We start from the raw sequence: 71,419 nt of genomic DNA, 5'->3' as shown, positions 1-71,419 counted from the left end.
GCTGTGTGATATTGGCCATATCATGTCACGTTTGTTATTTGATTGCATGTGATGTTTATCATGTTTTGCATCTTGTTTACTTAGAACGACGGTAGTAAATAAGGTGATCCCTCATACTCATTTCAAGAAGTGTTCCCCCTAACTGTGCACCGTTGCGACAGTTCGCTGTTTCAAAACACCACGTGATGATCGGGTGTTTTATTCAGACGTTCACATACAACGGGTGTAAGACAGATTTACACATGCAAATACTTAGGTTGACTTGACGAGCCTAGCATGTACAGACATGGCCTCGGAACACAGAAGACCGAAAGGTCGAGCATGAGTCGTATAGAAGATACGATCAACATGAGGATGTTCACCGACGTTGACTAGTCCGTCTCACGTGATGATCGGACACGGTCTAGTTAACTCGAATCATGTAATACTTAGATGACTAGAGGGATGTCTAATCTAAGTGGGAGTTCACTAATAATTTGATTAGTTGAACTTAATTATCATGAACTTAGTCTAAAATCTTTGCAATATGTCTTGTAGATCAAATGGCCAACGTAGTCCTCAACTTCAACGCGTTCCTAGAGAAAACTAAGCTGAAAGACGATGGCAGCAACTATACGGACTGGGTCCGGAACCTGAGGATCATCCTCATAGCTGCCAAGAAAGATTATGTCCTACAAGCACCGCTTGGTGACGCACCCGTTCTCCCTGCAGAACAAGATGTTATGAACGCTTGGCAGGCACGTTCCGATGACTACTCCCTCGTTCAGTGCGGCATGCTTTACAGCCTAGAGCCGGGGCTCCAAAAGCGTTTTGAGAGACATGGAGCATATGAGATGTTCGAAGAGCTGAAAATGGTTTTCCAAGCTCATGCCCGGGTCGAGAGATATGAAGTCTCCGACAAATTCTTCAGCTGTAAGATGGAGAAAAACAGTTCTGTCAGTGAGCACATACTCACTATGTCTGGGTTGCATAACCGCTTGACTCAGCTGGGAGTTAATCTCCCGGATGATGCGGTCATTGACAGAATCCTCCAGTCGCTTCCACCAAGCTACAAGAGCTTTGTGATGAACTTCAATATGCAGGGGATGGAAAAGACCATTCCTGAAGTATTTGCTATGCTGAAATCAGCAGAGGTAGAAGTCAGGAAGGAACATCAAGTGTTGATGGTCAATAAAACCACTAAGTTCAAGAAAGGCAAGGGTAAAAAGAACTTCAAGAAGGACGACAAGGAGGTTGCCGCGCCCGGCAAGCAAGCTGCCGGGAAGAAGCCAAAGAATGGACCCAAGCCCGAGACTGAGTGCTTTTATTGCAAGGGAAGCGGTCACTGGAAGCGGAACTGCCCTAAGTACTTAGCGGATAAGAAGGCCGGCAAAACAAAAGGTATATGTGATATACATGTAATTGATGTGTACCTTACTAGTGCCCGTAGTAGCTCCTGGGTATCTGATACCGGTGCAGTTGCTCACATTTGTAACTCAAAGCAGGGGCTGCGGAATAAGCGGAAACTGGCAAAGGACGAGGTGACGATACGCGTCGGGAATGGTTCCAAGGTCAATGTGATCGCCGTCGGCACGCTACCTCTGCATCTCCCTTCGGGATTAGTTTTAAACCTTAATAATTGTTATTTAGTGCCAGCTTTGAGCATGAACATTGTATCGGGATCTCGTTTAATTCGAGATGGCTACTCTTTTAAATCTGAGAATAATGGTTGTTCCATTTTTTTGAGAGATATGTTTTATGGTCATGCTCCTATGGTGAATGGTTTATTCCTTATGAATCTCGAACGTGATGCTACACATATTCATAATGTGAGTACCAAAAGAAGTAAGGTTAATAATGATAGTCCCACATACCTGTGGCACTGCCGCCTTGGTCACATAGGTGTCAAACGCATGAAGAAGCTCCATGCTAATGGACTTTTAGAGTCTCTTGATTATGAATCATTTGACACGTGCGAACCATGCCTTATGGGTAAAATGACCAAGACTCCGTTCTCAGGAACAATGGAGCGAGCAACCGACTTATTGGAAATCATACATACCGATGTGTGCGGTCCAATGAGTGTTGAGGCTCGCGGTGGCTATCGTTATGTACTCACCCTCACTGATGATTTAAGTAGGTATGGGTATATCTACTTAATGAAACACAAGTCTGAAACCTTTGAAAAGTTCAAGGAATTTCAGAGTGAGGTTGAAAATCAACGTGACAGGAAAACCAAGTTTCTGCGATCAGATCGTGGAGGAGAATACTTGAGTCACGAGTTTGGCACACACTTAAGAAAATGTGGAATAGTTTCACAACTCACGCCGCCTGGAACACCTCAGCGTAATGGTGTGTCCGAACGTCGTAATCGCACTCTGTTAGATATGGTGCGATCTATGATGTCTCTTACCGATTTACCGCTTTCCTTTTGAGGCTATGCTTTAGAGACTGCCGCATTCACTTTAAATAGGGCTCCGTCGAAATCCGTTAAGACGACACCGTATGAATTATGGTTTGGGAAGAAACCTAAGCTGTCGTTTCTAAAAGTTTGGGGATGCGATGCTTATGTCAAGAAACTTCAACCTGAAAAGCTCGAACCCAAGTCGGAAAAATGCGTCTTCATAGGATACCCAAAAGAAACTATTGGGTACACCTTCTACCTCAGATCCGAAGGCAAGATCTTTGTTGCCAAGAATGGGTCCTTTCTGGAGAAAGAGTTTCTCTCGAAAGAAGTAAGTGGGAGGAAAGTAGAGCTTGATGAAGTATTACCTCTTGAACCGGAAAATGGCGCAACTCAAGAAAATGTTCCTGAGGTGCCAGCACCGACTAGAGAGGGAGTTAATGATAATGATCAAGATACTTCTGATCAAGCCCCTACTGAAATTCGAAGGTCCACAAGGACACGTTCCGCACCAGAGTGGTACGGCAACCCTGTCTTGGAAATCATGCTGTTAGACAACGGTGAACCTTCGAACTATGAAGAAGCGATGGCGGGCCCGGATTCCGACAAATGGCTGGAAGCCATGAAATCCGAGATAGGATCCATGTATGAAAACAAAGTATGGACTTTGACTGACTTGCCCGTTGAGCGGCGAGCCATAGAAAATAAATGGATCTTTAAGAAGAAGACAGACGCGGATGGTAATGTGACCATCTATAAAGCTCGGCTTGTCGCTAAGGGTTATCGACAAGTTCAAGGGGTTGACTACGATGAGACTTTCTCACCGGTAGCGAAGCTGAAGTCCGTCCGAATCATGTTAGCAATTGCCGCATTCTATGATTATGAAATATGGCAAATGGACGTCAAAACGGCATTCCTTAATGGTTTCCTTAAGGAAGAATTGTATATGATGCAGCCGGAAGGTTTTGTCGATCCTAAGAATGCTGACAAAGTGTGCAAGCTCCAACGCTCGATTTATGGGCTGGTGCAAGCATCTCGGAGTTGGAACATTCGCTTTGATGAGATGATCAAAGCGTTTGGGTTTACACAGACTTATGGAGAAGCCTGCGTTTACAAGAAAGTGAGTGGGAGCTCTGTAGCATTTCTCATATTATATGTAGATGACATACTTTTGATGGGAAATGATATAGAACTCTTGGACAGCATCAAGGCCTACTTGAATAAAAGTTTTTCAATGAAGGACCTTGGAGAAGCTGCTTATATATTAGGCATCAAAATCTATAGAGATAGATCAAGACGCCTCATAGGTCTTTCACAAAGCACATACCTTGATAAGATATTGAAGAAGTTCAATATGGATCAATCCAAGAAGGGGTTCTTGCCTGTGTTACAAGCTGTGAAATTGAGCTCAGCTCAATGTCCGACCACGACAGAAGATATAGAAGAGATGAGCGTCATCCCCTATGCCTCAGCCATAGGTTCTATTATGTATGCCATGCTGTGTACCAGACCTGATGTTAACCTTGCCGTCAGTTTGGTAGGAAGGTACCAAAGTAATCCCGGCAAGGAACACTGGACAGCGGTCAAGAATATCCTGAAGTACCTGAAAAGGACTAAGGAAATGTTTCTCGTTTATGGAGGTGACGAAGAGCTCGTCGTAAAGGGTTACGTCGATGCTAGCTTCGACACAGATCTGGATGACTCTAAGTCACAAACCGGATACGTGTATATTTTGAATGGTGGGGCAGTAAGCTGGTGCAGTTGCAAGCAAAGCGTCGTGGCGGGATCTACATGTGAAGCGGAGTACATGGCAGCCTCGGAGGCAGCACATGAAGCAATATGGGTGAAGGAGTTCATCACCGACCTAGGAGTCATACCCAATGCGTCGGGGCCGATCAAGCTCTTCTGTGACAACACTGGAGCTATTGCACTTGCCAAGGAGCCCAGGTTTCACAAGAAGACAAGGCACATCAAGCGTCGCTTCAACTCCATTCGTGAAAATGTTCAAGATGGAGACATAGAGATTTGTAAAGTACATACGGACCTGAATATAGCAGATCCGTTGACTAAACCTCTCCCTAGAGCAAAACATGATCAACACCAGAATTCCATGGGTGTTCGATTCATCACAATGTAACTAGATTATTGACTCTAGTGCAAGTGGGAGACTGTTGGAAATATGCCCTAGAGGCAATAATAAAAGCATTATTATTATATTTCCTTGTTCATGATAATTGTCTTTATTCATGCTATAATTGTGTTATCCGGAAATCGTAATACATGTGTGAATAACAGACACCAACATGTCCCTAGTGAGCCTCTAGTTGACTAGCTCGTTGATCAACAGATAGTCATGGTTTCCTGACTATGGACACTGGATGTCATTGATAACGAGATCACATCATTGGGAGAATGATGTGATGGACAAGACCCAATCCTAAACATAGCACAAGATCGTATAGTTCGTTTGCTAGAGTTTTCCAATGTCAAGTATCTTTTCCTTAGACCATGAGATCGTGTAACTCCCGGATACCGTAGGAGTGCTTTGGGTATGCCAAACGTCACAACGTAACTGGGTGACTATAAAGGTAGACTACGGGTATCTCCGAAAGTGTCTGTTGGGTGACATGGATCAAGACTGGGATTTGTCACTCCGTATGACGGAGAGGTATCACTGGGCCCACTCGGTAATGCATCATCATAATGAGCTCAAAGTGACCAAGTGTCTGGTCACGGGATCATGCATTACGGTACGAGTAAAGTGACTTGCCGGTAACGAGATTGAACGAGGTATTGGGATACCGACGATCGAATCTCGGGCAAGTAACATATCGATAGACAAAGGGAATAGCGTACGGGGTTGATTGAATCCTCGACATCGTGGTTCATCCGATGAGATCATCGTGGAGCATGTGGGAGCCAACATGGGTATCCAGATCCCGCTGTTGGTTATTGACCGGAGAGTCGTCTCGGTCATGTCTGCTTGTCTCCCGAACCCGTAGGGTCTACACACTTAAGGTTCGGTTACGCTAGGGTTGTAGGGATATGTATATGCAGTAACCCGAATGTTGTTCGGAGTCCCGGATGAGATCCCGGACGTCACGAGGAGTTCCGGAATGGTCCGGAGGTAAAGATTTATATATGGGAAGTCCTGTTTCGGGCATCGGGACAAGTTTCGGGGTTATCGGTATTGTACCGGGACCACCGGAAGGGTTCCCGGGGGTCCACCGGGTGGGTCCACCTGTCCCGGGGGGCCACATGGGCTGTAGGGGGTGCGCCTTGGCCTAATGGGCCAAGGGCACCAGCCCCACATAGGCCCATGCGCCTAGGGTTTGAAGGGGGGAAGAGTCCTAGGAGGGGAGGCACCTCTTAGGTGCCTTGGGGGGGAGGGAAACCCCCCTTGGCCGCCGCACCCCCTAGGAGATTGGATCTCCTAGGGCCGGCCACCCCCCCTTGGCCCTCCTATATATAGTGGGGGAGAGGAGGGACTTCATACCTGAACGCCTTGGCCTTTGGTTGCCTCCTTCTCCCTCCCAACACCTCCTCCTCCTCCATAGTGCTTAGCGAAGCTCTGCCAGAGTACTGCAGCTCCATCAACACCACACCGTCGTGCTGCTGCTGGTGCCATCTCCCTCAACCTCTCCTCCCTCCCTTGCTGGATCAAGAAGAGGAGACGTGGCTGTTTCGTACGTGTGTTGAACGCGGAGGTGCCGTCCGTTCGGCGCTGGTCATCGGTGATTTGGATCACGTCGAGTACGACTACATCATGACCGTTCTTTTGAACGCTTCCGCTCGCGATCTACAAAGGTATGTAGATGCATCTAATCACTCGTTGCTAGATGAACTCCTAGATGATCTTGGTGAAACGAGTAGGAAATTTTTTGTTTTCTGCAACGTTCCCCAACAGATTCGCCTCCCCGTTACCTTCGGAACGTGACACAACTACCGCACCGAGCTCATCGACTTCGATGTCGCGCGCATCGGGCTCCCGTACAACGCCATCCTCGGGTACCCGGTCCTCGCCAAATTCATGGCGGTGACTCATCCCGGCTACAACATCATGAAGATGCCGGGAAGCAGCGGTGTCCTCACCGTAGTGGGAGACGCTGGGGATGCGCTCACGGCCCTCAGGCTCACTTTCAAGGCCGCGACGGCCGCGCGACCAAGCACGGGGAGTGCTCCGGAGAGCCCGGGGGCTGCCCCGGCAAAGAAGACGCAATTGTTTTCTCAAGATCGGGCCCAAACGAAGCAAGTGCCGGTTGACGAGGACGGGAGGTCGGGTGCTACCTTCACCATAGGCGCCGGCCTCCCCCGAGGTCAGGAGGAGGCGTTGGTCGGCTTCCTCCGCGCGAACAAGGATGTATTCGCATGGGAAGCGACAGACCTGGTCGGCGTTCCGCGTGGGGTGATCGAGCACCACCTCATGGTGTGCCCTAATGCGCGCCCCGTGAAGGAGAAGGCGCGGCGTCAAGCCCCGAAGAAGCAGTCGTTCATCGTCCAGGAGACCTGCAAGCTGCTGGAGGCCGGCGTTATTCGGGAGGTGCGGCACGCAGATTGGTTGGCAAACCCGGTTATCGTTCCCAAGAAGGGCGGGAAGGAGCGCATGTGTGTTGACTTCACGAGCCTGAACAAGGCTTGCCCTCAAGACCCTTTCCCCTTCCAAGCATCGACCAGATCGTCGACTCCATTGCCGAATGTGATCTGCTGTGCTTCCTGGATGCCTTCTCAGGCTATCATCAGATCAAGATGGCGGTGGAGGACATGGAGAACACGACTTTCTTGACCCCGTGCGGGGTGTGCTGCTACACCTGCATGTCGTTCGGGTTGCGCAATGCCGGAGCAACCTTCGGCTGATGCACATCGCTTTGGGTAAGCAGCTCGAGAGGAATGCCGATCTGGCAGTGACAATCTGCAGCTGTGCACGAGCACATACATGCAGTTTAATTCCAGGAGATCAAGATCACGAGATCGACGAGCATGCGACGAAATGATGGAGAACTAGTGAGATTGGTGGTTGGTGCTTGCTTGCTGGTCGAAGCATAAGTTGACTCTCTTCACCCCAGGGGCAATCGTGTGTTAGTGGTATCTGCTTTTGCTTCTTTGCTTTGACTCTCTTCACTCCAAGAATCTTTGGACGATTCACAAAATGACTATAGAACATAAACTTCTGTACCATAGACGTTGAATATACTCTTCTGCAGCAAGAGAGAGTATTGCCGAAGTGGGGAGAGCAACTGAACATTGATGAACTGGTCAGAATATCGTAGTTAGCCTGGATGATGCTTAATTATCTGAAAATCGAATAGCTGGATGCTGCCTTGTCTTTGCATGATGATACCCTCCCCGGTAGTTATTGGTATTCACTAGCACATATGCCCGTGCGTTGCAACGGGAGAAAAAATAGTATGCACTTAATGTAGTGAGAATTATATATGCAAGAAAAATCTTGTGTGCTAGTCAAGAAGGAACATTTTGGTTCTGGGTTTCGCCGCGTGTGAAGTAATCAATCCGCTATCTTTCAATTATTGATCGAGTGGATTTAAAAGTCTTATTAGGTCATCGCACGACAGAGAAGGTCCGTGAATTATTCAATCTATTTTTTCATTCATTCGAGGGGATTTTAAGGCATGAAGTTCAATAATATGGAAATGAGGCGGGTCTTCTCATTTCCATGTACAAGCCATCGATATGTACAACCGGAGTTAATTATACTCCACTATTTTGGCGTTCCTTGGTCGAGGGGATTTAAGGCTGAAGTTCCATAATGTGGGTCGCCGGGTCTTTTCTTTTTCATGCATCTAGCTCATGTAGTCGGGTCTTCTCTTCTCTTTGCCTCGAGTAGGAATCCTTGAGAAATTTAGGGCCTTTTTGTAGATAGTTCAGCTAGCAATTCATCCATCTAGCTCACGTACTGAACTTAATTCCCTTTTTTAGAAAGCTCACGTACGAATCCATCCATGCTTCATTCGGTCTAATTCATCCAGCCTTCATTCAGTTCACTACGTATAGTTTCGCACACGTATATATATTGTTACGATTGTATGTAAACAAGCAATATGGGACTATTGAACATATTTTATTTTCCTTATTTCCTAGGTAGCTGGGCTGGCTAAATTGTGTGGGGTGTGAAATTATCAGACACCGAATCGACCTGTGTTTGTAAGACGTGAGTAAAAATCTAGAAAGAAAAAATGAGTTGAAGGATCGTACTCACGATCTCAAACACCCGACACAGTGCTGCCATTCACTCGAATAAATATGTCCTGCTAACCAATGGCCGACGTAAATATTTAAGAACATACCACAACATCAGATTCAAAACATTCTATGATTATATTTTTTCAACTTTTCAAAAAAAATATTATTATGAATTGCCTAATATTCTTGGAAACATGAACTAATTTTGAAATCCCAAACAATTTTCAAAATTTCAATTTGTTTTCTTGAAGTTTCATACATTTTCGGAAATAAAGAAACAAAATTTGAAACAGGAACATTTTTTAAAATTCAAGAACATTTTTAAAAAACATGAAGCTTTTATAAGAACACGAGCATTTCTTGAATTTCTGAACAATTTTCAAAAAACGGGAACATGTTTACCATTCAGAACAATTTTAGAAGATGTGTAATTTTTAACGCGAACATTGTTTGAATTTGTGAACATTCCTCTAAAGCAAGAATATTTTTCAAATTTGGACCATTTATTAAAATGCAACTTTTTTTAAGAATCTTGAACAATTTTGGAAAATACAAATTAAAAAAATAGGAACAGTACTTTTCATTTAAAAAATTTAGTGTCCTTTTCCAGCTAGCTCACATGCCAATGCATCCATCCTTTGTCCGGCATAATAGATCTGTACTTCATACATCTTATTAGTACATGTAGTTTCACACACATTTATAAATTCATACGACCGTATGTAAAGAGCAATACGGGGCTACTTAAAATATTTTTATGTTGAATTCCTGAACATTTCACTACAATCAGAACATTTTCCGAATTTGGAATATTTTTTAAATACAATTTTAAAAAAAATCTCGAACAATTTTGTAAAACAGAACATTTTTTCCGTTTTCAAAAAGTTTCAGAACGACAAGTTTTTTAATATCTGAACACTTTTAAAACGGGAATAAATTTTGGGAATTCTGAACATTCTTCAAAATTTTGAAGAAAATTGAAATTCTAAACATTTCATAAAATTTATTTGATAAAAAAAGTACAAATAAAAACCAAAAAAGGAAAAGCAAAAAATAAAATGGAAATAAAAAGAGAAAGGAACATAAAATGTTATATAAAATGAACACTGAAAAAATGAAACGGGCTGGCCCAGTTCAGGGCTATGTGCGAACCTCCAACTATCTGTCGCCACGTGCGGCAAATAGGATTTTCCCAGCTGCGTGGGCAGGGAAATAAGTGGGCTGGCTTTACTGGGCTATAGCATGCGGCCCATGTACGAAATTCAGGATAAACCGTATTTCTTTTTCTACATGGATGCACAAAAGATTAGTACCACCTCGGATAGTAAAAAAAATCTATTCATTGGTGAACGGATGAAAAAATTGAAGAAACGTAACTTGCTTTATTAGTAGCTAGGTATAGATATAGATATAAATATAGATTCGTTTGGCATCGTTAGCTGGCTCTTCTAGGCAGCAAATCTCGAGACCATCCCTGTGCCGTTATTATTATTTCAGTTTCCTGTTGCATTTGGTGCATCCATGCGTCTACTAACTAAGGTTGATTTGCATCATGCTGTCATGCTACTCCATTATATTGGTTCCGCACGACCATCAATTATATGCACAAACTCCTCGTGAGAACACACACGTACTCACTGCAACTCTGAATTAATAATATATGAAGTTAGGACCTTTTTAAAAGCAAGAGGCAAAGCTAGAGATGGAGTCGGCTCCAACGGCTCCTGTATGGCAAGGCAACCAGGGTGGCGACGGCGTGGATGCTGCAGATCCGAGCGGCCATGGCTCGGATGACACCGGCAGAGAGGCCGCGTGGTCGGTGGTCCGGCAGGCCACGGGGCCGGCGCGCCTTGCGCCGCGCATGGGGCAGTGCCAGCACGAGGCGTCGGCCGACGGCTGGGGAGCCGGTTCTGGGCTCTGGCCGGCGAGAGTTCTGAGGAAGAGACAAAGGAGATGGCCACGACTGCAGTCGTGGGGGGCGGCAGGGCGCCGTGCTCCGTAGGCGATTTTGTGGCGCGGGCGGAGGAGCTGGGCGGCTCCTTCAAAGATGGGCGGCGGAGGGCGTTCGCGCCTGACGGGCGTGGGTCCAGGCGCGCAGCTCTGGGTGCCGCCGCGGGGATCTCCGTCGGTGGCTGCCCTGTGTGGCCCTTCGGGCGTGGATGCGGACGAGGGGCTCCTCCTCAGGGCATCTCCGGGCCGCTTCGGGCGGCGGCAGGGCCGGTTGCGGCGGTGTCGACGCCAGAGGAGGCGCGGACACCTGCGCCTAGGGTTGGGACAACGGTGCCCCTTGGGCTGGCGGGCCAGTCTGCGTTGGTGGGCCGCGTTCATGGGCCTGAGACCATGGTCGCTTTGGTGCCGGTCCAGCCACCAGCTGTGTGTCCAGAGGTGGCTGCGGCCCATCCGGTGCATGGGGAGGTCGGCCCACCTAGCCCAGGCCCAACGCTGCGAGTACTTAAGTGGGTGTGGCTCCGCCGGGGAACCCTAGACGCCTCACTAGGGTTTCCAGCCACCAAATCGGAGGTGCGGCGCTTCGGCAGATCTGCTCGACCCTCTTCCCCTCTTGTTCCCCTCTCCCCCTCGTGAGCTCCTTCGCCGAGGTGGTGGCGATGGGCTCCAAGGCGGACCGCAGGGCGGAGAAGCGGGCCATGGTGCCCCTAGATCCGGCGGCGGAGAGGCAGCGGGAGCGCGAGCTATGGGCGCAAGCCAAGGCGCAAGGGGCGGAGCGCGCCAGCGAGGAGGGCGGCTGGGGGCCACCGCCTCCATGGTGGCTCAAGGGGCAGGAGCGCAAGAAGAAGAAGAAGAAGGAGGAACACAAGAAGCATGGGATCAAGCTCAAGCACAAGGAGATGCCGCATCCTTTATGCGGTGACCCGCATCCTTTCTGCGGTGACCGCGTCGGCGACCCCTACGCCAAGCAGAAGAAGAAGCACAAGTCCACGGGGCGGCGACCTCCAAGCAGTCCCTCGCGCAGCTGCCGACGGGGCCTTCCTCCTCCAAGGACACAACAGCCGAACCTATTCCAGTGGAGGAGGCAGACGGCCCGGAATGTTTCAAGTGTGGGCGGACCGGCCATTTCCAGAATTCCTGCAAGTTCAAGCCGTTGTGCGTGGTCTGCAGCCTAGAGGGCCACGCTTTCGCCCACTGCCCCTCCCGTGGGAAGCCCTTGCTGCTCCAAACCATGGGCCACGCCATCCCCGGGGAGGGCTTCTTCTGCCTGCAGTTTGCTGAGGACGCGGACAAGGAGCCGCAGGGCATGCTTGGGGCCAACGCAGCCATTCTGTCTGCGGCTCCGGGCAAGCTCTCGAAGGCGCTCCTGGAGGTGGAGTTGCTGCACCTGTTCGAAGGCGCTTGGGACTGGCAAGTGATGCAGATCGACGACGACACGTACTCGGTGGTGTTCCCCGACCCGGCCATGCTGCGGATGGCTACTTGCAGCGGCAACCTCTACCTTTCCATCAACAACATCACGGTGGACATCCGCGATGCTCATCTCGAGGAACCCAATGGTGAGTCCTTGCCAGAGGTATGGGTCAAACTATGGGAGGTGCCGCCCAAGCAGAGGAACAATCGACTGATGGCGGCTACCAGATGATTGGGAGGCCCGTGGTGGTCGATGAGTTGTCCCTGATCCGCTCCGGGCCGGTGCGCATGCGCTTTGCGTGTCACAACCCGGCCAAGCTGCGGGGCTCGGTGCAGGTCTGGTTCAATGGTGCTGGCTTCAACATTAGGCTGGAGCCGAAGCTTGCACAGCCTCGTCAGGCGGCCCTTGCTCTCCCCCCGCCCCCAACCATGGCAAGGGCCCAGACAACAATGACGACAAGGATCAGGGCCGGGACAAGGATCAAGATGCAAGTATGGAGGATGATTCCATTGATACTGCGGCCTGGGACAAGCTCGGCATCACGGGTCAGGCCCGGCGGCGGATCCGCCTCGGCAGGGTGATCTGGTGGCTGGGGTGGAGCTGCAGGTGCTGTCCGATGGCATGGAGGTGTCGATCCCCAACCAATACGGCTCGAACTTGGGCTCGGTGACCTTGTCGCCCGCGCCAGCGCAGGACAAGGGGCTCTCGGCCTCGTACGACATGGCGGTGCCGGGGGGCGACTGCACCCCGCTGGTGCTATCTACCAGTGCTACACTGCTGCCCTCGGCACGATCTTCGACGTCAGGTGGGCGCAGCAACAGTCAGAGCGGCTCGGTGCGGCAAGCTAAGAAGCCGGCGGTCGGCAAGGTGAGCGCCGGGGCGGTCAGGCCCATGGAGCTCCTGGGGGCGCCGGCTACCCCGCGCCAGACGGTCATGGCGCTGGCGGCCCCCACTGCCCAGCCTCTTGACGAACAGCTGCTCCAAGAGGCCTCAAAGACGGCGGCCATCCCAAGGCCAAGCGCTCCAAGGCGGTGCCGGCGGCTCCGGCGCGGGCCAGTTCTCGCTCCTAGGGCACCAAGGGAAACATGTCGTCACTTCAACGCGCCCAACTGCTTCAAGCTCAGCAAAACCTAGAGATCTCAGGTAACCCTCCCCTTCGCTTCACGGTCCTTGATCCTTTTTCTGATGATCACTTGAGTGAGGTTTTGGAGAGCGGTGTTGACCATTCCTGTGTGTGTGTCTTGGGGGGGGGGAGCTGATCTCGCTGATCCACGCCAAGGAGGTGGCACAGGCTGCGCTGGCGGCAGTGGCTGCAGCCGCGTGTAGACCAGAGTGCAACAGAGGCAGGGGCCGAGGCTGCACTCTTGGTCCGGGCCGATGAGGTGGAACAGGCAACAGGGGTTGCCTCCCCTGGTCTGGGCCGATGAGGTGTAAGTGAACCAAGAAGTTTGTCAGGGCTAGGAGATCGCCTACCTCATATACCTATCTTGAGTGAGGCTTGATCATGGTGGTTTATAAGCCATGGTGGTATAGGTTGGTAAGCGCTTTGTGGGTCCTTGGTGGGCCATGCTACCGAGACTTTCACCTTTGTGGTATGTTGTCTTAGAACCATTGTGATTTGAACCTCCCCCAACATTGAGTATGATAGCGCAAACCATCGTAACCTCGGGAACAATCAGGGTTTGGGATCTCTCTCCCAAACTCTCTTACCTTGCACCTTTTGCTTACTCTTTCATAGATTTGCATCTGTATGGTGTTCTTAAGCATCCTTTAGCTAAGCTTAAAATTTGTGAAGATTTAAATTGACTAGATTTTAGGTGGTTACTTCTGTTAGTCTATTCAACCCCTATAGACTCCAAACGATCTTACACATCCTCTGACAAGTTTGAACAAATCGCACCAATACAACGTGATGGCAACATGTGTTGAACATGTGTTACACCACATGTCACCCCTAAATGTGGCATGAGATAACCTCTGTAAAGGATAACTGCTAACTAGTGATTGTGATGAAACCACGTCATTGAAAACCAAAATTGATGTAATGTAAACTTAAGAAAACGAACTAATCTCAAAACTATAAAAACCAATTCAATAAAGTGTTTCGCATGACTATATGGGCCAAGCGAGACCACCCCGAGCTCACACATGGACCTCCCAAAAATTGGAAGGTATGTATATACTTGCCCGAAGTTAACAGGTCCTAGTTGAACTAGCCCAAACGAAAGCAGGTACCCCTACTGTAGGATTGAGAAGATAGGTCTAGAGGGGGGGGGGCTGAATAGACACTTATTGAACCCAAATGTGCAGTTTTTAGTTTTCTTGAAGTTTAGGCAGATCTTGGCACTAGTTAAGATACAACCAGTACTTCCTACACATGCATATCTAGAGATAGGGCAGCGGAAAGAATACAACATGCAATTGTGCGGAAAGTAAAGAGGTAGAGATTGGAAGATCAAACGCAATGAAGACATGGTGGTTTTTGGTGTCGTTCCAATAGGTGGTGCTATCGTACGTCCACGTTGATGGAGATTTCAACCCACGGAGGGTAATGGCTGCGCGAGTCCACTGAGGGCTTCACCCACAATGGGTCCACGAAGAAGCAACCTTGTCTATTCCACCACGGCTTACGTCCATGAAGGACTAGCCTCACTCAGGGTAGATCTTCATGAAGTTGGCGATCTCCTTGCGCTTACAAACTCCTTGGTTCAACTCCACAAGATCTTGGTGGCTCCCAAGTGACACCTAATCAATCTAGGAGACACCACTCTTCAAAAGGTAATAGATGTTGTTATTGATGATGAACTCCTTGCTCTTGTGCTTCAAAAGATAGTCTCCTCAACACTCAATCACTCTCTCAAAGATTTGGCTTGGGTAGGAGAAGGATTGGAGTGGAAAGCAAATTGGGGAGGCTAGAAATCAATGTTCAAATGGTTGGATTGGAATCTCTTGATCTCAACACATGAGTAGGTGGTTCTCTCTCAGAAAATGAATGGTGGAAGTGTAGTTTCGTTCTCACGGCTCTCCCAATGAGTAAGTGATGATGGAGGGGTATAAATAGCCTTCACCAAGAATCCAACCGTTACAACCTTTTGACTCAACTGGGTGACACCGAAATGAAATCTCGGTGAGACCAACCTGTGTAAAAGATTTGAACGTTAGGCGTCTCGGTGAGACCAAATGGAACAACTAGATGAGACCGATGTGCGATGACCTAAGCAAGACCTCATCTCGGTAATTCTGATCAAACCAACTCGGTAATTCCGAAATGGCGTGAGAGGGTTATAGAAATTTGGTCAATGCAACATGGTGAGACCGATCGTCATCTCGGTGAAACCGATTTGTTAGGGTTTGGCTGTGGCTCTATCTAGGATCAACTCGGTGGGTCCGGATGTGGAGATTTCGGTGGGACCGAGTTGGGCTTATAGGGTTTGGACAGATAGGATTTGGAGAAGGTGGTTGAGGGTTTTTGGAGCAATACCTTCAAGCACTTGAGCAATTGAGTCATGATCGAAAACTCATCCCCTTTTAATAGTATTGTCTTTCCTATGGACTCAGTGTGATCTTGGATCACTTGACCAAAAAAGTAGAGTCTTGAAGCTTGCCCCAATAGATGTCCTTAATATTTTGAAGTGGTCCACAATCTTATGTCCTTGCCATTCCAATGTTGAACTTTTCTGAAACATACTAGATGAAAATATTAGTCCAACAATATGTATGTTAACATGAATTACCAAAACCATCAAGGGAGCAAATGTGCTTTCACCTACCTTCACAAAAAGAAGCCTATCCTAAAAAGATCCTTTCCGTCCGAGAGGGCATCGAAAGACGAAAAGTTCTGCTAAGAAAAAAAATGTTGGAAGTTAGAGAAAAAGAAACAGTGTCGGCGCGTCGGCACCGACCACCACCGGCGCAGGATTATCTTTTGAAGCACAAATAAGGGATTCAGCACCAAGCAACTTCTGGAGGGTGTGTGCCTCCTAGATCAGCTAGGTGTGCTTGAAGCCTTCAAGGTGTGAATGAACCAAGAAGTTTGTGAGGGCTTGGAGATCGCTTACTGCGTAAACATCTATCTCGAGTGAGGCTTGACCGTGGTGGTTCATAAGCCATGGTGGTATAGGTTGGTAAGCGCTTTGTGGGTCCTTGGTGGGCGACCCTACCGAGACTTTCACCTTTGTGGTATGTAGTGTTTGAACCTTTGTGATTTAAACCTCCACCAGCGCAGAATATGATAGCACCAATCTTGGAAACAATCAAGGTTTGCGATCTCTCCCAAACTCTCTTACCTTACTTGCAAGTTTTGCTTCCACACTTTACTCTTTCGTAGAACTACATGTGTATGATGTTTTTAGGAATCCTTTAGCTAAGATTTAAATTTGTGAAGATCAAAATTGACTCGATTTTTAGGTGGTTACTTCGTTTTTTTGCGTGAAAACTTTCGATCTGTTTATCTTCAATCATGGCGGTACAACGAATATCAAAAATAATAAAAAATACATCCAAATCCATAGATCACCTAGCGACGACTATAAGCACTGAAGCGAGCCGAAGGTGCGCCGCCGTCGTTGCCCCTCCCACGCTGGAGCCGGGCAGAACTTGTTGTAGTAGACAGTCGGGAAATCGTCGTGCTAAGGCCCCATAGGACCAACATAGCAGAACAACAACCGCCGCCGTTGAAGATTAGCGTAGATCGGAAGGATCCAACTACGACCAGATCCGAGCAAATCCACCAAGGACAGATCCACCGGAGACACACCTCCACACGACGCACCATCGGACGGGGGCTAGGTGGGGAGAACCTTCCATCTTGAGGGAGCAGCTGCCGTCTCGTCTTCCTGAGCAGGACACAAACCCTAACAAAACGCGAAGAAACAACTGAAAACAAAGCCCTCTCGTCGGCAAGGGCCGAGATCTACCGCGCCGCCATGGCTCTAAGGCCACTGGAGACGAGGCGGACCGACGGTGGCGCCGACGGGAGGCAAGGAAACCCTAGATTTTTCTTGGGGAGGAGGCACCCTGCTTTGGTAACTAAGCCTTAGGTAGTTACTTCTGTTAGTCTATTCACCCGCTCTAGACTCTAAACGATCTTACACATCCTCTGGCAGGTTCGAAGAAATCGTGCCAAAACAACGTGATGGCAACACGTGTCGAACATGCATTACGCCACATGTCACCACTAAATGTGTCGTGGGATAACCTCTGTAAAGGGTGACCACTAACTAGTGATTATGATGAAACTACAACATTGAAAATCAAAATTGATGTAATGTAAACTTAAGAATGCGAGCGAATCTTGAAAACTACAAAATCTAAGGTAATTTCAATAAAGTGTCCACATGACTATGTGCCAAGACAGACCACCCCGAGCTCGCAAACCTCCCAAAAATTGAAATGTAACTGGCCCGAAGTTAATGCGGCCTAGCCGAACCAGCCCACACGAAAGCAGGTAGACCTAGCTTCACAAAAAGAAGCCTATCCTAAAAAAAAGCCTTTGCTGTCTGAGAGGGCATCAAAAGCTGGAAAGTTCTGTAAGAAAAAAAAGGTTGGAAAGTTGGAGAAAATGGAACAGCGCCGCTGCGTCAGCACCGACACCACCAGCACCCCCCACCAAGCTTATGTCAGGATGCCTCGGCCGCCAGCAGAGCTCCCACCGTGGTATGCATCTAGTTAGCTCTTAGTTCTCTGTAGTGTCTGCTGCCATGCCTTGTGACCGAGCTGGGTTGTACTGCCTGTGATGACGAATAATTATATGAGCCAATGCAGAATTACTGAGTTATCAAAATTCGCATCTTATCATGTTATTCCAAATCCTCTCGCTCAGCTTTAAAATTCATGTGCTTTGCATGTAATTTCTCGCTCACTTAACTTATTTGGTTGGTGTCAGTAATGAAGGTAGTGCGCAGCCACGACATAATGCATTATCATGTGTGTGCTCAAATGATATGGATGCCAGTACTGAGTATCATTAGAAGTACACGAGGATTCCAGAAAGTTTTCAAATAGTTTTGCAACCACCACAGCCTTGCCAACAGAAAATTTGAAGTTGGTATCACTATCATTGTAATTGTGTTTTTAATGCTCGGTGCAAACAAAACAAAGCAGGATGTTATCCATTTGCAAGCTTGCCTTGTAGTTTGGACCTGGCATGTAAGCGAAAGATGCTAAAACAAAATCATGAGATTAAGCAGGTGTGAGGCTACGTGGCCACATTAATATACAAGGTACAAACGAGCAGGTAGTTATGGACCAGTGCGGAATCTGAGAAACATGCAAAGGTTGAATTCACAGTATGAGTTCGATCAAAACTTTTGTTTCCTTTCTGTATGGAGTATTCTGTACAATTCTACATATATACACACATTGGGAAAGATCAGCAATCCTTTAAAAGGTGGAAGCCAATCGCATAGTGCAAGAGTAGCAGATATTGAAGTGTATCTATGAGCTAAGGATGTTTAGCAGAGTAACTCTGCTCTGGACCAATCTCCGGAACAGAATTCGTGCTCCAGCCTCAAGATCTCCAACACTGCACTCTAGGACCTGCAACTGCTCCTCCTTGCAAACAACCGAGTTCTTCTTCTGGAATGCCTTGGAGACGAGAGACCATTTTGGCACTGCGATTTGCTTGGACAAGAGGTGTACTGTTGACTCGAGGAGAGAGGTGGTGATCTCCCTAGCCTCTCTCAACAGCCTGACCATCCTGTAGTCCTCCTTGTCGGATGTAACCTTCTTCACAGCCTTCTGGAAATGTTTCTTCGCCTTCTTCACCAGGCGGGTGTAAGACTGGATCTTGACCTGAACAGCGGTGTCATCTCCTTTTCTGGTCGCCACTTGCAGATCTTGGATAATGGCCTTCAACTCAGTGAAGTCCTCATACATGGCATTGCAGAGATCTAGCAGCTCAAGGGAGCACTCGGTTTCACCTTCCAACGTCTTCCTTTGCTGGGAAGAGCAAATTTGGTTGCTTGGAAGGCACATGATCTCTTCAATGGTGCTGTAGATGTCTCCAATCCTCCTCAAACCATCAGAGATTGTCTCGATGGCCATGGAGGATGAAGAGATGCTCGCCTCTAGGCTGTGCAGCTCCTCTTCAACCTTGGTGTGAGGCCTAGAAGGCAAACTAACTGATCTAAGATGGCAAGCCATATCTGTTGCTAAGACTCTTTCCTCTGTGTTGAGTACTTGAGGTTTGAAGGTATGAGAATGAGAGAGCACCTTTCGGTTTGATGTGTTTAGCCTTCTTCTGAGGCCTATTTATACAGAGGAACTGTATGATACAGCGCCATTCGAATGGTAGACACAAGGAATCATGCCAACTCATCCCCACAGTTTTGTATACCAAGTTTGTGAGATCTGGTGCAACATTTGGAATCTTAGCCCATGTGTAGTTCAAATTCTTCAGTGCAGTAGCTATTCTTCCAATGAGATATCACATTATCATGTTCCATTAATTGGCGACCCAGTATGTGTTGGTGCATACGTGTTATCTAGTTATTATACATTTACTGATTTGAATAGGTGTGGTGTGTTGTACAACACATGCTACTTGCTTGCTCAACCTTGGATATTGAGTTGGCTTGATTTGGCCATGGATAGCAAGATCCACTGCACAAGGATCCTTTGCTTGTTGCTGAGCAACACATGGCATCTGAATAACATGGCCATCTTGTAGAGACACATTTCAAAACCCGGTTTGAACAATATGTTATTAGATTGTATGACGGCCTGCAAAGATGAGCATTTCTGAGTAACTGTATTTTCTGAAGATCTGTCTGAGTTAAATGCTCGAAAGTTGTTTTTCTTGTAGACACTGTCCAAGCTATCAGCAGCATAAACAGTAAACTGACGCTCTAAAAGGTGGGTGCCAATCACAGTGAACCATAGGCAATGTATCATTCAGAAAAGAAACTATGCTCGGGATCAATCTCCTCAAACAAAGTCTAAGCACTGCCCTGAAGAACAACGAAACTCCAGTTTCAGTAATTGCTCTTTGTTGCATGGAAGTCTTATCTTGTGGAACTTCTTGGAGACAAGATACCGCTTGTTATAACTCGGCATCACAAGTTGCTTCAGTAGGAACCGTGTGGATGACTGAAGCATTGAAGCAACGACCTCTCTTGCTCCAGCCAACAGTTTGACCACCCTGCAACCCTCCTTGTCAGCTGAAGGAGATTTCTGGTTGATCTTCTTCCACTGTTTTGGCCCCATCCTGGTCAGACTGATGAAGGACTATATCTTGGCCTCAGAGCCAATGTAATTTCCGGACTGCTTGTCTTGAGCTAAGAAAAGCTCTCTAGGATGGCATTGCAGATGTCGATCAGTGCAAGAGAGTGCTCGAGCTCGAGCTTCACACTTTACCTTTGTTGCTCTGGCAAAGGATAATTTGGCTGCATATGATCTGCTCGATACTATTGTGCACACGTACTCACGTACACACCTCCTGAAGCCATCAAACTTTGTTTCAATGGTAGCAGAAGGTGAAGAGATGTTCGCCTTCAGAGAATTGCTGGCTAGCCATGGCTGGAATGGGGGATGGTGTGGTGTGCTTTCTATGTATCTGGAAATGGAAGAGAGATTCAGAGAAAAGAAATTTTGCTGCAATGGTGCTTAACCCGTATGGTTTGCCTCTCTATATAAGCACAAGCCATGGAATGGCTGGCCTTGTAGACAGCAAGAATCTCATCGCTGATGGGGGTGCTGTGCCACTGCCGCCCACCTCCACAACAAGCTGATTTTTCTTTTGTATGTCTGATCTGTGTAAGTAGAATCTCCAACTATTCGCCTTTGCTTGAATTTATATTCACCGTGTCATGTCTCCACTATGGGCAGCAAAATCATCTGCACGAACGTGCAGTTTGATGTCAGATCCAGATCCAGATCATGAGATTGGTGGTGGAGGAGCAGTTGACTTCACCATTGGGCTCCAACACAACACGCTGTGTTTGTCTGGTGAGCATCGCTGGTATGTTCCCACTAGCGCTATAACATCCGCATGTGATCCTTTGCATCCTCAGGGTGCATTGGATGCTCCTACCTAGGCTATCATGTTCTCTTGTCCTATGGCATTGGCAGCAAGGAAAGGCACGGCAGTTTACTCGATTATTTCTTGTTCTCGTCATACGTGCATGATCAAATAGTTATTTGATTAGGAATGTTAATCTAGTAGTTTTGCATCGGTGTGTATTCTGTCAAAAAAAAAGTTCTTATGAGCTCTCAAATAGTTCTTTGATTGGGAATCCTATTGTAGCTCTTAACATCCAATAAGAAAACTAGTCTGAGTGAATTAGATTTTCCCTGAAATCAGAACTTAAACTGAATTCCTTATTGAAACGTTCAGACATCCTGTTTTTTGTTCGAGGTGACGTTCTACTGCTGTGGTCATATGTTTGATATTCAGTTGATCTTTTCTGTGTTTTACTTGGGTGAAACCCAGTCAAGTCCCCATGAGCGTTGAGATAGTGAGACTGGGAAGTGACCCTTTATCAGTAGAAAAACTGGAATTGAATAGCTACAATATTTGGGTGATTGATTATTTTGTTCTACGAAGTCCCGTGGAATGAGCTTGATCTTCATGACAAGGTGTCAAGGTGCATCTATAATTGTGAGATGAAAGCCTGTGACGCTGCCTGGCATGTCTCTAACTAACCTCAGCCACTGCTGGCAGTGACTTTGCATGAAGATGGCCTCCCTGGTAGTTAGTGCCACTCATTCGTGCGGCATTGCTAGCTGGCCCTTATCGACGGCAAATCTCGAGACCATCTCTGTGCCGTGATTATTAATTCTGTTCTATTTTGCATTTGGTGCATCCGTGTGTCTGCTAACTAAGATTGATTAGCATCATGCTGTCATGCTACTCCATTATATTCACGCGCCATCAATTATATGCACAAACTCCTTGCGAGAAAAAAAAATATTCGCACGTACTCATTGCAACTCTGAATTAATAATATGAAGTTAGGACCTTTTAAAAAACACGAGTGCAGATCCTGCAATCGATAAAGATCATCAATATCACCTTAAAAAAACTAGAAGAGTCTGGTAGTCTTGTTCTGTAATAATGATCTCACCTAATCAAACTAGATAATGGAAGCGGATGAGCTTTATTACTGTCATTGAAGCAGTGTCACCCAAGGCAGTCTGATAAATTTTAACATGTGGGACTTTTGAGCAAGTACTCCACTAGCACAGGATTGGTGTGCGTGCATGTGTGTGTTGGGGGGGGGGGGGTGCACGCCCCTAATATCATATCACACGGTAAGGCCGGGGAGGGGGGGGGGGGTGTTGTGTGCACGCCCCTAATATGGTGGTCTGGCCCCTTGTCGGTTTTCGTCTTGGGCCTCATCAGGCAGCCCATGTGTGCAAGGAAGATCCAGAAGACTTGACGTATACTCCAAAACGCTGGATTTGTAGAGGACTCTGCCTCCCCATACGTACCTGACTAGGATCTTGTACCGTAGGACCCCCAGGTACCTATATAAACCGAGGGGCTTGGCTCATAGAGAACACATTACAATTTCTCGGTTGTTTTACCTATACTCTGTACACACTCCGACGAAATCACAAGCAGGACGTAGGGTTTTATCTCCTCGGAGAGCATGAACCTGGGTAAAACTTGTGTCCCTGTTACCATCACTCCAAGACATCTAGCTTATGATCCCCTACCTAGAGATCTACCAGATTTAGCTCCACCACGGGTGCCAAACCCTAGCCGACGGCCAACAATCGCGGCGGCGGCGGGCACTTATCTCTCGCTCAGACATGGTTGGGGGTGGTGCGGAGGCGCAAGGAGTCGCGGTTCGTTGGTGGTTTTACCCAGGTTTAGGCCGTTGCGATGGGTAATAGCCCTAGTCTTGCTTTGTGTATATTGATACGAGCTTACAACATATATGTTGTAGGTAGATTGGATATTCCCTACCTGGAAAGGGCTCTTGAGGCCTTATATAGGCATCCTCCTATGAGTAAACTAGGAAATTATCTTCGGGCTATCCCCTAAAATCCGACTCGTATAGTTACAAGGAACATATCTCCCGCAACAGTCTGATCCAAGATAGGGTCCCTTTACTTATCTCCTCTGAGTTTCTTCTTTGGTGCATCGTGTTGTGGGCAGGAGAGTCCATACACACTCGCTAGTCGACTTAGTCTATCCACACTTGTAGATAATCGTCGACACCTAAGCAACCTTGGTAGAAAAGCTTAAAACTGGACCACTAAAATTTGAGTAGATTTTTAATACGTTTATACAAAAGTACCTCTTTGCAGTTCAGTTGTAGCCTCCGAGCTGGCTATTTGGTGACTCAAAGTTGTACAGAAAAGTGTGTAACGACCAGATGTCAGGGTCTAGCTTATATATACCATATCCCACCAGTCAGAGTTTCATTCCGAATATCCACTTAAGAGAAAACATTCAAGTCTTACCGAAAAAGGCTTTCATCCCACTTTATAGATAAAGCAAACCACCACAGCTACAGGGTACCACAGAGATCCACACACACACACACACACACAAAGTCGCACAACAAAGAGTACAAGAGGGTTCTGCTGAGGGCACAACTCAATAAGCCCTGAAAATAAAAGACAAAGGCGGCAACACCGCAGCGGTGAAGCTAATCCGGCTCAGGTGGTGGAGGAGGAAGCAGCGGCGCCAAGCGAACCCTCTACTCCAATATTGTCCTCTACTTATTGGTTCAAGCCAATCTTTCAGCCACTCAACCTCTCCGGTCCAAGGCTTCACCCCATGAGGGTTTAAGCATGGACGGCATTATCTTTGTCGAAAAAGGCTTTCGCCCCGCTCATTATCTTTTGAAGCACAAGCAAGAGATTCATCACCGCCACGATTATCTTTTGAAGCCACCGCGGTATGCATCTAGTTAGCTCTAAGTTCTCTGTCTGCTGCCATGCCTTGTGACCTAGCTGGGTTGTACCGCCTGAGCTGACGAGTATATGAGCCAATGCAAAACTATTGAGTCGTCAAAATTCACATCTTATCCGGTTATACCAAATCCACGCGCCCAGTTTAAAATTTATGTGCTCTGCATATAATTTCTCACTCACTGACCTTATTTGGTTCGTGTCAGAAATGAAGGTAGTGTGCACTATTCCGTATGTGCTCAGATGATATGGATGCCAGTACTGAGTATCATTAGAAGTACACAAGAATTCCAGAAAAAATTCAAATTGTTCTGCAACCACCACAGCCTTGCCAACAGAAAAATTGAAGTTGTTATCTCTTTCACTGCAATTGTGTTTTAAATGCTGGGTGCAAACAAAAACAATGCAATAGCAGGCCAGGCTGTGTGGCCATGAAGAAAATCTGGCCAGCATGTTATCCATCTGCAAGCTTGCCTTGTAGTTTGGACCTGGCATGTAAGGGAAAGATGCTAAAACAAAATCATGAGATTAAGCAGCTGTGAGGCAACGTGGCCACATTAATATACAAGGTACAAACAAGCAGGTAGTTATGGACCAGCACGGACTCTCAGAAGCATGCAAAGGTTGAATTCACTGTATGAGTTCGATCAAAACTTTTGTTTCCTTTCTGTATGGAGTATTCTGTACATTTCTACATATATATATACACACTGAGAAAGATCAGCAATCCTTTAAAAGGTGGAAGCCAATCGCACGGTGCAAGAGTAGCAGATGTTGAAGAGTATCTATGAGCTAAGAATGTTTAGGAGAGTAACTCTGCTCTGGAGCAATCTCCGGAACAGAATTCCTGCTCCAGCCTCAAGATCTCCGACACTGCACTCTAGGACCTGCAACTGCTCCTCCTTGCAAATAACCGAGTTCTTCTTCTGGAATGCCTTGGAGACGAGAGACCATTTTGGCACTGCGATTTGCTTGGACAAGAGGTGTACTGTTGACTCGAGGAGAGAGGTGGTGATCTCCCTAGCCTCGCTCAACAGCCTGACCATCCTGCAGTCCTCCTTGTCAGATGTAACCTTCTTCGCAGCCTTCTTGAAATGTTTCTTCGCCTTCTTCACTAGGCGGGTGTAAGACTGGATCTTGACTTGAGCAGCGGTGTCATCTCCTTTTCTGGTCGCCACTTGCAGATCTTGGATAATGGCCTTCAACTCGGTGAAGTCCTCATGCATGGCATTGCAGAGATCTAGTAGCTCAAGGGAGCACTCAGTTTCACCTTCCAACATCTTCCTTTGCTGGGAAGAGCAAATTTGGTTGCTAGGAAGGCACAGGATCTCTTCAATGGTGCTGTAGATGTCTCCAAGCCTCCTCAAACCATCAGAGATTGTCTCGATGGTCATGGAGGGTGAAGAGATGCTTGCCTCTAGGCTGTGCAGCTCCTCTTCAACCTTGGTGTGAGGCCTAGAAGGCAAACTAACTGATCTAAGATGGCAAGCCATATATGTTGCTAAGACTCTTTCCTCTGTGTTGAGTACTTGAGGTTTGAAGGTATGAGAATGAGAGAGCGCCTTTCAGTTTGATGTGTTTAGCCTTCTTCTGAGGCCTATTTATACAGAGGAACTGTATGATACAACGCCATTTGAATGGTAGACGCAAGGAATCATGCCAACTCATCTCCAGAGTTTTGTATATCAAGTTTGTGAGATCTGGTGCAACATTTGGAATCTTCGCCCATGTGTAGATCAAATTCTTTAGTGCAGTAGGTGTTCTTCCAATGAGGTATCACATTGTCATGTTCCTTTAACTGGCGACAAGAATCAACCGGATGGTTGGCTCTATTGGTGGATCTTGACATAATTGCGTGCTAAAAAATGTTTATTTTAGTTGCATACGGGTTATCTAGGTATTGTGCTGTTTTTAACTTATTATGTAGGTATTATATGCTGCACAACTCATGCTACCTGCGTTGCCAACTTGGAGTGTTGGAGCTGGCTTGCTTTAGCTATGATAGCAAAATCACTGCACAATGATCCTTTGGCTGTTGTTGTGATAACAAGTAGCATCTGAATAACATGGCCATCTTGTAGTGACGCATTTCAAAACTTGATTTGAAACAGTATGCTGTTAGCTTGTTTGATGGCCGGCAACGATGAGCATTTCCGAGTAACACTAAGGAGGTGTTTGGTTCGAACTCTGGTATCGTTTTCCACTTTCAGGATCGGGAAGCGCCACTTCCGATATTCTCTACTGAATGCGCGTTTTGTTTGGTTCAGGCGCGAGCAAATACAGAGCAGAGAGGATTCTATATCCGGCCGGATCGGGCGTTTTCGCGGATGTGAAGCATTGTATCAGATAGCATCGTAACAGAAAACAGAATGACCGAACCAAATGACTGTTACTGATTTCCGAAAGCGCTGTAATCGGAAGCGGGGATTATCCACCCAACCAAACGCGTCGTAATTCTATATTCTGAAGATCCGTCTGAGTTAAATGCTCCAAAGTTGTTCTTTCTTGAAGACATTATCGAAGCTATCTTCAGAGCAGCATAAACAGTAAACTGATCCTCTAAAAGGTGGGTGCCTATCACAGTGAACCGTAGGCAATGTATCATCCATGTACAAGCTTGAGCATTCAGAAAAGAAACTCTGCTCTGGATCAGTCTCCTCAACAAAGTCTAAGCACTGCCCTCATCAAGAACAACGAAACTCCAGTTTCAGTAAGTGCTCCTTGTTGCATGGAAGTCTTTTCTTGTGGAATTTCTTGGAGACAGGATACCACTTGTTATAACTTGGCATCACAATTTGCTTTGGATGACTGAAGCATTGAAGCATTGAAGCAACGACCTCTCTTGCTCCAGCCAACAGTTTGACCACCCTCCTTGTCAGCTGAAGGAGATTTCTGTTGATCTTCTTCCACTGTTTTGGCGCCATCTTGGTCAGATGAATGAAGGACTGTATCTTGGCCTGAGAGCCAATGTAATTTCCCGAGTACTTGTCTTGAGCTTAGAAAAGCTCTCTAGGATGGCATTGCAGATGTCCACAGCTTACCTTTGTTGCTCTGGCAAAGGATAATTTGGCTGCATATGATCTCCTTGATGCTATTGTACACAAGTACACACCTCCTGAAGCCATCGAACATTGTTTCAATGGTAGCCAAAGGTGAAGAGATCTTCGCCTTGAGAGAAAAGAAGTTTTGCTGGCTAGCCATGGCTGGAATGGTGATGGTGTGGTGTGCTTTCTATGTAGGTGGAAACGGAAGAGATTCAGAGAAAAGAAATTTTGCTGCAATGGTGCTTAACCGGTATGGTTTGCCTCTATATATAAGCACAAGCCTTGCAAAGGCCTTGTAGACAATAAGAATCTCGTCGCTGATGTGGTGCTGCACCGCAGCAACCCATCTCCACGACAAGCTGATTTTTCTTTTGTATGTCTGATCAGTGTAAGTAGCATCTTCAACTATTTGCCTCTGGTTGAGCTTATGGGCACCTTGTCATGTCTCCACTATGGGCAGCAAAATCATCTGCACGAGCGTGCAGTTTGATGTCAGATACAGATCCAGATCATGAGATTGGTGAGCTAGTGGAGAGAAATGGATAGCTGTTGCTGATTGGAGGTGGAGGAACAGTTGACTTCACCTTTGAGCTCCAACGCAACACGATGTGTTTGTCTGGTGAGCATCGCTGGCATGTTTCCACTAGGGCTATTAACTACCTCATGTGATCCTTTGCAACCTAAGGGTGCATTAGGTGCTCCTAACTAGGCCTAACACGTTCTCATCTCTTAAGCTACTGACAGCAAGGAAAGGCGTGGCAGTTTACTCAATTATTGCTTGTTCTCGTGATACGTGCATTCTTAAATAGTTCTTTAATTGGGAATCCTGATCAAGTAGTTTTCCATCCGTGTATATTCTGGTTGATCAGCAAATAGTAGTGGTTGTTATGTAGTGCTAACTTGGCGTGCTATTTCTAGGAGAACAACATCCTTTGTATTACTCCCTCCGTTCCGAAATAATTGTCGTTGGGGGCATCACTCCGACCAGGTGAAATAGTGTGAAAGTACAATACTACCCCCGATTTGAAATCCATCGGGAGGCGTCTTCCTCCGTCGCTCCTCCCCTACGCCAGGCTTCTCCGCCGTCGCTGCTCCCTTTCGCCGGGCTCATCCGGCGTCCTTCCCCGCCGCGGTCCGCAGCTCCCTCATCGGCCGCCCTTCCACGCCAAGGTCCGCAGCTCCCTCGCCGGCCGCCCTTCCCGCCGGCTGCCTGCTCCGCCACAACTTCGGATCCTTCGCTGCTGGCCACAGATCCTTCGTCGGCCGCCTCCCCCACTCCAATCAAGAGCTCAAAGTCAGCCGTTGCGCTGTCCACTTCTGCTGCTCCTCTCGTCTCTGCTCCTCTCCACTCCAATCAAGAGAATCTGCAATTGATCCAAAAAACAGGTCAATTGATGTCAATTTGATTAACTAAATCATCCAAAAGCCAGAATGATAAGTCCATATGCTACTGTTGATCCCAAGACCGGAATGACAAGTTCAGGTGTTCCTCAATTGAGGAATTTGATTAACTAAGTCATCCAAAAACCAGAATGATAAGGCCCCATGCTACTGTTGATCCCAATTTTGATGCATATCAATTGCTGTTTGAGTTCTCCAAATGAACAGGAGTACTCCTCGATTTTGATATGAAATCACCATGATACTGCAGGTCCTTAAGCCCTCCTGTCAAACAAAATAATGTACTGATCTTGAAATACTCCTGTCAAACAAAATAATGTACTCCTCTGACAGGAAGATCCTTAAGCCCTCTCTGACAGGAAGATCTTTCATTGGCACAAGAGGGGTACCGCAAAAATAAAATAAACATTTGAGCATTTCACCCTTCACGGCTAAAAGTATGTTACCTCTGATCTTTCAAAGTCTCCGGTCAGATTTCACTTTGGGCACGCCATCTGTATTACGCGTATGTCAGAAAAATATTGAATAAACAAGCATGTGAGATAACTTTGGCTCAGAGATGTGAGATAAACAAGCATGTGAGTAGAAGATCTTAAGCCTTTTAAACTACAGCAACAACAGTATACAGATAAGCAATCATTTTTATGCTCTGCTCATCATCTCCAGACAGAAAATTACTCATCGAACTAAATACTCAACTTGGTACAGGCAACTTAATTTACTTGAATTCAGGGTACAAAATAATCACAGAAATGCGCAGGCAGGATTCTATGTTCGCCACATCAAATAATCATAACTCTAAATCACAGTTAAATAATATATGTGTATCGAACCAAAGAGGAAGTTCTCCTGAACATGCCGGTGGCCTCCTCCATCTCCTTGAGGGTGAACACCATGGAGCAGTTGCGCTTCTTCGGCGCGGGCAGCGGCAGTGGCTCCTTCACCTGTCACAGCTCGGCCGTCTTGTACACCCCTGCAGAAGAAAAAAATCAGATAACCAAATTCTCATGGCATACTTTTTTTTCTTTTGGAAGTTTTCATGGCATACTTTGAAGAATGTTGCACTGAAGAAGCAGATGATCATACAGTGACAAATCACTTTGCCAACAACAAAGTGGGAATGAAATAGAGGGTTGCACTCACAAGGATTCAACTGGTCAAGTGATTTGCTTCTCCTCTCACTCCAACCACAACCCAATCTTCAGTCATCTCACTGGTGTTGCAGGTTCAGTGTGATGACAGTGCTCGACCGTCTCCGTTATTGACTTGCTGATGATCTTGATTGCTTGGACCGGCAAGGCTGCTGGCAGTACCAACCGGGACCTAAACCGGAGCATAATCAAGAGTAAGCATGTCCAATTAGGCACGGTAAAGAGAATGAGAGACACAGTAAAACAGCAAAACGAAATTCAGTAAATAAAAACACTAGACATAGTCCATCAATGTGTATTTCTGAAAAGGGGAGAGAGCGAGTGCGAGGGGCAAAAGGGGAAAGCGGAGAAATATTACAACGTGACACGAAAAATGAACTGGTTATCTCCAGCGATAATTATTTCGGAACGGAGGGAGTAGATCCTGTTGAGGTTTTGATGAGCATATCATGCAATTGGCATGACCATCTCATTAACTCACACCAAAGTGCTGCAGGTATAAACTTGAAGAAAGAAATACAGATTACTTCCGTAACAGTCAATAGATGACCAGTGAGATCCACAAATGAGGATTGCGTACTAACCATGAATCTTAAGGCAGGTATGACGCAACCGGTAACTTTGCAATGTTTACTTGTGAAAGAAACCTGCATGTAGGTCTAACATCATTGACGTTATCGTTTACCGCAAAAATGTAACCTGTAAAACAAATCGCTTAGTTCCTAATTAACAACCAAACAAATACGTGATGGATTGACAGCATACGCATTTTATTTTGTCATGCATATCCATCACAAAGAAGGGGAGCCTTGGCGCAGTGGTAAAGCTGCTGCCTTGTGACCATGAGGTCATGGGTTCAAGTCCTGGAAACAGCCTCTTACAGAAATGTAGGGAAAGGCTGCGTACTATAGACCCAAAGTGGTCGGACCCTGCGCAAGCGGGAGCTACATGCACCAGGTTGCCCTTTTATGCATATCCATCACAAAGCCCCAGAGAGATTATATATATATTCACAAAATTTGAAATGGATCAAAATTGGGTTTCTCTTTCTATAATTAATTTCTGTATATTTGTACTGTATACATATGGAAAAACTGCATCAAGATCGGCTAATCTTCAGTAAGGCGGATGCCAATCGCAGGGCATAGAGTGACGTGGAGTACCTATGAGCTAAGAATGTTTACGAGAGAAACTTTTTTTTTAAAATAGGCACTAGATGCGGCCGGCTTTGAATTAACAAAGCCATCAACCGGCAATTAATTACAACACACGCAACATAACACAACCCACCCAACGGCCAAACTGATACAATGGAGCTTACTGGAAAGCAAACACTACACAGCCAAAACAAGCATCTAAGAAAAAAGGAACAACTAAGGGCAAAGCTTGATTGGCGATGCACTCCACACAAAGGCACCTAAAACTCATGACAGATGAAGCAAGGCAAGACATATCCAACCCAAAGGGGCCACAAGAACTTGATGCAGCCCGGGACTTGGAGAGCGAAGCACCTTCTTTGACTGAAAAAGGCTTTCGCCTTGCTTTATATATAAAGCAACATGGCCGAACCGATACAAGGTGATGAGGAAAATCCTCTTACAAAGCAGATCAAAGATAAAACAAGATATTACAAGAGTGCCCACATCCTAAGACAAAACACCCGAGGCTATTGACAAGAAGAGAACTCGCGCTTCCAAGAGAGACCATCAGACTTCGATGGAACGCACACACTAAGTTGTCGCCGGAGAGGACCCCCTATCCTCTCGCTTCAGGCCGTGGAGCGCCGATCCTACCTGCAGACGCGGAGGACCGAGAGCGATGCCACCAAAGTCATGTGTAAAAGATAAGAAGCTGCTAGGAACGCCTCTTGCCAGAGCCGAGGAGGCATCCAGAAAGAGGATCCGAGCTCGCCCGCCGATGTCGAAGAGACGTAACCTAAGGGTGCCTGAGCTCCACAGTAATGCTCCCAAGAGGGTGACGACGCCACATGCCGCCGTCGCCGCGATCGAAAGACGGTCGAGTGTTTTCACCCGAAGCCCTGAAATGGAAGGAGAACCACAACGATGCCCTCAAGAGGGACGCGACGCCCACAGGCATCGCCGCCGCTGGCGTCGAAGCACGAAGCTTTCACCCGGAGTCTCACCCATGCCACACCGAGGTACCACGGTCCAAGTCCGTCACCACCAAAACAGACCTCCACAACATGATCTGGGTGACACCGCTGCCGAAGCACCGCGACCACCAGGTTTTCTGCCGCCTCCCTCCTCACCATCCACAAGACCAAGGAGAAATGCCACCACCACCGCTACGCTGCTTGCCATAGAGCCAGACACGCGGCCTCGCCGTCCAGGGCCGCCGCCCCGGCATCCGAGAGCCCCAACACTCAGCACCACCGTCGGTTAACACATATTTCGCCCAGAGAAGTAGATCCACCACGACCCTCACCGGCGCCCCCCACTTACCCCCAACGAGCAATGTAAGGGGAAAGCCAGACGGCTATAGGAGCTCCAAACCACGCACGGAAGATGGCGGCCACGACCCCTGGTCACGGCTGCCCATCCGGCTCACCGAAATCCACCCTGCCCCAGATCTGGGCAGGGGTCGTCGTCACCTCGGGCATCAGCCCCCGGCGCCAGGCCGGGCGAGGCGGCCATCGCCACCCCTGCCGTGACCACCTCATGAAGAAGGCGGTGGCCACAACTCCGCAGGCCGCGACCACCAACCGGGTCGAGAGCCCCGCCGGACCCTAGATCTGGGCCGGGGCGGGCGCAAGGTCGGAGCATCACCAAGTCGAGGAGAGAGCACGACGCCAGCTCTCTTGCCGTGACCATCGCCTCCCAAGCAGAGCACCTCCAGTAGTGCGACGAAGGAGCCCCCACCGACGGCAGCAGCTAGGGTTAGTGAGGGCTAGAGGAGAGGGAGGGAGAGGAAGCGGAGAAGGAGACCACCGTGCCGCCGCCTACCCACATCGGGACTTTGCCCGGTGGGGACGCCGGCAGCGGCGAGGGAGGAAGGGCAGGGGAGGCGGCAGTGGGTTGGGGGAGCCGCCCGTGTCGCCCTTGGGGACGACGCAAAGCACCTTCTTTCTCTAGCACCGAAGGGGGACCCTACCCCCTCACTTTGGATCGAAAGGCAGTGCACCATCAAGATGTAGAGATGCTCACCGAAGAGCAAGAAGAGTACCGGCCACAATGCCCAGAGCAACAATTTAGCAACCACCTTGAATTGGGCACGCCTTACCGGCTGCACCGCCGCAGCCCAGAACAACCAAGTGGAGTGGGGGAACTTCCAAGAGCAATCGCCATCAAGGAGCCAGCAGGGCACCGAGGTGCAGAGTAACAAGCGAGTAAAGCAACCAGCTACAATGGAAAGCCCGGGTCCTCTGGCTTCTGTCGGGACGCTATCGCCGAGAAGGGAACCCTATCCCCTTCCGCTAAGATCGAAGATGCCGTACCGTCGGAACTGAACAACACGAGCCGCCATCGAAGAGACACCAACTTGAAGCACGCAGACACCTGTAGCACTACGCTCCACCGCACCAAAGAAACCCAAAGCTGCCGAGCTCCACCGTCAGCGTTGCCTCAACCTAACCCAACCACCCAAGACATCGCCTCCTAGAAGGGCACGATGCACATGGCGCCACCGCCGCCCAATTCGAGATGGATTTTGGGCTTTCACTCGGGTGTGGGATCAGGGTGGATTGTAGGACCTCGACGGCGCCTCCAAGGAGGAAAGTGGCGACCTTGGCCATCACCAACGTCAGGCCAGACCAGGGATTCCCCCAGTCCCTAACCCCTCCACCAGAACCCTCCTGCACCAGGCAAACGGACGAGGCCGGCTGCCGCCGAGGCCAGAGGGAGAGAGAGGGCAGGGGAGAGGAGCTTGAACCTCCAGATCTGACGCAGGGTAGCACTGCGTGGCGACCAACTCCCGCCGGTGGCTCACCGCCCTCACGGCCAAGCCTCCGACCAGCTTTACCTCCCGCGCGCGCCTAGGATCCGCAGTCTTCCACCAAGGGGTAGAGCGACTAGATCCCTGCCGCCACCATCACCGGCACCCGCACGGGCTTGTCCGACGGCCGTCTTGGGTGGCAGCAAGGGGGGAGGTGGATGGGGAAGGTGGCGGCAGGAGGCAAACCCTAGTCGCCCCCGAGTCGCCTGCCCGGGCGACGCGAGGGCCTCTCCACCTATACCGAATTTTCTTTTGGAGAGAACACTCAATTCTGAATTAATTCCCTGAGCAGATGTCCTGCTCCATTCTGAAGATCTCCGATAAGCATGTACAGAAACATGCTTTTGATGTGTGCCAATAAGCATATAAACTATGGAAAGGAACACACACTTTGCGTCCTGGCAAAGTTTGGATTAGTTCTTGCCCAAATTATTGTGAATCCTGTAGGACAAAAGCAGAGTTGTGGCTCCAGGGTACATGTTTGTGCTAAATTTTTTTGCCTCGATGCTTTAATGATACAGATGTTAACGATATTATAATTTGAGTACACTAATTTGGAATTTGTTGCATTCTGAAGCAAGAAATATATTCACTTGTAGTGCGCACAGCCATGTGGTGGTGGTGGTGGAAATCTGGCATGCTTCATGCCTAAGGAACAAGATTGACTAACCAAGGATATCAAAATAAAGTGTACTGGGATGACAAACACATCTTCAAGCATGAAATGGTCGAATGGATCAAAACTTTGGTTTCTCTTTCTATGGTTTCCTGTACATTGATACTGTATAGTGTATACATATGGAAAAATTGCATGAAGATCAGCTATTCCTTAAAAGGCGGATGCCAACCACAGGGCGTCAAGAGTGACTTGGAGTATCTACGAGCTAAGAATGTTGAGTAGAGAAACTCTGCACTGGACTAATTTCCTGAACAGATGTCCTGCTCCACTCTCAAGATCTCCGATACTGCACTCTAGCTCCTGCAATTGCTCCTCTTTGCAGACAACTGCCTTCTTTTGGTGAAATGCCTTGGAAACAAGAGACTGTTTAGGCATTTCAATTTTCTTCGACAAGAGATGGAGTGTGGACTCCAGGAGAGAGACAGAGATCCCTCTGGCCTTGGTCAATAGCATGACCATCTTGCAATCTGCAGGAGTCTTTTTTGTGGCCTTCTTGAAATGATTCTTGGCCTTCTTCGCCAAGCGGGCATAAGATTGGATCTTGGCTTGAGCAGCTGCATCATCCCCTTTTCTTAGAGCCACTTGCAGCTCTTGGATGATGGCCTTCATTTCGACGAAGATCTCTTGCATGTTACTGTAGAGGTCCAACAACTCAAGAGAGCATTCCATCTCTCCATCCAACATCTTCCTCTGCTGAGTGGAGCTAACTTGGTTTCTTGGTAGGCAAATCATCTCTTCAACACCATTGTAGATGTCTCCGAGCCTCCTCAGACCATCACACATCATGCCGATGGTGATGGAAGAAGAGATGCTTGCCTCTAGGCTCAGCAGTTCTTGCTCGACCTCGGTCTCATTGGCCTGAGGCCTAGAAGGCAAACTTATGGATCTCATGTGGAAAGCCATATCTGATCTGGAAGCTTTTCTATGTATCGTTGTGAAAGAGAGTAGAGAGGAGAAGAGTAGAACAACTTCTGGTTTGATGTTACCATTCGGCAGAGGCCTATATATACAGAAGAAGTGTATAAGCAGTAGCAGTCAACTGGTAGACATGAAGAATCACGCCATTACATCTCCCAGATGCTGTCTTCTATGGCTTGAGATCTGGCAGCAGCATCTCGATTACAACAGCAAAGTCGTCTCATGTTTAGTACAAGTAATTTTTTAGTGTGTCCACTACTATTATCATGTTCCAACAATCGGCAGCAAAGAACCAGCAGTGTGGTGAAGTCTGGCGGTGGATCTTGGTACAATTTTTTTAATGGATTGCTAACCCAGCCTATTTAGCTGTGAGCGTGTAATGCTGGCTGCCGCCCTGTCGTCCGTTCTGGTATTTTCTTTGGTGGAAACTCTTGCTAATCAGAAACTGAAGCTTTGTGCGCAGGTGCTGGCATGCTATGGTGATAGGAAACAAGATCCACTTGACAAGGATCATGGGCTGGTTGCTGGATCAATATTTTATCCCTATTCTTTTTGTTCAAACCACCCACCGTGTGAGTAGCATGACCATTTCATATCAAACCATTTGTTGAAATGAGCCTTTGGTGTGTGCCCCTGGACATATATTTTTATTATGATTTTCACACAACCTTTACCCATTATTCTTACTTATTGAGTACCAAACATCAGCCGTCTTTATTTTTTCTGAATTTGTAAGTACCGAAATAGGCTTACGCCCCGCTATATTGATATAGCAACCACCCGATACAACAATCCGATAAACGCTGGGGCAAACAACACAAGCACGCCCAAAAGAAATAACAAGAGAAAATAAGAGAAGAAATGCCAACAACGTCGGATCAACGAAAGCTACGGCACACCGCGATCGCTGCGCCCACCAAAGATAACCACCACGCTCCAAAGCCACCGAGTTGCCGTGTACCAAGCACCACCTTCAAGAAGGAATGCGACGATGACGACGCTGCTGCCCGGACGAATCCTAGGATTTCTCCCGGTACACGGAGGGTAGAGGGGGGAGAGGGTCACCCGACGCCCTTCAAGAAGGATGGCGGCGCCCGCAGGCGTCACCGCGTTGGTGCCGGCAAGACCCGACATGGATTTCTCCCGACCTCTCGCGCCCACCACCCAGGACCAACCTTCGGCTCCACCACACCCGCCGCCCACCAACATGCGCCAACAGTCACGAGGACACCGCCGTCGTCTCACCACGGCCAATGAAGCGAGGCCGGCCGGATCCAAATGAGACACCCGAAGACAAGGACCGGCAGCACCGCAGCCACGAGGGAGGGAACAACCTCCACTGGCTTAGGCGGTAGCAGACCGGGCATAGCAGCAGAGGCACACCAGACCCCCTGTCCGGCCAGGCCCAGCGTGGGCCCGTGAAGCTCCGCCGCCGTGCTGCAGCAGTCGCGGCACAGCAGCTGTCGTCCTTGTCGCGAGGAGCTCGCCAGAAACCACCGGAGAACAGTCCACTGCGGCCACCCAGCAGGCCCGCCCCGACCCAGATCGGGCCCGTAGGGCCTAGATCTGGGCCAGCCGGGCGCCGCCGGCCGCTGCAAGCCATGGGTCGTCACCGCCGCCAAGGGGCAACGCCTCCGCACCGCCGCCGTCCAGATCCGCGCCGGAACGCCGCCGGCCGAAGGGGCTCCGCCGCCAGGACCGCTTGCCCGAGCCGGGGTCCAGCGACGAGGGAAGAAGGAGGGCCGCCACCGCCGGACTGCGGGGCGCCGCGCGGGCAACGCCCGGCCGCGCCCGCCGGCGGCAGCGGCGAGGGGGAAGGGGGGCGGGGACTCGCGGGGAGGGGGAGGGGTGGGGAACCGCCCCGGTCGCCTCGCTCGGGGAGGGCGACGTGGGGGGCACGCGGGGGGCAGTTATTCCTTCGTCCGAATTTGTAAGTAAAAAAACCTTCCTTGTAAATTTATATTTTCTTCTGGCTTTTGCTTCTCATTTGAATTTGTTAATTTGATGCATAGCCAGATCTCGAGAGAAGCCATGTGCTGTGTAGAAAAGTTTAGCGCATTACGTGCACCTACATTGAGCTTATCCTGTGACACGCTGCACTTACTTGCTGCAATAATCTTGAAACAGATATATTTAGTACCCTGTAGATGAATAAACAGGTTCATTTTTAGCTAAATAGTTGGATTTAATTCTATGCATACTGTCAGTCTGGTTGATGTTCGTGGGCCCAGCGAAGATTGGTTTTGATATTAGCTGATGGATCCACATAATTCTTGGCTCTGTAACCAGCATATGCCCGGCATTCCATCAGATCGTCATCGGCGTCCAGCCTCTCTTAGCAGCCATCTGGATTGACGTTCTATCTTCATGGCACAGCTATTATTTTCGTGTAGGAAATCCATTGGTGTTAGTTTGTTAAGCATTATATGGAAAGGAGCAAAACAGTTTAGTGGCGGGGCAAGTTTTGATGTTCGGATTTAATTATTCCAAGAGCAGGTAGAACTTGAGATGGATTTGGTTTTTCTTGGGCATGGATTTCAGTGTTGTACGCCATGACATGTTTGGTATGGAGGTTGTGTATACTGCCAGACTGCACAACCAACCATGTGATGGGGGGGGGGGGGGGGGGGGGAGTATCTTAGTATTTAATTGATAATTTTTGTGGTAATCACATCCTTAGCCCTTGTTAGCTTTGATCTGGCATACATAATGTACAAGGAGCAAGATCCACTAAGTGAGGTTGATATCAAAAGAAAGTATAAAGAGAATATTAAACATGAAATAGATCAAAACTTTGCCTTTTCTCTCTAATATTCTGTACATTTGTACTGTATACTGCATACATACTGGAAAACTGTATCAAGATTGGCTAATCCTCAAAAAGGCGGATGCCAATCACAGGCCACTAAGAGTGATGTGGAGTATATATGAGCTAAGAATGTTTAGGAGGGAAACTCTGCTCTGGACTAATTTCCTGAATAGATGTCCTGCTCCATTCTCAAGATCTCTGATGCTGCACTCTAGCTCCTGCAATTGCTCCTCCTCACAAACAACTGGCTTCTTCGTCTTGTGAAATGCCTTGGAGATAAGAGACTGTTTGCGCATTTCAATTTGCTTTGACAAGAGGAGGACTGTGGATTCCAGCAGGGAGATAGAGACCTCTCTAGCCTTGCTCAATAGCATGACCATGCTGCAACCTTCAGAAGTAGCCTTCTATGCGGTCTTCTTGAAATGTTTCTTGGCCTTCTTCGTCAAGAGAGTGTAAGACTGGATCTTGGCTTGAGAAGCTTCTTCATCTCCTTTTCTTAGTGCCACTTGCAGCTCTTGGATAATGGCTTTCATCTCGACAAAGATCTCTTGCATGGTGCTGCAGAGATCTACTAGCTCGAGAGAACCTTCCATTTCTCCATCCAACATCTTCCTCTCCTGGGCGGAGCAAACTTGGTTGCTTGGTAGGCCAATGATTTCTTCAACACCATTGTAGATGTTTCCAAGCCTCATAAGACCCTCGCACATTGTGCCGATGGTAATGGAGGAAGAGATGCTAGCCTCTAGGCTCAGCAGCTCTTGTTCGACTTCCGTCTCACTGATGTGAGGCCTAGAAGGCAAACTTATCGATCTTAGGTGGAAAGCCATATCTGATCTTGAAGCTTTTCTCTGAATTGTGGGTGAAGAAAGAGCGCCTTTTGGTTTGATGCGTCTACATTCTGCTGAGCCCTATATATGCACAGAAGTATACAACCAGGAGTATTTGATTTCTAGACACGAAGAATCGTGCCATTTCATCCCCCAGATGCTGTCCCCTATAGCTCGAGATCTGGCAGCTGAATATCGATTACGAAAGCTAAAGTCGTCTCATGTTCAGTGCATCTCTTAGTGTGTTCGTTGTCCCCGAGATGAGCCATCAATTATCATGTTCCAGCAATTGGCAGCAAGAACCAGCCGTGTGGTACTGTGTGTATGGTGGCTCTTTGCATAATTGCATGCTCAAGCCATTATTTAATTTAATCAGGTCTTTTCATTGGTGAGAACCACAGGTTGCAGCCTTGTGGATTTGAGCTGCCATGTTTAGGTGATGGCAAACAAGATGGGTCGGAGCTGCCATGTATGCCCTTTTTCTCTCATCCAGTTTGACCTACCCACCTTGTGGGGAGCATGGCTATTTTCATATCACACCATAACATAAATGAGGTTTCGATGTATGCCTCTGGTCACCATATTGTTTTTATACTTTCTGTATGTACAATCTTATACTCTTGTTTATCATACTAAATGATTCTCAAACATCTATGACCCTTTCTTTGGTGTAGTTGTAAATAAGCAGGCCTCAGTTCTGTTCTTTTCATTGATGTACATTTGTACTTGTTTGTAAAGAAAAATATGTTTGTATGATTAGCAAATCCTTTAAAAGGATGATTCCAGTCGCTAGTTTCAGAGATGGGTACCTAGAAGGCTAGAAGCTTAGTGTACTTAGAAGAGTAACATATTTTCTAGAACAATTTGTGAACAGACTCTCCTATGCTCTCTAATGTGCGCAGCTGCTTCACCTGTACTGTGCGTACATTTGTTCTCTTCTGCAATATCATGGAGACTAGAAACCACTTCTTTGTACTCGGCATTACAATTTTCTTGGACAGGAGCTGCATGCAATTTTGGTTCAAGTAGCGAGATGGTCACGTGCTCCTGTAAGTAATCCGATCACTCTGTGATCCTCCTTGTCATCAGTTATCTGTGTTCCCAGCTTGCTTCAGATGTTGCATAATCCATGTCCACTCTTGAGAACTAAGAGCAGCTCTTTAACATTCATGTTTCAACTCACTGTTTTTTTTCCATGCTCAGAACACCAGCACCTTCGTACGTGGAGACTCTAGAAAAGCTGGCCTAGCTGCTAGACAACCCATCATCTCACAATGCAGATGTAAGTATTTCCAACAGTCCTTAGTCAATCTCGCACCGATGGTCGCAGAAACTGAAGACGAGGCAGCCGTGTTTAGCTTCGCGGCCATTATTTGACCCTGATTTCACCGGCAGATGTTTGTCGGCTCAAGACTCTAGATGGCTAGCCATGCTTGGAATGGGAACCAGAGTGTTCCTGTGTTGTCTCAATGGAGCTGGAAGAGAAGAAGTGGTGACTGGTGAGAGAACCAAAGAAACTTCCATGTAGGCTCCTCTCTACTTATAACAACTGCTGACGCTCTCTTGTTTACTTTCTGTAGCCATGTCTCGAGTATTGGCGGCAAGATTTGATTCCCCTCGTGCAGCATCACTGGCTGGTGAGGTGCCCGAAACATTTGGTATCTCATCTGAATTTTAGAATACAGTGTGATGCACATCGAGATCTCGAAAGGAAGCCATGTGCTATGCAGAATTATTTTTACTGAACACGCGCATCCAGTTCACCTAATCGCTGTGCTATGTTGCAACTGCTTGCAGCAATAATATTTAAATAAATATAGTTGAAGTTACTTAATGAGTGGATAAAACATCTTTTTGGGTATAAATCAATAATAAATAGTTTTTTTTAGCAAAGGTAGCTAGGCTTTGTGCGCATGCTGTCACTGGTTGCCCTTCATGGGCTGGGCCAAGACGTGCTTTTATATGAGCCGATATGTCACGGCCTAAGAGTTTGACCAGTGTGTAATCCAGCCCTATACACAAAAATGTGAAATTTCTCAAGAACTGTGATATTTTTCAACCGTGTGACAGATTGCAAAAATACCAACCGATCTTGCCAGCCAGGCCCAGCTCGCTCGATCCGTCTAAGGAGACCCGAGTGCGTTCGATTGCAAATTTTCCTCTCGTCCCCGTTGGCCTCGCACCTCCCTCGTTCTCTCGCCAGTATTTTGTTTCCACCATTTTTTCACGTTCCCCATTTTTTTTCTCGTTCCATTAGCCTCCCGTTTCCCCACGTTTTTTCCAGTTAGTTTTTTCTTACCTTTTTTCCAGAAACAAAAGTAGGGTAAATAAATGAGGGAAAAGGCAAAAGGCTGAGGCCAATGAGATTCGTACCCCAAGCCCTCCTTGTTTGAGGCTGCAGGGCTTACACAAAGCCCAATAACCAACTAACCAACACACAATTTCTGTTCACATTCTAAAGAAATATACTACTTCACCGCTGGTGCATATTATTACACTGTAGTTATTCAAGGGTTTGCTTTCAACAAATTTTTTCCTATGTTAAAAAGTTGACACGTGTAAATTATCAGGTCTCCAGTGCATATATTATCATGTCATCTACACAAAAATAACCGATGAATATTTTCAACAATTGTTTTCCCTAGGGTCAAATGTTACCACGTGTTTTGTACCTAAGGTATCATATGTGTGGTGCGTATATTACCATACTTTTTACACAGAAGTTAAAGGGGGTATTTCAACAACTTTTTTTCCTTGCTCAAAGTTACCGTGGTGTCTTATATCTAAGTCATCATGTCTGTGGTGCATAAATCACCATGGAATGTACAAAAAGAGTTACAACGTTATGTTATCAACAACTTCTCTCCCTGGGTGAAAGTTATCATCGTGTTTCTACGCAATTTATCAAAAATTATCATGCTATTTGCACAGAAATTATTGAACGTATTATCATTTCTATTTGAACAGAAGTTATTGTACGTAAGTGATCAGGTCCATGGTGCATATATTACCGTGCTATTCACACAAAAGTTATCGGAGGTATGTTTCTAACAACTTTATTCCCGGGTCAAAAAGTTATCATGGTGTATGTATTTGAGTTATCAGCTCCGTGATGCATAAATTATCATATTATTTTCATAGAAGTTACCGCACACATGCTTTGAAACAACTTTCCTCCGGGCCAAATTTACCGTGGTGTTTGTACGTTAGTTATCAGGTCCACAATGCGTACATTACCATGCCATTTTCATAGAAGTTACCATGCTATCAGGTTCGCGGGCTTGACCTTACTTATAGAACACAACAACAAAACAAGGTATAGCCTAGTTATGTATTGTCTACATGGGAAAAACGATGGGACTAGGAGATAAATCGTCAAAGCTCAAAATTGCAAAAAAAAAAAAAAAAGCCTTTTACCCTGTCCTATTTCCATCTCAGGCTCTCAGTCCTTACTTACAAACACTACATAAAATAGTTCCCAATAACAACATATTGCATGTCCAGATGGTTGTCTCAGCTAGCCCACAACCTGTGGGTGTGCGGTTTGACTCCCGCTCTGCTCGTTTTTTGCCATATTTATGAAAACGTTATGGCGAGCCATCGAATTAGCAACGGGGATTGCGGTATGTGCGATCGTCAACCAGACGGCAGCCAATGTGTTCAGTCATTTTGCAAAAACCATTTGGTTTGCCCATACATTAGTCGTTTCACATAAGTTACCGGTGGTATATTTTTTAACATTTTTTTCCGCCTTGGTCAAAGTTACCGTGGTGTTTGTACGTAAGTTATCGGGTATGTGATTCGTATATTATTGTGCTATTTTCACATAAGTTATCGAGGGAATGTTTTTTAATAACTTTGTTCCCTCTTTGGTGAAAGTTATCGCAGCGTTTGTACGTAAATTATCGGGTATGCGGTTCACATATTACCGTGATATTTTCACATAAGTTACTGTGGTATGTTCTTCAACAACTTTCCCGCCGTAGTCAAAAGTTATCGCGCTATTTGTACGTAAATTATTGGGTATGTGATACATATATTACCATGTTATTTTCACATAAATTACCGAGGAGGTATGTTTTTCAACAAAATTTTCCCCTTGGTTAAAGTTACCATGGTGTTTGTACAGAAGCTATCGGGTATGCGTGGTTCATATATCACCATGCTATTTTCACATAATATATCGATGATATATTTTTCAATAACTTGTGTTTCCGGTCCAAAAGTTACCATGGTGTCTGTATGGTGCTTATTGCCATGTTATTTAAACATAATTATCGGGGGTTATATTTGAACAGCCCCCTCCCCCGGTAAATCTTACCGTAATGTTTGTATGTAAATTATCAGATATCCATTTTATATATTACCATGCTATTTTCACATAAAGTTACCGGGATATCTTTTTGAGAAACTTAATATGCGTGTTTGTAGGTAAGTTATCAGGTCCGTGGTGCTTAAAATGCCATGTTGTTTACACAAAATTTATCGGAGTATGTTTCAAAAACCTTTTTCCTCTAGGTCAAACAACCTTTTTTCGGGGTCAAAATTACTACCGTGATGGTATCGAACTTTTTTTTTGCGGGTGATGGTATCGAACTTGTCAGGATCAAAGTAGAAAACATCGTCTAAAGACAGTTTACTGCCAGAGATGTGTATCAGACAAAAAAACATTCTTTTTGTAACTTTTCCTTTTAATTTACCAAAAAAATGGAAGAAAAATGCATAGAAGCTAGTAGAACGCATCGGCTACTAGCATGAAATAGCAGCAGCATTCGCTGCTAGCTACTAGTAACTAGCCTAATTAGCAGACAACAGCTAGCCTAGCCTAGCCTAGCTAGTAAACAGCAGCAACACGCGTATGGAACAGTGGCAGGAACAACAAATAGCAGCAGGCGCATGGAGCCCACGCGCGTTTTGCACGGGAGGAGCTGCACATGGAGCAGCAGCAGAAAAGTCCACGAGCGTCTTGCGCAGAAGGAGCAGCGCGCAGCACCAGCCCACGCGCGGGCGTTTGCGGAAAAGAACCGTTGACCGCTTGATGCAAATCGTACGACGCTGGATGCGGTAGGTAGTTTTGCAGAAAAACTCCCGTGTGCCAGATACATATTTCGATTTCTCAAATAGAAATGGAAAACAAAAGAAGAAAAAAAGAAGATATCGATGATCGAAGCAGCAGAGTGGCAACCCAAATGCTGCGGTGGACTTATGCCCGGCATGCCTCCAGGATCGACGCCAGCATCCAACCTGCTCTGGCTCTCCGTGCTTCCTCCACGAGGCGACTCTCTAGCCTCTGAAGTTAACTAATTCGTCTACACTGTGCTTTCTTACCAGCTGTCCCGATTGCTGTTCTACCTGCAGCACACAGCTATCATATTAGCTTGCAAAACATTGCTTGTTAGTATTTTTTGTACGGCATGTTTGCACTAGTAAATCTAGATCAAATTAGTGTTAGTATTATATTGTCCCCAAGAACAAGCAGAAGTTGAGATGTTTTTACAATATTTTGGTCACTACGACATGTTTGAACGATATGGAGCTTGAGCATCTATAAGTTTCAGTTCAATAGCTTGCAATTTGTAGCATATATCCATCCTAAAACTACAAATACTTTAATTGCACTGCCAGACTGTACAGCCATGTGGTGATGGTGGTAATCTTAGTAGTTAGATTTATTTTTCTGCTAATAACAACCTTAGGCACCGCTGCTTTGACCTAGCACACAAGGAACACGATCCACTATCCAAGGACATCGAAAGGAAGTATGTAGAGATGACAAGACATGAAATAGATCAAAACTTCACTTTTTTTTCTCTAAGTTTCTGTACATTTGTACTGTACACATATGGCAAAATTGTATGAAGACTGGCTAATCCTCAAAAAGGCGGATGCCAATCACAGGTTGTAGAGTGACTTGGAGTATCTATGAGCTAAAAATGTTCAAGAGAGAAACTCTGATCTGGACTAATTTCCTGAACAGATGTCCCACCCCATTCTCGAGATCTCCAATACTACACTCTAACTCCTGCAATTGCTCCTCATGGCAGACAACTGCCTTCTTCTTGTGAAATGCCTTTGAGACAAGAGACTGTTTTGGCATTCCGATTTCCATTGACAAGAGATGGACTGTGGACTCCAGCAGAGACACAGAAATCTCTCTAGCCTTGGTCAATAGCATGACCATCTTGCAACCCGCAGACACAGCATTAGCCTTCTTCACGCTCTTCTTGGAATGTTTCTTGGCCGTCTTCACCAAACGGGCATAAGACTGGATCTTGGCTTGAGCAGTTGCATCATCTCCTTTTCTTAGAGCCACTTGTAGCTCTTGGATGATGGCCTTCATCTCGACGAAGTTCTCTTGCATGGTGCTGCAGAGATCTAGCAGCTCGAGAGAGCCTTCCATCTCTGAATCCAACATCTTGCCAGCCGGGTTGCTTGGCAGGCCAATAATCTCTTCAACACCATTGTAGATGTCTCCGAGCCTCCTCAGACCGGCACACATGGTGCCGATGGTGGTGGTAGAGGAAGAGATGCTCGCCTCTAGGCTCAGCACCTCTTGCTCGACTTCAGTCTCGTTGGCCTGAGGCCTTGATGGCAAACTTATCGATCTCAGGTGGAAAGCCATTTCTGATCTTGAAGTTTTTCTCTGTATTGTGGTTGAAGAGAGGAGAATAGAAGCGCCACTTTTGGTTTGATGTGTCTACCGTTCTTCTGATGCGTATTTATACCAAAGAGGCATACACGCCAGATTGTTCAATTGTTAGACATGAAGAATCATGCCATTTCATTTCCAAGATGCTGTCTGCTATGGATCGAGATCTGGCACAAGCAGAGTCGTCTGATGTTTAGTGCATATTTTAGAGTGTCCTCTGTCCTCGAGACGAGGCAGCATATTATCGTCAGCAGGCACCAGCGGTGTGGTTGTGGTCCGGTGGTGTTGCATGCTCAAGCCATTATTTAATGGATTGCTAACGCAGCATCTAGCTGTGAGCGTGCCATTCTGGCTACTGCTATTCACTAATTGAATCAGGTTTGTTCTTTGGTGGGAAGTGTTGCTAATCACTAATTGAATCGTCATGCTTTGGAGCTGGCATGTTTAGGCGACGGAAGACAAGATCCACTGGACAAGGATCATGGGTCTTGCGATTGGTTCAACGTTTTATCCCCCATTTTTCCTTTCAGATTGAGCTACCTACGGTGTGAGATGCATCACCATTTTATAATCAAAATGCTATGGCAACGATTTTTTGATGTGTTTATGATCATCTTTTCTTACGCAATCTTGTTTTTAGTCATACTAATGGAATCGCAGACATGAACTGTCTTTACTTTTGCTGAAGTTTTATATGAGCAAACCTTAATCCTACTAAACCGCTCTCTTTTTTTCAGTCTATCGCTCCTGTGGCCAGCCAAACCAAATATTTGCTCGAAAGTGGGACATAGGAAGAATATCACCCATGCATCCTTGGACGTCCAAACTGAGATCTTAAAGTTGGAAAATTCTTGATTTTTAGTGATGGAGATCTTCACTTCTCTGTACATTGAAATTCGTTTGAATGGGTAGTGGTAACCTTGAAAGGTGAACACCAATCACGTAGATTCATAGAAGGTATGTACAAGGTAGAAGCTGTCTTTCCCGTTTGGTTGGACACGACACACGAGCTGCAATTTTGGTTCAGAAGTATTTCTCTCCCTCCTTCTTGCAGGTAATCTGCTCACTCTATTTCCTTCAAACCAGAATTCAGAAGTACTCGTCTCCTTAACTTTCTTCTGATAGCTTACTCCTGTAAGTAATCTGACCACTCTGTAGTCATCCTTGTCATCAGTTATCTATCTTGTCAACTTGCTTCAGATGATGTTGCATAATGCATGTTCGCTCTTTAGAACTAAGTGCAAGTCTTGATCGTTCATGTTTCAACTCACTCCTTTCTTCCATGCCACTGCAGATATCGGGCAACATCACAGAGCACCATCACCTTTGTATGTGGAGACTCTGGAAAGCTGGCCTAGCTGCTAGACAACCCAATGATCACATAAGCAGATGTACGTATTTCCAACTGACCTTAGATAAGCTCGTGTTGCGTCGATGGTTGCAGACACTGAAGAGACATCCATGTTTAGCTCCGGCGGCCATTCTTCAACCCCGATCTCATTGGCCAGATGTTACCGAAAAAGGCTTTCGCCCCGCTTTATATATAAAGCACCAAACCATAAGCATCCAGTACAACCACACGCCACGCCACCGCAACACACGCACCCACCCAAGACAGGATACATAGACGCTGAGCGCAGCAACACCCCTCCTAGCACTACCGTCGTGAAGAAATGAAACTACATATGACGAACCATGCGCTTCAAGGCGGTGCCTTCAGGAAGGATACGATGCCGGAGCGCCGCCACCGCCCGATCCAAGGATCAGAGTTTCCCCCGGAGCCGCATGACGGGCAATGAGAGCCGCGGCGACGCCTTCAAGAAGGAAACGATCTTCGTCGCCGCCGGTCCGTCCGAAGATAGAGCAGGTTTTCACCTCGGCTAACAATCATCGCCACCGAACGCCACACCCCGGCAACCACGCCGCCCACACGACCATGATGACCGGGCAGCACCAAGGCACGGGCTTTGTCCAAGAGCACCGCGCAACCACCATCACCAGGACCGCCGCCCCAGCATCCAAGACCTCGACACCACCTCACTAGTGACCTGTCGCACCCCAACGAAAGAGACGAGCGGAAAGGTCCCACCTTTCGCGCCCCTGGGCGACCCCCAGCGTCGAGACCCAATAGGTCGGCCAGAACTGGCATCCACCGACCCATCCTGCTGCCCCAAGCGCGAGATGAGCTCGGTCTTGCAGCACCGAGAGGGGGACGAGGTCAGTCCTGCTGCATCGTGCGCGAGACGAGCTCGGTCCTGCTGCATCGTGCGCGAGACGAGCTCTGTCCTGCGGCAACGGGCGCGAGACGAGCGGTGGACCGCAGCTGGGAGAGGATCAGCCCTTTGATGTTAGCAGCGACCGGGCGACGAGAAGATGGGGTGAAGGTCGAGACGGCCCGAACGCAGACAAACCGACGCCGGAGAAGCCGGCCGTTGCCGCGGATAGATCCATCGAGCCACCGTGAAGCCGCCACGACATCGGGAGGCCATCGAGACCTGCCCATGCCGCCGCCCACGGCCGGAGCAGCTGCCACGCCCGACCGCTGCCCAACCGCGTCGCCCGGCGAGCTCCAAGAGCCGGAGCCGCCGGGCACGCACCACCGGAGCCACCGCCACTGCGCCGCCACCCCGACGAGCCGAGGGGGCCTCGGTCAGGGCCGCCGCACGCAGCCCTAGCCGTCGCGGCCTGCGCCGCCGAGAGGCCAGATCCGAAAAAGCCGCCGCGGCCGCCGACTCCGGCCTCCAGCCCGCACCACCACCACCATCTGCCAGCGACCAGCAGGCGGCCAGCCCGCACCGCCACAGCCCGTGCCGCCCGCGACAGCGGTCGGAGGAGACACCCCGATCCAGATCGGATCTGTCCGCCCCTTGCCGCCACCTCGAGCACACCCCGCCGCCACAGCACACCACCGGCCCTCCCACACCAGGAGCAGAACCCACCCCGCCGCCAAGGAAGCCCAGGGCGCCGCTGAGCCACCCAGATGTCGCGCCGCCCGGACCAGCAGCGCGCCTCCACGCAGGGACGCCGGCTCGCGCCGATCTCCGCCGCACTAGGGAGAGATGAGGCCCCGCCGCCGCCAGCACCTACTGGGCTTTGCCCGGCGGTGCAGACCGGCGGCGGTGAGGGGAAGGAGGGGGAGGAGGAGGCCTAGAGGCCGGCGGCGGGTGAGTCCCCTCGGTCGCTCACGGGCGCGACGCGAGGGGAAGGGGGGAGTTCTCAGATGGACCATTCTCGGCCAGATGTTTGCCGACACCGACTCTAGATGGCTAGTCTATCCATGCTTGGAATGGAAGCTAGAGCGTTCCTGTGTTGTCTAGATGGAGCTGGAAGAGAAGTGGTGACTGGTGAGAACCAGAGAAACTCCTATGCAGGTTCCTCTCTACTTATAACAAAAACAATCTGCGACAAGAAGAATCTTGTTGGTCATGCGCAAGACAAGCTGATGCTTTCTTGTTTACTTTCTGTAGCCATGTCTAAAGTATTGGCGGCAGGATTGATTCCACTCGTGCAGCATCGCTGGTTGGTAAGGTATCCGAAACATTTGGTATCTCATCTGAGTTTTATATATGATGCTTATCAAGATCCGAAAAGAAGCCAAGTTTCATGCATCTTTTTTTTGCTGCACACGCGCATCTAGTTGCTTATTGATGTGTTATGTTACAACCGCCTGCAGCAAAAATATTCAAATAAATATATGTAAGTTATTAACTGAATGAATAATTTTTTGGGGTGGGGGGGGGGGGGGGGGTGGGGGAACAAAATCGATAAAAAAATAGTTGGATTGGATTTTGTGCACGAATGTTATCATTGTTGGATAAACAACAACTAGTATTCACTGAGGGCCAAAGGCCATTACATATACATGTGTGGTGAAGTGCAGGAAACCCTTTATATAATGGGGATACCGAAAAGGGATTATACACATCTACCCCCCCCCCCTCCTCAAACTCATGGTGGATCAACAACACTGAGTTTGGAGATGAAAAAGCCATGCTGTGCTCGAGTCTGTGCCTTCCTGAAGAAGTCCGCCAACTGTAACTCAGAGGGCACATAGTGAAGAGCGAGAGTCTGATCCTGCACAGCAGCATGCACAATGTGGGCATCCACACCGATGTGCTTGGTGAGCTCATGCTTCACCGGGTCACGCGCAATACTGATAGCACCAGTACTTTCTGACAGTAAGGGAGTCGAGGTAGTAGCAGACATACCAAAATCCTCAAGTAACCACCGTAACCAGATCACCTCAGCCGTCAGCATAGCCATGGCTCGCAACTCAGCTTCTGTACTCGAGCGAGAAACTGCAGTCTGTTTCTTTGTCTTCCAGGCAATAAAAGAGCCACCAAGAAAGACACAATAAGCAGACATCAAGCGTCGATCAGAGGGATCACTAGCCCAAGTAGCATCAGAGTAGGCCTGGAGCTCAAGAGAGCTGGAGCGGGGAAAGAAAATGCGCTGAGAGATCGTGCCACGAAGATATCGTAGAACACGGAGGAGATGACTATAGTGGACAGAGGTGGGGGCTGAAACAAACTGACTCAGGATGTGGACATGATAGGAGATGTCAGGACGCGTGACAGCAAGATAGACAAGACTGCCAACAAGGTGACGATAGCGAGTGGGATTAGGAAGAGGGTTACCATCAGAGGCACGAAGCTGAACGTTGAGCTCCATAGGAGTCACAACTGTGCGCTCATCACCGAGAGCAGCGCGAGCAAGAAGATCGTGAATATATTTTTCTTGAGAGATGTAGAAGCCATCAGAGGTCGAGGAGATCTCAATCCCAAGAAAATAGCGAAGTAGACCAAGATCAGTCATGAGGAACTGGTCGCGAAGGCGAGCCTTAAAAAAGGCAATGTAGTCAGAGTCGTCACCCGTGATGATCATGTCATCAACATAGAGAAGGAGAAGAGTCTGACCACGAGCAGACGTGTGAACAAACAACGCGGGATCATGATCACTGGGTAAGAAACCAGCGGCAGTCACCACAGAGGCGAAGCGCTCAAACCAGGCGCGAGGGGCCTGTTTAAGACCATAGAGGGAGCGGCGAAGTCTACAAACCATACCATCAGGAGCATAGTACCCCGGTGGTGGCTGCATATAAACCTCCTCACGCAACTCTCCATTGAGAAAGGCGTTCTGAACATCAAGTTGAGAGATAGACCAATGACGAACAGAAGCCACAACAAGAAGAGTGCGGACATTGGTCATGTGGGCCACATGAGCGAATGTCTCATCATAATCGTGTCCCTGCTCCTGTTGAAAACCACGGGCCACAAGACACGCTTTGTAGCGCTCAAGAGAACCATCAGAGCGAGTCTTAATCTTGTAGACCCACTTGCACGCGATGGGACGAACACCGGAAGGGAGGGAAACCAAATCCCATGTGCCAGAGCGCTCAAGGGCAGCAAGCTCTTCGGCCATTGCAAGCTGCCATTCAGGCTGAGTCATGGCAGTCTGATAGGAAGTGGGCTTAGCAATAATAGAGAGACCGTACCTATCAGGAGAGTAGCGATCAGGCAGGGGGGGGGGGCGAGGCCGAGCACGGAGGTTATGAACCGGGGGAGGCGTGAAGAGAGGTGCACTAGAGGTGGAAGGCGCGTCAGGAGAAGCATCCTCAGAATGAGGACAGCGAGTATAGTGGAGAGGAAACGGTGAGAGAGGACGATGGACAGGAGATGATGGTGGAGAGGTGGAGGAGGAGAATGGGGAAGATGGTGTCAGTGGTGAAGGAGAAGGAATGAGAGGTGCAGGAGGAGGAGGTGAAACATGAGGCACATAGCAGGGTGTATCGGGGAGAAGAAGAAAAGAAATATCGTCCACAGAGAAGCTCGTAGAAGAAGTACGTGGGTAGTAAGAGCGAGACTCGTCAAAAGTCACATCACGCGAGATGCGCAAACGACAACCAACAAGATCCCAACAACGATAGCCCTTGTGCTCATCACTGTAGCCAAGGAAAACACACTCAACCGATTGAGCAGTCAATTTGGTGCGTTCTCGCGGGGCAAGAAGGACATAGCACACACATCCAAACATACGAAGAGCTAAGTAGTCAGGAGAACGACCAGTGAGACACTACATAGGAATACCACCCTGCAAAGCAGTCGATGGCTGAATGTTGATGAGATAGGTGGATGCAGAAACAACCTCAGCCCAAAAGTGGGATGGAAGGGAAGCGGCAATCATCAGCGCATGAGCCTTCTCAAGTAGATGACGATGCTTATGTTCGGCAATGCCATTCTGAGCATGAGCAACAGGACATGAGAACTGGGCAAGAGTACCCTGTTCCGCAAGAAAACCACACAACAGCTGGGAGATAAACTCACCAGCGGAGTCAACACGAAAAGTACGAATGGGCGTGGAAAACTAGGTGTAAACCATGGCAACAAAACATTTGTATATAGAGAGAACCTCGCTACGAGATTTCATGAAGTAGAGCCAAGTGTAGCGAGAGAAATCATCAATAAACAAGATATAGTAGCGATGACCACCTTTCGAATCAAAGGGAGCAGGACCCCAGACATCAGAATGAACTAAGTCAAAAGGACGCTGAGATACTGACTCGCTGGTAGGATAAGGTAACTGGGTCTGTTTGCCAAGTCTGCAACCATTACAATGTAAAGAAACATCTCCAGATACAGACCCTAAGAGGCCCCGACGAACTAAAAAAGACAAGCAAGAACCACAAATGTGACCAAGGCGATGATGCCATTGCTGGAAGGACGCAGACGAAGAGGCAGCAAGAGCATGGGAGTTGGCAGAAGTGGTGGCAGCGGAAGGAACACAAAGCCAGTCAACCTCCCAAAGGCCCTCTGACTCACGGCGCCAGGGGCCAGCACCAACCAAAGCCTTGGTGCGACGATCCTAATGGAGCAAGAGTCGGTATCAAGAATGACACGACAACCAGAATCAGTAAGTTGGGCAGCGGAAAAAAATTCATGATAAGGCGAGGAATATGTGAAACACTAGGAACAGAAAAATATGGAGTGGAAAAAAGACCACGACTAGCAACAGGAAGAGGTGTGCCATCGGCGGTAAGAACATTAACAGGCGAATCAAGAGGTCGGAGAGAAGACATCACGGAAGAATCAGAAGACATATGAAAGGAGGCTCCAGAATCCAGAACCCACGAAGATGTACCTGACTGTGTAGATGCCCGCGGTGGTGGAGAAGCGGATGCAGTCACAGAAGCAGCAGAACCAGTCGACGAGGAGCCGAAGGAAGCAAGTAGACGCTTTAGGTGTACAATGTCCTGGTCAATGAGTGACGGAGTCAAGGAAGACGCTGGAGTGCCGCCGGAAGAGGAGCGCCTCTGGTCTTGCTTCTTCTGGCGACAGTCAGACTCTGGGTGACCTGACCAGGAGCAATAACCACAGAAGGTGTCACGGCGCGACGTACTCTTCTCAGCATAAGGAGGACGACTCACCCCCCCCCCTAAAGGAGTAGGAAGGAGTGGTGGAGCGGTGAGGCGAGCAGATGGCACAGGAGCTCGGGCGGCCAACACTGAAGGAACCACAAGTAGCCCAGCAGAGCGAAGGCGAGTCTCCTCAGCACGAAGCTCAGCAAGCACCTCCGAGATAGGAACACGACCACGAGCAAGTAAGTGAGCACGTCGGGGCTCAAACTCGGAGCGGAGACGAGATAAGAACTCATGAACCATCTGAAACTCCAAGTCAGACCGCGTAGTCTGACAGCAATGACAAGTGCCACAAAAAACTGTCCGCAGTGAGTCAAGCTGACGCTAGATGGCAGAGCACTGTGAATAGAACTCATCAACAGATGAGTCACCCTGCTGAAGAGCATGCTCCTGACGCACCACAGAAAGGTATAAAGCATCGCCAGAGGGCTGATAATGTTGACAAAGATAGGACCACATCACTGTAACAGTGCTGAGGCCCATGAACTTCGAAGCAAACTGAGGGAGGACACTCGCAGTGAGAACAGCAATAGCTCGAGCATCACCATTGCACCACTGAGTGTAAGCAAACAGATCACCCCGGTAGACAGAAAGAGCATCAGAATATGCGGATACCTGCTGATCATAAGCATCAACTACAGCATCATCAAGAGCCTTGGCTGCATCCCGATCAGCCTGAGAAGCATCAGCAGCAAGCACCGGCGGTACCGGCGAAACAGGAGCCATCAGAGCAATAGGGCAGGGCGGACAGGGTACCTCGCCAGAGAGAACGCCCCACAGTAAAAGGCCGCGCATATGGATATGCATGAAACCTGCAAACTCAGCATAGTCGGTGCCATCAAAGATCACCGAGCATCGAGGAACAATCACATAGCCCGAAGATGACATACTGAGATATACCTCCTTTTTTTTGGAAGTCAACTAAGGCAGAAGACCCGATCTGGATTGATCGGGATCGAGCGCTCGCTCACGCCCTCACGCGAACTACCGAGGCGAGCAGGTGCCAGCAGCTCGCTTTGTCTAGCAGGTAAGCGAGCGGGGTGGGGCGGCTTGGAGTGGTGGTCGGCAGCACACACGTGGGGCCGAACGAAGCAGCAACTGTGGCAGCACGACACAACAGCAGAACATGCCAGACGGGGCGGCGGCCGGGCGGAGTGGGCGAGCGGCTGAGTGAGGGCCGGCCCCGGGCGAATCCGAGGCGCAGAAGGCCAAGCGGAGCAGGGGGGCGGCAGCAGTTGGGTCGAGCCTGGCAGCAGAGCAGGCCGAGGTGGACGGATCCGCAACAAGGAGGACCAGGGCGGCCGGATCCGCGGCGAAGAGAGCCGGACCTGGCAGTGGACGGATCGGGGGAGGAGCTAACACAGAGTTATAGCGTGCGGGAGAGAGGGGAACCTAACATCTGATACCATGTTGGATAAATAGCAACTAGTATTCACTAAGGGCCAAAGGCCATTACATATACATGTGTGGTAAAGTGCAGGTAACCCCTTATACAATGGGGATATACCGAAAAGGGATTATACACATCTAACAATCACTATGATTGAAGGGAAGCCTTGGTGCAGGACTAACTTTGTTGCCTTATGACTGGGTTTGAGTCCTGGAAAGTGGAAACAACCTATTGCAGAAATACAAGGAAAGCCCGCATACAAAAGACTCAAAGTGGCCGGCCCCTACGCAAGCAGGTGTTACCTGCACCGGGATGCCTCTTTTTTATGCTGCCACTGTGATTACTATTCATGGGCCTGGCCAAGATGGCTTTTATATATGAAAGTACATCTAGGCCTAATATGGGTTTGGTGATTAATGGCAAGACAATTAGGACTAACGATTTCTTGTAAATTTATTTTAGGATTAGTCTATTTTGTAAGTGGAAACATTGATGTGACTCCTACTTTTATTATTCAAGATGGTTGTAGCCCAAGACTTTAAATTTATATATTTCTAATTATTTAGTGGATCAAGGATTCACATTGAGAGTCTAAGGACAACCATACTATCTACACGGGCACATGCAAAAGAACTACATATGAACTCTTTTTCAAGATCTTTAAACAATCCCCAACTATTCCACTTCATATCTCTCACAGTCCCCACTTTTACACTTATCTGGTACCTTCGGACCTGTCGGCCGGTATTACCATACTTAATGAGTTGTGAGAGTTCTGCTGAGCAAAGTACCTTCGGCCGCTAGTGGGACCACTAGCCACTCGGGTGGCATCCTTTTAGGCGTAAAGGACGCCACCTTTGAGGTAGGAAGCATGGACTAGGGTGAATCTTTGTCAGCATGGAGGTCTTCGAACGAGCTCTGAATTTCAAATGGGAGATTACCATAGTTTATGGCCCGTCCGACCAACGCCAGTCTGAGACCTTCCTCACCGAGCTGTAGAGGAAGGTCTCAGTGGACCAATTACCGGTGGTGGTTGGTGGTGAATTTAACCTCATCCGCTCCACTGAGGGCAAAAGTAATAACCTTGTCAACTACCCTCAGATGCAGATGTTCAACGATTACATCGCCTCTCTCGGCCTCTGGGAATTAGATAGGGTTGGTGCCAGGTTCACCTGGACCAACCTCCAGGCAGACCCAACGCAATCCATTCTAGATCGCGTCTTCATGTCGCCCGAGTGGGAGCTTCGGTGCCCACTCACCTCTCTCAGGGCCATCACTAGGATCGGGTCTGATCATGTACCCCTCCTTTCCTCGGAGAATGATCGCCCCCTCTGCCGTTGTGGTTCCATTTCGAGACATTCTGGCTTAACCAGAATGGCTTTGCTGAGGCCGTCGCATGCGATGGGTAGAGGCCCACCTCTCTCCCCACCAGTCTCTCTTGGCCGTCGACTCCTGGCACTTCTGCGCCAAGCCCTCCTGACAATTCATGAAGGGCTGGGGTTCTTGGTTGGGGTTTGCGAGAACGGAAGAAGGCTCTTCTCGGATCCATACATACCCTAGACCTCCGGGCAGACTCCACAGGCCTTTCCTCTGACGAGTGGTTGCTCTGTTACGATCTTGATGATCAGCTGACGGTCATATACACTGATGAGGAGGCCTATTGGCGCCTACGGGGTACTCAGAAATGGGTCCTCAAGGGGGATGCCAATACGACGTATTTCTAGGCCATCGCTAATGATTGGAGGCGCCGTAACAACACCCCCCTCCTCTAGGACGGTGACACCCTTTTACAGCAGCCGACCGACATCCGCACACACATTGATGCTTTCTACAATGCTCTCTTCTCCTCCTCCCCTAGGGGAGGCATAGGCCTGGCTACCGACTTCTGGGCTACACACTTGTGTATCACGACGGAGGAGAATGCGGCCCTCACGGCCCCTTTCTCCGAAGATGAAGTGTGGTTGGCCAGCAAGGGCATGAACCCAACATCCGCACCGGGTCCGGATGGACTCCCAGTTAGGTTCTTCTAGACCTTCTGGAATGTCCTCAAACCTGAGGTGATGGACCTCTTCGAGGAGTTTTATGTAGGATCTATTGACCTGACTCGCGTAAACTACGGGATCATCACGCTTATCCCCAATGTCCCTGGGGCCTCGGACATCCGCCGGGTACGCCAATAGGATGGCCCCATTAGCTGGCCGCATTACACACCCCAACCAGGCGACCTTCATTCAAGGCCGATATATCCTCGATGGGGTCCTAGTCTTCCATGAAGTCCTTCATGAGGTACACGCCAAACACCAGAAAGCGGTCTTCCTGAAGCTTGACTTCCATAAAGCCTATGACACGGTCCGGTGGTCCTTCCTTCGGGAAGTCCTACTCCACAAAGGTTTCGATGACCACTGGGTCACTCGTGTCATGCAGATGGTATCCTCTGGACGCACCGCGGTAAACATTAATGGGGAAATCAGACCCTACTTCCTCGCTCTCTGTGGGGTTAGGCAAGGGGACCCTTTCTCCCCCTTTTTGTTTAACATGGTGGTGGACGCCCTCGCGGCCATACTTGACAAGGCCAAGGCCGCGGGTCATCTCCGCAGTGTTGTGCCGCACCTTGTGGGAGGGGGTGAGGTCTCCCTCCTACAATATGCTGACAACACCATCATCATGGTGGAAGGATCGAAGGTCAATATCACAAATGTGAAATTCCTCCCCCTATGTTTTCAGCAGATGTCTGGTCTCAACATCAACTTTGACAAAGCATGGTGATGGTGTTGGGCTACTCACATGATGAATGCCAAGGTATTGCGGACCGGCTTAACTGCCAGCTGGGTTCCTTCGCTACTACCTACCTTGGGATACCCGTTAGTGACGCCCGATTACCGTTGCGGATCTTCGGCCGACGGTTCACAAGCTCTAGCACCGGATTAGGCCCTGGCAGGGCAGATGGCTGTCCAAGGCAGACCAGACAGTACTCATCAAGTCCTCTTTGTCCAGCTTTGCTTTTGTTCTTGATGAGCTTCTATCGCCTTCACGAGACTCTACACCATGAGATCGCCAAGTACCAATCAATATTCTTTTGTGCAGACGAGGGTGATAAACAGAAATACACATGGTTAGTTGGCCCGAGATTTGCAAGCCGCGTGGCCAGGGTGGGCTTGGGATCATGTCCTCTAGCGCATGAATATCGCCCTGTTGACTCAATGGTTGTGGCGGATTGCATATGGGGAGGGTGGACTCTGGCTTGACATCATTCACAGCAGATACCTTCATGGCCAACCGCTAGCCTTCTGCCAACGATCTGGCGGCTCCTAGTTCTGGCAGTCTATCATTCAATTACTACCAGTTCTCTTCCTCGGGACCACCATCTCGGTCAGCACTAGCGTCTCGACATTGTTCTGGTTTGATCGCTGGGTTGGGGATACCCCTTTCACGGCCAGATTTCCGGACATGTTCTCCATTGCAGTGGAACCTAGGATCTCTGTCGAGGCGGCCCTTATTGACTTAGGGTGCCTCGCATTCCGGCATCCATTTGGGCCCCCGGAGGTTGCCGCCTGGCATGAAATCCTCGAGTGCATTGCGCTACATGAACCAGAGCTGGACCAGGAGCCGGATCGGGTCTCCTAGTGCCTAGAACCCTCGGGATGTTTCTCCTCCAAATCCCTATACCAATCTATTGAGGCCTCTCCTGGACCGGAGGCCCTCATAGTGCTCTGGATAATTAGACTGCTACTGAAGATTAGGATCTTCTTGTAGCAATGGATCTGCGATCGGATACCTTCAGGGGTGGACGTACTAAAGCGGAGAGGACCCGGTGACGGAATGTATCCTCTATGTGCGACGACGGAGGACTCGAACCACATATTCTTCACATGTGTCTCCGCTCTGTTCCTTTGGAGCTGTTTTCGGGGCATGGTGGGGCACTACTAGGGAAAATCCTAGCAGTAGCGCCGGTTTTAGGTATAGCAGTAGCGCGGGGTGGCAAGCTACTAATACGGCGCTACAGCTAAAGTGTATCAGTAGTGTGTGTTTGCCCACGCTACTGCTATACCTGCTTAGCAGTAGAGCTTTTGGTAGAGAGCGCTACTGGTAGTTACTAGCAGCGCGCCGCTCTACCCGCGCTACTACATTATTATGTGTTTCTTTTTTTGTTTTATGTTGTATTCATACGCCATTATACAAGTTTTCGTATAGTAGCAATTTAGAGATTGTTTTTACATGAGAATGAGTTATTACATCATTTGGTGAAAGAACCGCGGTTTAGTTTCAAGTGGATGGATCCAAAGTGACCATGGTCACTTTGGATCCATCCACTTGAAACTAAACCGCGGTTCTTTCACCAAATGACATAATAACTCATCATCATCATCATCATCATCATCATCATCATCATCATCATGGTCACTTTGGATCCATCCACTTGAAACTAAACCGCGGTTCTTTCACCAAATGACATAATAACTCATCATCATCATCATCATCATCATCATCATCATCATCATCATCATCATCATCATCATAATATCATTAACAACTTACCGTCATAATACATCATTGTCATGTAATAACTCCTCCTCATCATCATTTTCATCCATGAGACATCATGTAACAACTTGGTCACTAGTTATAATAACAACTCCTCATCATCATCATCATAGTACTCATAATCACTACTCCTCCTCCTCAGCATCACCATCAACTCCAACACATTGTAGCACATAATAAAAACTTCTTATCAACACTAACTAATTGTTCTTAATACCTAGGACCTACTCCTGCTGCTCTCTCTCGGGTAAAATAGCATAAAACATGTGTAGCACTCCTGCTTCATCATATTGGAGAATGCAGATGAACCTGTCTTCTAATTGTGGGTTGTGCTTCTCATTGCTGCCCCCTAGTACTTCTCTGCTGCGATCCTTCATAATTTTGCTCCAGTCTTTGACTATTAGGAGTTGCTCGCTTCGAGAAATGATGAATGCACTCATGTGCAATGCATGATATCTTGGTCGTAAGCTAACCATTGTCATGCGACCTTTAGACTCGATCCAACGAGGCACAACACTCATCGAGAGTCCCTGTTGAAGAACATCATAGTAACATACTTAGAAATAAAGTTTAGCTTAAAAATAATGTATGCAAAAGATGCACTGAGGACAAATAGTAAAAATCTTACCATCCCTCCAAAATAGATGTGACCGTAGTTCAACACACGCACTAGTGGTCGCACGTTTTGAGTACTAATATCTCTCCATGAAAATAACCTTTCTTGACAGTATCAAGATCCTTAAGCCATGAAACATAATGACTTATCTCCTCGCAGTTTAGTTCAGCCCCGGGACAATAGTAGGTGCTGTCTACCAAGCATCGGACATGTTTGCTTGAATGGAAATAAGCTGTCAATAAAAATTAGTTGTCAACTATTTTTAAATAAACAATATAAATTACTTAATAAATATGGTTGAGAAACTCACATAATGGTAGAACTGGAGGCGTCTGCACATTGATCCAAATGTCGATATTACCTTCAATTTCATTTTCCGGATGAATATCAAAGGTGATAAGCATATTAGGCTCAAATGCATATGCCTTGCATAGTGCTCACCAATTTTTCCATTCAAAATGGGAGTAGTTCTCTGTATTGTATAATTTTACGGCAAAAGTATAACCATGCTCGGTCCTCAAGTGAACTCTCTTTACCTCCATACTTTCCATAGTACTGAAACCAATCTTATCCAAGACATACATTCTTGCATGGCAGGGATACGCTAGTAGAATTGTAAAAATTAAAATTATAAGTTGAAGCAAAAGAAGCAGAAGCCATGCTTAATTATGAAAAAAGACTTGTCGTTGTGACTTACTGTATCCACTTCGAAGGTCTCATCCCGCATGATGCTGAAGCGCCTACCATCAACTAGTTGAGGCCTGTCGCACAGGCCAAGCTCGTCTTCGCAGTATCCGCACATACCGAATTCCCTTTTGTCGTCAGACATTTCCTATAAATAAACAAAATATATTAACCACTTACTATAAATAAACCAGTTCTATTTACACACAAATCACTATTACTCAACACACAGATCACTATTACTCAATATGCAACGGGTTGACTTTAGGTCTGTCGAGTCTTCCTTCCTAAACTCTCATCTCACGTATATGGTGGGCACTCCCTCTTTGATATTGCGACCGTCAGTGATGGTCGCTACTCCTTCCCCTAGTGAATAACAAAGGTCTAGCACAAAGAGAAGAAGGAGAAGCGACCCCCACGACAACAGTCGGCGTTCTTGTTCTCTCATATATGGTGGACACTCCCTCAGCGATTTTTCGATCGTCGATGATGGTCGCTACTCCTTCTTCCCCTAGTGCATAACAAAGTTCTAGCAACAGTCGACATTCTTCTTCTCTCATATATGATGGAGACTCTCCCTCACAGATTTTTTGACTGTCATGTATGGACCTCCGACAGACTTAAAGTCAACTCGAAATGTCGTTTAATTATCTTTCTAGCAAATCCGAGGCACTCGATATTTCCTACATATTCTAGCACAAGTCATGCTTAAATTCATGGAAAAATCCAGCATGACATTTGCTAAAATAGGACATATCGAGCGCTTGAAATTTGCCGGAACGGAAATGAATCAACACTCCAGCAAAACATAGGCCACTCGGAAATGAATCAACACTTCACACATGAGCATAAACTGGTGCTCATTGCATTTCAATGGTTCAATATTAACAAAAACATTGCAATATATGTTATAACCCGAACATTTCATTTGGTTAAGAAGCATAACTAAAAACCCTAGTTCTACTCTATTCAACACCGAGGAGTGGAGAAGGAGGAGGTGGACTTTTAGCTCATCGACTTGGGTGTAGAGGAAGTAAGAGGTAGCTCGGATGATGATCCTCCAAGGAGACATGACTCTACAAAGCCTGCATATTCCACCGAGTAAAATTTTAATTAGATCATCAAATCTCATATAGCATTCTTTGATGATAAAGTGATAATGACATAAATTCAACTAGTTCTATTAATTCAACTAGTTCAACTAAGCACTTACTAAAAATAAACTAGTTCTATTAACTTTCTTACTAAAAATAAACTAGTTCTATAGTAAAATTTTAATTAGATCATCAAATCTGATATACCTAAAATATCTTACTAAAAGTAAACTAGTTCAACTAAGCACTTACTATAAATAAGAATAACTAATTTTCTTACTAATTCAACTAGTTCTGTTAAGCACTTCCTAAATAAACTATTTCTATTAAACACTTACTAAAAAACAGTAAAAAACAATAAAAACAGAGTGGAGGAGGGGGAGGAGGGTGATGGGACGAGGCGGTGGGAGGAGGGAGGAGAGAGGAGGAGGGGGAGGAGGGCTGCCGGCGGAGGGCTTGGCCGGAGGAGGAGGGAGGGGCGCGGTAGGGAGGAGGGATGAGAGAGGAGGAGGGAGGAGGGAGGAGGGATGGAGGGAGGAGGCGGAGCAGGAGTGGCGGCGGTGGCGGGCGACGACGGTGGTCGGGGAACGGGGGGTGTGGGGGAGAGTGAGAGTGGAGAGGGAGAGTGAGGGCGGCCGGTTGGGGAAGATAGGTGGCATATAGCAGTAGCGCGTGTTAGGATAAAGCCCTACTGCGAAACTCCATAGCAGTAGCGCTTTGAACTAGAGACACGCTACTGCTATGCCTGTAGCAGTAGCGCCTTCTGCAAAATGCGCTACTGCTAAGCTAAGGCTAAGCATGTAAAAAAATCAAAAATACATTGGTCATGAATGTTCTTTTTGTGTAGAATCTAAATTGTTAATAAGAATCTTCCCTGGTTTAAGAACCGGCGAAGATTCCTATTGCGGCCACAGATCCTACACATAGAGTTCAATGAAGACCAAGTGGTTGTGATGGTTTGAGAAGTAACGTATTTAAGGTGGTAAACACCCTCTCCACGGAGCGAGAAGGGACTAAACTTAGTTGCAACGAGTGGACTAAACTTAGCAGCAGCGAGTGTTGGCGAAAAGCGTTGCTGCTAAGTTCAGTAGCAGTAGTGCATTTACAAAACAGGCGCTACTACTATACCTAGTCTGTCGGCAACGTCGTGACAATATTAGTAGTAGTGCCGTTTTTTCCTAGCGCGCTACTGCTATGTGGGTATTAGTAGCGCGGTTTGAGTACGCGCGCTACTGCTAAGTAGCAGTAGCGCCTTATTTTAAGCCGTGCACGTTGCTGGTAAGATTCTGTGTATAAGGTTTTCCCTAGTACTGGGGGTAATTGGTGCCACACCAATTTCCCCGACCTATTTACGGAAATACTTACCTCCCCGCCCCCGCTTCGCCACATTAGGTGGCTGGCTATAGGGGTCCTGGCCTGGACCTTGTGGACGGTCTGCAATAAACTTGTCATCCAATGGGTCCCCCTGCGACATGCTATTGATGCTATCTACAAAATTCTGGTTATTTGCAGCTTTGGCGGCCGCTTAGCCGCCATGAGAACCGAGACACCATCGACATCCTCATCAACAACCTTCGCGCGATGGCTCTCCGCTTGGCGCCGCCGCTTCCTCCTCCACCGCCCGAGCCGGACTAGACTTTGGTGCCGCGCATGCCGCATGTGCCGCATATGTCTCTCTCTTTTCTTTTTCTAGGGTTTGTTGAGCTGTGCCCTCAGCAGAACCTGTTGTGCTACCTTGTGTGTGTGCGTTGTGTGTGACATGAACCTTGTTAGACTTGTTGGACCTTGTCTCTGGTGGTTGCTTTGTATATAAAACAGGGCGAAAAGCCTTTTTGGATAAGTCTCGTCCAAAAGTGCCGAATATCTTTCTTAGCACCTCCGAGCTTCTCTACATTTCATCCCCATCTCTATTAACTCCGGTACCTCTGAGTTATTTTTATCCAGCACATCCGAGCATTCTCAGTTTGCTCCTGCCTATGGTCCACTATAGGTCTGGCGCTCCCGAGCTGTATACATCCAGTATATCCAAGCTGGAATTTAGTTGTTTCTGCCAAGCTCACTGCCAAAGCTTACTCTGTTAGGTCTCGTACCTCTAAGTAATTTGCATGCCACTCCTTCTCGGCATAAATGAGCTATCCTTTTGCCTAGCACCTTTGAGATGAGTTCATCATGTACCTCCGGGAGTTTGGATCTTTGAAGGGGGTGTCGGACTGTCGAGTATCCCCCGGTGATTGGACACTTCATGGGAACTTTATTTTCTCGCATGGCCGTTCCAATTTTATCGAAATAGTCTTTCGACCCGCTTTATATTATAGATAAAGCCATAACCATGAAACAGAGTCTGAAAGTACCACAACACATAGGTGCACAAAAAACAAAAACGACAAGTTCAGGTTGGGGGCAGCAGCACAACAAGCCCACTAACAATAAACGACTCGGGGATAGGCAGCGATAAGAAGACGAGAAACCAGCACCTTGGAATTCCTTGTAAGCGCGTCGATGGTCGGCCAGTCGCGCCTTTTGCTCGGGGGCTTCTATAGCTGCATAAAACCACACAATTTTTGTATATAACGTCACTGGCCCGAGCGAGGTGTATATGCTCCATGAAAAGCTTATTTCTAATGCCCCAAAGGACCAAGCCACGGTCCTGAAGGTCATCCACAGCAACCTCCAGGTCTGGCCATTGCAGGAGGCAATACTCTGATAAACGACAGGGAAGTTTACCGAAAAAGGCTTTTCCCCGGTTTGTATATAAAGCACGACCCATTGCCCCAAACTTTTGGGACGCAGCTCCAAAGAAACTGGCTGGAGACACTCATGAAGGAGAGATGGTTCATGTCCTCCACCACCTCGTAGAGAGGGCACTGCCCATCCCCAGGTCCATTGTGTTTCAGCACTTGATCTCCGGAAGGATGTCTACCTCGGATAAGCTGCCAGAGGAAGGTTTTGATGTGTGGAGGGAGACGCACCTTCCAGAGCTCAGACATTTCCTCCGGCCCCTGCTCGCCCACCAGTTTATAATACATGGTTTGGTGGAAAATTTACTCGAGGGTTCCAACATCTACATCGTAACATTTGGCCAATTGGAGAGTGAGAGATCTGTCAGACCACCCAGCTTGGCAGGTCCACTCCTCCAGCTTGGCAGGTCCCAATGAGCCACGGAGCGAGAGGTTCCCCACACTATCAGAATCGCCGAGGCAACTGAAATATCTTGCTGAGATGCAATGGAGAAAAGGGCTGGAAATTGATCGTGTAGCAGACGGTCACCCAGCCACAGATCAAGCCAGAACAAGGTGTCAGACCCAGAGCCCACCTGCACCCTAGCCCCAAGTTGAATAGCTTGCCAAAACTGAGAAGCTTTAGTACGTGGACAAGTGGCAAATGATTGCCCCTGCAAATATTTGGCCTTGATAAGGTTTAACCAGAGACCAAATCATCTGAGACAATCCTCCAGATCCATTTGGTCATAATGCAAATATTCATGTGTCGAGTAGACATGATACCTAGACCCCCTGGTCCTTAGGCATAAATGTCCGGCCACTTGACCATATGGTATTTCTGCTTATTAGCTTACCCTTGCCAAAAGAATCTGGACTAATATATAGCAATGTCCAAGTGAGAGCCCTCAGGAAACAGGAATAAGCCCATTACAAACATCAGGAGGCTAGCCATGGAGGAGTTGATGAGAGCCGACTTGCCAGCCTTGGAGCAAAGTTTACCATGCCATGGATCCACCCGATGTTGGACACGATCCACTATAGGATGATGGCCAAGATAGGAGATCAGGAATGAACCAAGACAACAATTTAATAGGTTAGCAATGGTCGACCTCTCCTGGTTAGAAAAACCCATAACTGAAACCTCGGTCTTGTCGAAATTTATCGCCAACCCTACATCTCTAGGAAACAAAGCAGGAGAAACTTAAGGTGTGCATAGAGGTTCCTTCCACCATAAGGATGGCGTCGTCCGCATATTGAAGATGCGAAACGCCACCTCCAGCAATCAAATGGGGAGTGACCCCTCGCAAATGGCCTGCCGACTTAGCCGCATCTAGAATAGCTGCAAGGGCATCCACTGCAAGGTTAAACAATGACAGGGAGAACAGGTCACCCTGACTCGTGCCCCTCGAGGGCTTAAGAGGGGTCCCGCCTCGCCATTGATGTTATGACCGTGCTCCCACTACTGACCAGCTCATTGATCTTAGTGATACAACGGTCATCGAAACCATTGCGCTGAAGGACTTCCCTAAGGAAGTCCCAACTAGGTGTATCATAAGTTTTATGGCAGTCAAGTTTGAAGAAGATCGCCTTTTGGCATTTAGTCTTAAGTTTGTGAATGAATTCCGGGGGAGCTAGAAGCCCATCATGGATCAGGCCACCTTAATATGGCCGACTGATTCGGGTGGGTAATCCTAGCAACTATTGAGGCCGACTGGATTCGGGTGGGTAATCCTAGCAACCACCGGCGTCTAGAAAGATTACGGAAAATGACGTTAATGATTGTAAAAGGCCTAAACTGGCAAATGTTCGTTACCCCCACAATCTTGGGGATAAACGAAACAACACAATAATTTAGCCAAGTTCTGTCAAGCACCCCTAAATAGAAATATCTGAAAATGGTCATCACCAATCCTTCGATGATCTTCCATAATTTCATAAAAAACCGGACCAATAAGCCGTCTAGACCCGGCGCCGAGTCCGGCCTCATTGACTTGATCACCGTCTCTACCTCCTCCGAGGAGAATGGGATCAAGAGGGTTGTGTCTTCTCCTCCGAGGAGAATGGGATCAAGAGGGTTGTGTCTTCCGTCCCAGACACCCTAGCAGCAGTCGACCAAGTGTTAGGTTGGAGGCTCACCCCACTCCTAGGGTGGCTGCAGAAGAGGGCCTTACAGAAGCCGTCAACATGCAGCCGAATTGCCTCCTTATCTTGCAAGAGCTTGGGACCCTCACAAAGCACCGCAATCGAGCAACGGTGTCTACGGCTGTTAGCAGTGTCCTGGAAGCATGCATATTGGAATCACCCTCAGAGTCCAAGTTAAACGGCCCCTAAGAAGTGAGTAGATCTCGTCATTCCAGAACAAGGAGACGGGGTTGTCCTCCAGTCGATACTGTTCCATCCACTCCTCAGGATTGAGGCCACCATTATCCACCCTCGCATCCAAGGTTTTGAATGGCCAATAAGAGTTCAAACTTCCTAGCCTGGAGGTCACTCTCCACCCTCACATAAACTGTCCAGCCAACTTGGTACAGCGGTGCCAAGTGTAATAATAACTAAGTACACAAAATAAACTGAAACTTAAAACAAAGGCCAAAAGCACTTAGCTCCCTGGCGATAGCGTCAGAAAAAGCTTGATGTCCTGCAAGTGCACAGAGTTTAGTTGTAGTTTTATTGAAATAAGAGTATCGATCCCATAGCGAGCACATGAAGTGATCTTTGTCTCTTGTAGGGGTTTATTGCGATGTTCCTGCAAGTTATTTGAGGTCCAAAGAAAAGCGAATAAAGAGATCAAAATATTGCGAGTGTCCTGCCATGAATCCACCCTATGTTGGACACGATACACTATAGGACGAAGGTCCTTCATGAGAATTCTCGAGTCGCTCAGAGGAAGGCCAAGATAGGAGATCAGGAATGAACCAAGGCGGCAATTGAATAGGTTAGCAATGGTCGACCTCTCCTGGTTAGAATAACCTATAACTGAAACCTCATTCTTGTCAAAATTTATCGCCAACCCATATATCTCCTAGAAACAAAGCATGAGAAACTTAAGGTGTCCATAGAGGTTCCTTCCATGTCTCGGTTTTTGTCTATGTGCAGCGTGCAGCTATTGTATTAGCTTACAAAATATCGGCTGCTATTATTTTCTTGGACATGTTTGCGCTAGTAAATCTAGCCGAAATTAATGTTAGTATTTTATTATTCCCAAGAACAAGCTGGAATTGAGATGGTTGTAGAATATTTTGGGCTTCTGGATTTGCAATGTTGTCCACTACGACAAGTTTAAACGATATGGAGATTGAACATCTTTATGTTTCAGTTCAAAAGTTTGGAATTTGTACCATATATCCATCCTAAAACTATAAATATTTAAATTGCAGGGCCAGACTGTACAGCCATGTGGTGGTGGTGGCCTGGTGGGTAATCTTAGTAATTAGATTTATTTTTCTGCTAATAACAACCTTAGGCGTCGCTGCTTTGACCTGGCACACAAGGAACATGATCCACTACCCAAGGACATCGAGAGGAAGTATTTAAGAGATCACAAGACATGAAATAGATCAAAACTTCACTTTTTCTTTCTATAAGTTTCTGTACATTTCTACTGTATATACATATGGCAAAATTGTATGAAGACCGGCTAATCCTCAAAAAGGTGGATGCCAATCACAGGGTGTAGAGTGACTTGGAGTATCTATGAGCTAAGAATGTCCAAGAGAGAAACTCTGATCTGGATTAATTTCCTGAACAGATGTCCCGCCCCATTCTCGAGATCTCCAATACTACACTCTAACTCCTGCAATTGCTCCTCCTGGCAGACAACTGCCTTCTTCTTGTGAAATGCCTTGGAGACAAGAGACTGTTTTGGCATTCTGATTTCCTTTGACAAGAGATGGACTGTGGACTCCAACAGAGACACAGAAACCTCTCTAGCTTTGGTCAATAGCATGACCACCTTGCAAGCCGCAGAAACAACATTAGCCTTCTTCGCGCTCTTCTTGAAATGTTTCTTGGCCGTCTTCACCAAACGAACATAAGACTGGATCTTGGCTTGAGCAGTTGCATCATCTCCTTTTCTTAGAGCTACCTGTAGCTCTTGGATGATGGCCTTCATCTCGACGAAGATCTCTTGCATGGTGCTGCAGAGATCTAGCAGCTCGAGAGAGCCTTCAATCTCTGAATCCAACATCTTGCCAACCTGGTTGCTTGGCAGGCCAATAATCTCTTCAACACCATTGTAGATGTCCCCGAGCCTCCTCAGACCGGCACACATGGTACCGATGGTGGTAGTCGAAGAAGAGATGCTTGCCTCTAGGCTCAACACCTCTTGCTCGACTTCAGTCTCGTTGGCCTGAGGCCTTGATGGCAAACTTATCGATCTTAGGTGGAAGGCCATTTCTGATCTTGAAACCTTTCTCTGTATTGTGGTTGAAGAGAGAAGAATGAAAGAGCGACTTTTGGTTTGATGTGTCTACCGTTCTTCTGATGCCTATTTATACCAAAAAGGCGTACAAGCCAGAGTGTTCGACTATTAGACACAAGGAATCATTCCATTTCATTTGCAAGATGCTGTCTGCCATGGATCGAGATTGGCAGAAGCATAGCGATTATTACGCAAAGTCGTCTGATGTTTAGGGCATATTTTAGTGTGTCCGCTGTCCACGAGACGAGGCAGCATATCATAGTCAGCAATTGGCAGCAAGAACCAGCGGTGTGGTTGTGGTCCGGTGGTGTTGCATGCTCAAGCCATTTTTTAATGGATGCTAATGCAACATCTAGCTGTGAGCGTGCCATTCTGGCTACTGCCATGTTCTCAATTTTTTAAGATTTGTTCTTTGGTGGGAAGTGTTGCTAATCACTAATTGAATGATCATGCTTTGAAGCTGGCATGTTTAGGTGACGGAGGACATGATTCACTGGACAAGGAGTGCGATTTGTTCAACGTTTTATCCCCCTTTTTTTTCAGATCGAGCTAGGTACCTACGGTGTGAGATCAATATTTTAAATAGCACGCTATTTCGCTGTTATAACACGGTTATAGCATATTTGGAAGGGAGACGTTACGTTTTGACAAAATCAGATGCTACGGCGCTAATCACGTAATTAGCGCGCTACACACGCTATAATGTTGTAACGTTGTAACGTTACAACGTGCAGACCATGCAAAACTGAAATAAGCATAGCCTAGCAGGCCCAGCAGGCCAAAACCAACCCACGACCACTAGCTTTCTCACTCCTTTTATCAGATTCTCCCACTAGCTTTCTCACTCCTTTTATCAGATGCATATATTGCTTGCTCCTATGAAATGTTTAGTTGCTTAAATACTTTATTTTTAGATATATTTGATTTTTTACAAACGCTATTTTGAAATATATTACGCTATTAACGCGCTATAACTTGTGTAGCATTTAGAGAAGGGCCTCACTATATTTTGTAGCACGCTATTTAAAATATTGTGTGAGATGCATCACCATTTTAGAATCAAAACGGTACAGCAATGATCATCACTTCTTTTTACACAATCATGTTGTTAGTAATACTAATTGAATCTCAGACACGAACTATCTTTATTTTTGGTGAAGTTTTTTTTTCGCGAATACGCAAAGCTTGCGTATCATTACATTGATAGAAGGAGTAGAATTAGTACAAATAGAGGTACAACACATGACACGAATGCATACAGACGTGAACATGGTGTCTGGAGCAGAGACACAAGGGATGCTCAGTCCGAACAAGGGATACATCACAGCTAAACCTACCAAACCCGAACCAAGAATGGCAATGCCGAACCAGCAAGAATTCCAACATCACCTAAGCCAGAACCGGAGACACCACGAGCAAACAAGATAACGCCTTCAAGAAGGAAGTCGACGCCAAGACGCCGTCGCCATCCGGTCCGGAGGAACCAGACCTAGGGTTTCCCCTGAGCTCGAAGAGGGACGCAACTGAGGACCTTGGCAGCGCCTCTAAGAAGGAAAACGACATCCGCAAACGCCGTCGCTGCCAGCATCGGCAAGCCGAGCAAGAATTTCTCCTTGGCCTGAGGCTGAACAATCCCATAGCCGCCGTATCTGGGGTCAGAGATGAGGAAGCCCACGCTGGTCGGAGCCACCATGTCGGAAGGGGGGTTGGCGGGGCTGCACCTGCTGTCAGATGGTGGCACCGCTTCCCGACCCACAAGCGTTGGATCTAGCGAAAACGGGGCTTTGAGTTGTACAGAGTAGCGCAGACGGCGAAGCAAGCCACAAGCGGATGGGGCGACGATGATCAGCAACGCCGGCAAGCAGGGACTGGAGGGACGCAGATCCATGGTGCCATGGCTATAGCCGTCCGGACGTCGGTGAGCCAGACGAGCTGGAAGGGATGCAACTGCCTGGTCGCCGAGGCCGGAGCTGCCCGGCAAGGGACGCCGTCAGCCATGGACACCGGAGAGACGCGGGTCCAAGGTCGCCGGGGCCAGAGCAGCGCCAGCAAGTACCCGCCTTGTGGAGCCCCGGGACTGCCACTAGCACCGTAGCCCCGTCGCCACCGCGTGAGCCTTCACCGCGGCTTGAGGGGAGGAAGGGCCGCCGGAGACAAGGGGTCAGCCAATGCACAAAAGGCAGGCTACGAACACCCCCGCGACCGGCCGCAGGTCCGCCCAAATCACGCCCAAATAGCACCAGGAGGACTGGGCCACGCCGAGGGAAGGGGAGACCGCGGGGTAGGGAAAGGCGCACAAGGCCATGGCCTAGCACGTCGCACCTGTCGCCGGACCAGCAGGAACGCAACAGCTGGGAGGGTGCGCCCGTGACGCACGCGAGGAACTCGGGGGCGCGGGGGGAGGGGGCGGTGTTGGGGAAGCACGGGAGGGACGGATCCACCCCGCCGCGGCCATCCCAGGCGCGGCGCGGCCTAGCTGGCCGGCCCTCCGGCGACGGCGCGGCAGAAGCGGGCGCCTCCCGGCGGTGGCAGCAGATGGATCTCGAGAGGGGCGCGGGGAAGCAGACGCGAGTTGGGGAGACGGATCCGCCCCGCCGCCACCATCCGGGGGCGCGGGGCGGCTTTGTCGGCCGGCCCTCCGGCGGCGGCGCAGCGGTGGTGGACGGGGGGTGGCTACCCGGCGGCGGCGGATGGGGTTTCCCCGTGCCGCCAGAGGAGGCGACGTGGGGGGCGTTTCACCATCTTCTTTTTATGTTCCGCTGGTGAAATTTTATATGAGCAAACCTTAATCCTACTAAACTGCTCTCTATTTTACTGCTCCTGTGGCCAGCCAAATCAATTATCTGCTCGAAAGTGGGACATAGAAGAATATCACCCATGCATCCTGAGATCGTAAAGGTGGAAAATTCTTGGTTTTTAGTGATGGAGATCTTCACTTTTGTTTACATTGAAATTCGTTTGAATGGATAGGTGTAACATTGATAGGTGGACACCAATCACGTAGATTCATAGAAGGGTATCTCGAAGGTAGAAGCTGTCTTCCCTGTTTGCTTGGACACGAGCTGCAATTTTGGTTCAAAAGTGTTTGTCTCCCTCCCTCTTGCAGGTAATCTGCTCATTCTATTTCCTTCAAACCAGAATTCAGAAGTACTTGTCTTCTTAACTTTCTTCTGATAGCTTACTCCTGTAAGTAATCTGACCACTCTGTAGTCCTTCTTGTCATCAGTTATCTATCTTGCCAGCTTGCTTCAGATGATGTTGCATAATGCATGTTCACTCTTTAGAACTAAGTGCAGCTCTTGA

General features: G+C 47.8%; 4 protein-coding genes, 1 long non-coding RNA gene and 1 pseudogene across 9 annotated transcripts; all 6 read right to left on the bottom strand.

Annotated features, from left to right (window-relative positions):
* Window positions 1-18,232: 18,232 nt before the first annotated feature.
* LOC123163137 (uncharacterized) lies at window positions 18,233-20,686 on the bottom strand. The gene has a single exon (XM_044580898.1). The coding sequence runs from the start codon at window positions 19,083-19,085 to the stop codon at window positions 18,378-18,380; it is 708 nt and encodes a 235-aa protein (XP_044436833.1). The 5' UTR covers window positions 19,086-20,686; the 3' UTR covers window positions 18,233-18,377.
* A 3,759-nt stretch (window positions 20,687-24,445) lies between these two features.
* LOC123161424 (uncharacterized) lies at window positions 24,446-25,567 on the bottom strand. The gene has a single exon (XM_044579258.1). The coding sequence runs from the start codon at window positions 25,298-25,300 to the stop codon at window positions 24,593-24,595; it is 708 nt and encodes a 235-aa protein (XP_044435193.1). The 5' UTR covers window positions 25,301-25,567; the 3' UTR covers window positions 24,446-24,592.
* Window positions 25,568-27,681: 2,114 nt separating this feature from the next.
* On the bottom strand, window positions 27,682-33,697 carry LOC123155630 (uncharacterized). 5 transcript variants are annotated; one of them, XR_006477544.1, is made up of 5 exons: window positions 33,292-33,697; window positions 29,988-30,050; window positions 29,396-29,575; window positions 28,699-29,225; window positions 27,682-28,215 (listed from the first exon to the last, which is right to left on the bottom strand). It is a non-coding gene; the product is annotated as an uncharacterized lncRNA (long non-coding RNA). The 5 variants fall into 5 exon arrangements; XR_006477547.1 differs by lacking the exon at window positions 29,988-30,050 and having other exon boundaries at window positions 27,682-28,516; window positions 28,699-28,746; window positions 29,086-29,225; window positions 33,292-33,684; XR_006477546.1 differs by lacking the exon at window positions 29,988-30,050 and having other exon boundaries at window positions 28,699-28,746; window positions 29,086-29,225; window positions 33,292-33,682.
* A 333-nt stretch (window positions 33,698-34,030) lies between these two features.
* On the bottom strand, window positions 34,031-34,996 carry LOC123155629 (uncharacterized). Its single transcript, XM_044573773.1, has one exon. The coding sequence runs from the start codon at window positions 34,934-34,936 to the stop codon at window positions 34,232-34,234; it is 705 nt and encodes a 234-aa protein (XP_044429708.1). The 5' UTR covers window positions 34,937-34,996; the 3' UTR covers window positions 34,031-34,231.
* A 2,725-nt stretch (window positions 34,997-37,721) lies between these two features.
* Window positions 37,722-38,687, bottom strand: LOC123162869 (uncharacterized; annotated as a pseudogene).
* Window positions 38,688-67,258: 28,571 nt separating this feature from the next.
* LOC123162752 (uncharacterized) lies at window positions 67,259-68,140 on the bottom strand. Its single transcript, XM_044580517.1, has one exon. The coding sequence runs from the start codon at window positions 68,087-68,089 to the stop codon at window positions 67,388-67,390; it is 702 nt and encodes a 233-aa protein (XP_044436452.1). The 5' UTR covers window positions 68,090-68,140; the 3' UTR covers window positions 67,259-67,387.
* Window positions 68,141-71,419: the final 3,279 nt, after the last annotated feature.

Source organism: Triticum aestivum, chromosome 7B (genome assembly GCF_018294505.1).
Source record: "Triticum aestivum cultivar Chinese Spring chromosome 7B, IWGSC CS RefSeq v2.1, whole genome shotgun sequence".
Taxonomy (NCBI): domain Eukaryota; kingdom Viridiplantae; phylum Streptophyta; class Magnoliopsida; order Poales; family Poaceae; genus Triticum; species Triticum aestivum.
This window is presented reverse-complemented; position numbering and strand designations above follow the sequence as displayed.

What these genes read in the sequence shown, in the direction of transcription:
- LOC123163137 (XM_044580898.1), bottom strand. Translation starts at nt 19,085, where the DNA reads ATGGCTTGCCATCTTAGATCAGTTAGTTTGCCTTCTAGGCCTCACACC.
- LOC123161424 (XM_044579258.1), bottom strand. Translation starts at nt 25,300, where the DNA reads ATGGCTTGCCATCTTAGATCAGTTAGTTTGCCTTCTAGGCCTCACACC.
- LOC123155629 (XM_044573773.1), bottom strand. Translation starts at nt 34,936, where the DNA reads ATGGCTTTCCACATGAGATCCATAAGTTTGCCTTCTAGGCCTCAGGCC.
- LOC123162752 (XM_044580517.1), bottom strand. Translation starts at nt 68,089, where the DNA reads ATGGCCTTCCACCTAAGATCGATAAGTTTGCCATCAAGGCCTCAGGCC.